The sequence below is a fragment of the Medicago truncatula genome, chromosome 8, assembly GCF_003473485.1.
Source record: "Medicago truncatula cultivar Jemalong A17 chromosome 8, MtrunA17r5.0-ANR, whole genome shotgun sequence".
NCBI classification, from domain to species: Eukaryota; Viridiplantae; Streptophyta; class Magnoliopsida; order Fabales; family Fabaceae; genus Medicago; species Medicago truncatula.
In genome coordinates, this window is record NC_053049.1 from 31,779,164 (window position 1) to 31,851,252 (window position 72,089).

The following is a 72,089-nucleotide window of genomic DNA, read 5'->3' on the forward strand; positions in this document are numbered from 1 at the left end:
AACCTTCCGCCAATATAAGAAACAAAAATGAAAAATGAAAAAAAAAATACCCTTTTATGCATTTTATACCTTACTCTATCCAAATGTGCAGGGATTGGATGTCAAGACATTGATAAAAGAAGGAAAACTCCAAAGGTTTGCAAAATTTCACTCGCCACGAGAAAACTCTAGAGAGACCCAATTTTTGGATGCTGATGAGTCATTTATTATCATTTTTTATATGTTATTTAGTTTAGTTTTAATTAGATTTAAGTTTGTTTTATATTAGTATTATTTCCTTTTTAAGATAGTTTACTACAAATTGCATTTTATTATATTTTAGGAACGAATATTGGATGAATTGAGTCTTGGAGCAAAAGAAAGGGATTTGGAGCTGATTCGGTACGAAAATACGAAGATTTGGAGACAAAATATGTTTCCCCTAAAGTCATAAGCTTGGCACGGCCGTGCCACCCTCCATAATCGCTTTTGCTTAGATTTTAAGCTACTCTATTTTAGCCCGCAGTTTCTTGGGAACATTCTAGTAATGTAATTGCTTAGATTTTAAGTCGAATGTATGCTATAAATAGAGTAGTTAGCCATCACAAATATTCATCTTTTCTTGGAATACAGTATGTGACAATTGTCTTTCTAATAAAAGTTCTTTTACTTTCTTGTTATTTACTTTTATGTTTTCTCTCTTCTTCTCTATGTCTACAATGAACGTTAGTGAGTAGACTTCTCTTGTCTTGGGATTGTTGGATAAGTCTAATGACATAATCCTAATCAAACCAAGCTTTAAACCTTAATCTTATGTAACCCTAATTTCTTATCTGACTTCACCGCTTTAACATGGATCAACCATTATCAAACTGTGGAAACGAAAGTGGAGGGTTTGATAATTGTTTATCCATCATCTCAAATATCAATTCATAAAACGAAAGTGGAGCTTTGATATTCGAACAAGTGAATTTAGACAAGGATTGCAAAGGCAGCGAAATAGTCTTTGCAATCTTTGAGACATATGGTTTCGATCTTCAAGGGAACTAATAATGATCAAGTCAGCGAAATAGGCTTGGTTGTTAGAGGAACCAAAATCTAATAGTAATCAAGTCAGCGAAATAGGCTTGGTTGCTAGAGGAACAAAGGAGAATCTGTCTTGAGAAATTAGGTCTAACATAAGGTTATAAGTTTAATAGTTTGGTTTGTGAAGGACTTGTCATTAGGATGAACCAATAATTCCAAGGCTTTTATCTTATTTATTTTCTTGTAATAAAAAATCCAAACTTTTATCTAAAACTCTTTCGTCTAATCATCATTAAAAGTTAATTGAATTCATAACTCCCTGTCGAAACGATACTCTTTTATTACTTCAATAGAACCGTGCACTTGCAGTTTTATCTCATCAAGTTTTTGGCGCCGCTGCCGGAGAGTTATTGTAATTTGATTAACTTTTTAATAGTGGTTAGTCTAACAAAAATATATATATATATATATATATATATATATATATATATATATATATATATATAAATATATATAATATTTTATTTCCTTTTCTTATCTTTTTATTTTTTTATAATTTTTTTATTTATATATATATATATATATCTCTCTCCCTCCCTTTCTCCTTATTTTTTTATTTTATTTTATTTTTATTAATTTTTATCCTTAACCGTTCTGATCTCAGGCATGGCTCAAAACTATTATTCTTGGACTCCTTCCCCTGTTTTGCCTCCTTGTCATGGAATATTTGGTCATACTGGTCAACTAGGTAGTGTTGTTAGAAGTCCTGAGCAAGTAAACTATGCTCATTATAATCAAGGGTTTAGGAACGATCAATTTTTTCAAACCCCTCAAAATCTTTTTGGACAACAAACAACACCACCTGGTTTTGAAAATAACCATGGAGTCCCTCAAAGATCCAATTTGGAACTTTTGCTAGAAAATCTTGTATTAGATAACTCTAGGCATAACAAAGAATTTGAATCCAAGCTAGAAATTTGAAGGACTCTCTCGATAGGCTTTCCTCAAAATCAGATTCTCTTTGTACTCACAACAAAATTCTAGAGATTCAAATCCCTCAAGTAGGCCATCAAGTTGCCTCTCCCTCCCAAACCTCCGGAATCCTTCCGAGCCAACCTAAGGCTAACCCAAAGGATCAACCGAATGATGTTACACTTAGGGATGGTAAACAATTAATGGACCCCGTTGTGGAAACCAAGACTAATGAAGTTGAGGTAGAGAGTGAAAAGCCCTAAAGTGAGAAAGTTGTGATAGAGAGTGAAAAGCCTAAATATGAGTCAAAAATTCCTTTCCCACAAGGGTTTGATGAGTCCAAACTAGATGAGCAGTTTAGGAAACTTATTGAAATCATTAAAGACAAATTGCCATCTAAACTTAAGGATCCAGAGAGTTTTTCCAAACCATGTGTCATAGGATCCGAGATTATAGAAAGAGCCATGTGTGATTTGGGGGAGAATGTCAGTTTGATGCCATTGTCCCTTTGTGAAAGATTGGGTGTAGGATAGAGAAACCCTTTGATCGTCAAGCTAATGACTTTAAATGAGCGCTTCGTGGGAGGCAACCCATGCATTTAATTGCTTTTGTTTTATTTGTTTTTTGTTGTTTTAGGTTATTTTGTAGGTAATTGTCCAAGAACGATTCAAGAAAATGAAAAATTTTGAAGCCCCGGAGCCCAGAACCTTGGCACGTGTAACACCCCGTTACCCAAAAGTAATTAAATATAAAATATTTATCAGAGTAATTCATCAGAACGGGCATGCTACACTACATTTCAAAATTTCTTAAATAGAATATAAAAATCTATTTACTAAACATCCAGAGAAATCAACATTTAATTAGCAGCGGAAAATTATCATCACAACTTCAACAACTGTTTTAACCTCCAAAATAATATCTTGGCATAAAGCCTTAACAACATACTTCGACCAACATATTAACCAACATTAACCAACGTCACCTAAATATTAACCAACTTTAATCAAACGTTAACCCACTTTAATTAAACATTAACCCACTTTAATCAAATATTAACCAACATAGGGCCACATCATCAAGTTCCAAAATTGATACATAGGAAAGAAAAGCAATAATAATAATTCCCATCCCACGTATCAGAGCCCTAGACACGACACTTGAGCCACCACCAACTACTCATGATCACCTGCAAGTTACCCATAGGAAGGGCAACATTTTCAAGCAGAAGGGGTGAGATTCACAACAATAAAGTATAGATATTAATAATCATCAATTGAATCTAACACCCTATAACATCAAATACATCATCTTGTAAATATAAGTTTATATCTCACAAGCAGCAACATCATCATCAAAATCCATCCATCACATTATGTATATAAATATATATTCATCAACAACATCATCATCATCAATGTGGCAATTACAACCAACAACTAAGACTCATGCATGACATGACGACACCACTACGACTCCTCAACTATGCATATATGCATGTCGTACCAAACAGGACCGAAGCCCTCACCGCTTTTGAATGATTAAAGCATTCATCAAGACCGAAGCCCTCACCGCTGTGAACAACTAGTGCTCCAGGACATGAGTCCTCTCCGCTGTTTATGCATATGCAATGGACCCACTCGTGTATATCTACATACAACTAGACCATGTATACATTCTCCATATGACTCCAATTTATACAACATGTATGGTTCAATAAATAAATCATACATCACAGTCATCAGCAACATCATCAAATAGAGATCCAACAATCCAGAATAATGCACAATTAAATATAACTATGCTCAAAACAACAACAACAATCATCACCATTTACACGACAACAATCAGCATGCAGCATTTAGGAACTCGCCTCGCGAGCACATCTGCTCGCTATGGCGAGCTCACAAAACAGGCTACTCGCCATGGCGAGTTCAAGGCAAACTCGAGGCGAGTGAAAATAAGGTACTCTCGGGAGTTTGACATTTTTCTCACTCAAACCTCAATTCTAAGCTCCCTATTCATCTTTTTAACCTAAAACTTGCTTCAGTCATCATTAAAATCATTTAGGCACATTAAACTATCCCCAAAACATCTTATAACAACAATTTGAAAATCCAGAATTTCACTCACTAACTCGCCATGACGAGTTGTTCTGCTTGCGAGGCGAGACATGATGTTGCTCACTCGCGAGGCGAGACATGAATGCTCGCGAGGCGAGCGATGAACATCAGTACGGCCAGAAGTCAGGTTTTTCCCAAAAATCCCATTTTCCTTCCATTCACTCCCCAAATTAGTTTACAGATATGAATTAATTTGCTGTATACACTCAGAACCTATTTCTAACATCAAAACAACAATTTCTACTCCAAATTCATCATTTCTTCCCAAAACCCTTAATCCCCAATTTTCACCAAAACTCTGTTAAACTCAAAATTAGAAATTAACATCTACACTACTGAAGCAAACCTCACCCTTACCTTAGAAATTGCAGAAAATGCACAGCAAAAATGGTTCTTGGCTCTAACTTGCTCTTCTCTCCCTCTTTCTCCCAACTTGACAGTTTCTACGTACAATGTTTTCTAACTTCTCTTTTTCCTAACTTCCCATTACTTAACTCCCCTTTATTATCACTTAACTCCCCATAATTCTAATAACTTCTATTATTTCCCCAAACACCAAAATAATTATTATTTCCCACTTATTCTAATTATTATTAAAATAAACTATATAATAAATATATATCACACCACATAAATCACCAAAATTAATTAAAATCTTATAAAAGACTCTAAATAAATCAAAAATAAATAAAACAACGATTAGAGCGTTACAACACGGCCCGTGCTCACACTGGCACGGCCGTGCCAGACCTTGCCTCTCCAAAACCAAGCCAAACCCAGGAACTTGGCACGACCCGTGCCAACCTCAGCACGGCCGTGCCCCCAGGTAAGGTTAAACCTCATTTTTGTTCCTTCATTCACCAAACCAAACATCTCTCATCCTTCCATCTTCTCTCTAAAACCTTCATAACCACAAAAACCATTCTAACCACAACCTTTCATTCAAAAACAATTTTCATCCACCCAATCCAAAAATCATCCAAATTCATAGCCCCATTAACCTCACCCAAAACCAAGAAATTCATCACCAATTTCCACAACCCAACCCCTAAAACTCACTTAAACTTTCTCCCCATCACTAAACCAACCTCTTCCACCAAAAACATTCACTAAACCCAACCTTCACCAAAACCACACCAAGTCCAACCAAGGTCAAGGCTATGGCTTCCAAAACAAGTGGAAAAGAAGTTGCAACATCTTCAAGAGGACCTCCCCCAAAGAAGCAAGTACCGGCAAAGAATCATAGCATAATATTCAAGGATAACAAGCAAAGGGATAGGTATAAAAATCTCATCTCTAAACCTTTACATCCTTGCAGGTACCCTGATAATTATGACTTGGTTACACTAGGCCTTAGAGACAATGTGTTTAAATTGCTAGGACGATTAGGGTGGGTTGCTATTTACGAAATATGCGGGGTTATGAAAATTTCACCTATGAGTTTTTAAGTTCAATTGTTTTTACAAAGGATAGGATGAATTTTGATAACCCTAATCATAGAATCTCTTTCCGGCTTATGAACATTGATTACGAGATGTCTCTTCAACACTTTTGTGATGAGATGGGCCTCGCAAACGCGGGGTTCATCCACGACTCTTGGGATCAAGGTCTTAAGCCGGTTGACTATCAACCCGCCACCTTTTGGAAACATATCATCGGCCTTAGGCAATTTAACACACGTTCAAACAAAGCTAGCAATATTCACAACCCGGTGCTAATGTACCTTTAAAGGGTAATGACTTGCACTTTTTGGGGTAGGACCGAATTGGGGAACACTAGGACGGATGAACTCTTCATGTCATGGGCCATGCTTAACAACCACCCCGTTAACACATGCTTTTACTTGCTTGATTACCTTTCCCATGTCGGTAATAGGTCTGATAGTAAGGGAGAGATAGTTGTGGGTGGTATCATCACATACATAGCTAGGCAGTTGGGAGTGGGTGAGGACCAAGGGATTACCAAAATTGAGGGAAACAATAGGCTTTGTAACGCCCTGTTTGAATTATTTGTTTTATTTAATTGTTTAATTGAGTCTAGAATTTATCAAGAAGAGTTTAGAATATATTATATGATTATATGCTTTATTAGGTAGCTTATTATATTATTTAATAGAATAAGATTTGAAAATAAAATAATATTGAGTTTAAGGGTTGTTATGATATTTGAGAGAGTTTTGGGGAGAAAGAGAAATAAGATAAAATAGAATAAAGGGTTATAAATAGGAGAAACCTAGTTTAGAAAAAAACATAACGTACGATCAATTTTGGAAAAAAGGGAGAAAAAGCCAAGAGACCTAGAAAGCGGCGATTTTGAGTTATAAGGTAAGGGTGAGACTAACATTCAATAATCTTAAGTCATTGATTCTGAAAATTGGATTTTACATGTTGTAGGTTTTAGTTTTTGAGAATTTGAGAATTAGGGTTAAAAGTGATTATTTGATGATTTTCTAAAATAATATTTTGGGTCAAGTTTTATATGGTTTTGAGTCTCTTTTGATGTATATAAATGTTTAGACAAACATTGGGATTAAATTTGGGCATATGGAAGTTAAAATTGAGATTTTGGGGTGAAAAATGGGTTTTTCCCGAGTTGTTATCTGACAGCATGTCCTGTTTCATGTTCTTGCGTCTTTTTCACATGTTTCTGTTTTGAATTAGCCTTTGGTGTAAACATTAAAGTTGTAGATAATTATGTTATCTTTCCAGTAGCGTCGGTTTGACTTGAAAATGATTTTTGGTTTAGGAGTTATGATGAAAATACTCAAAGTAGGTCTTAGTGAATTTTTATGAATTTCAGCACAACTTTGTCCGAATTTGAAATGAAAACTGGTATTGATTGGTACAGAACTGGTCTTAGGTGTAAACACGAAAGTTGTAGGTATGAATGTTAGGTTTCTAATGCCGTTGGTTTGACTTCAAAAGGATTTATAGAACTAGAGTTATAGTCAAATTACTGCACGTAGGTCACTGTGAATAATTGAATATGATTGATGAATTAGTATATGAATGTATATGTTGTGAATACGATATTGTCCATGATTGATGAAGTGTTATATGTATATATGATGTTTTAAGATGTTGATTATTATTTGATGTTGTTATACTATGATATAATTGTATATGCATTACTTGAATTATATGTGAATAATTGAGACGTTGTTGACTTGCATTTGATATTATTATGTCATGCTGTTTTTGTATACTGTTGTGTTGCTGTTGTTATTTAACTAAGCTGCATGAGTCGGTCTAAGTTGATTAAGATGATGAAGTTCCAAATTATTGGATTATATAAGAGGTTGTCGATTTAAGATGTTAAGAGGTCGAGTCCATGCATTAGCATTTCATTGTTGGGGGCTTGATGCCCTGGAGCCTTTGCTCAATTAAGTTGAGGGCTTGATGCCCTGGGAGCCTTTTTTACGCTCAGATAAAGTTGAGGGCTTGATGCCCTGGGAGCCTATTTATGCTCAAAGATTGGTACCACATACATGATTAGAAGATTAAGTTGCATAGTCAAGTTGTCAAGTTGTCGAGTTGATAAGTTGTAGAAGTTGCGTTGTCGTTGTCGTTGAGTTGTCATTTGTCAATGAGTTGTTAATAAAGAACTAAGTGAAGTATTAATATTTATTAATCATTGTTGTTTATGTTGTTGTTATATCAATATAAGATGATGAATATGTTGTTTGTTTATATGATTATGATTAAGATGAATATGTTGTTTGTTTATATGATTATTATTATTAAGTGATGATTAAGTTGTGTTGTTATGTTATTATGAAATGATGATTAGAAGTTGATTGATGATTTAATGAAGTATTACATGAAGTATTATTATTGCTAATTATTGAAGTTTAAGTTGTTAAATGTAATTGATGAATTATATGCTTAATATTATTATTTGTGAAATCTCACCCCTTCTATGTTGCCCACCATGGGTAACTTGCAGGTAACCAAAAATAGTTGATGTCGTGCGAGGTTTCTCTCTCGTGTGTCTTAGGTGCTCTGATACGTAACGGGATGAGAATTTTGTTATTGCTTTCTATTCTTTACGTATTGCTTAATGAAGTTTATGACTATGTTTTTAGATTGGATTTTTATGTGACATTTACAAAGAGGCCTTCGTGCCAAAGACTACTATTTTTAGAAGTTGAAATAAATTCTGTTGCAAAGTTTTGAATATTTATGTTTATTGAACTTTGAAGGAAAATTAGTTAATTATTCCATGTATGATCTTTTAGAAGTGTAACATCCGTTTATATGTGAATTACTCTGATTTTCTTTATGAAATTGTTATCTTAGGAAAACGGGGTGTTACAGGCTTAACATAGAGACCCTTATCTTTATGAACTTCATTAAGCCCCGTCCACCCATGTCCTACACACTCAAACTCAATGTGCCTATTTTGATTATACTTTCTAACCCATCTCGAACTAACACCGAGGTGGAAGAAAATTTGTTGTATGTTGTTGATGATCCACAGGTACATGAGAACACGATGATGAAGGCGAGGAAGATGCACATTTGCACCAAGAAGAGGACGGTGCACAATTGCACCATGATGAGGAGCACCATGACCATGATGCCGGAGAAACCAATGAAAATGCAAGATGGGCATGGATGCATACTGAGGTCGAGAGGATAAGCACCGAGCAACTAACGCAAAGTGTTGAATTGTCGGGACTAAGGAATGATGTCCTAAGGGGAAACCGCATATCCGAAGAAAATAACCAAATGCTTCGGAACATGGTGCACCATTTTCACCTCCAAGGTCCTCCCTATAGAACTCGATGAAAAATGTGAGCTTTCCTCATCCTCTCTTCTCTTACTCCTCCTCCTTCTTCTTCTTCTTCTTCTTCTTCTTCTTCTTCTTCTTCTTCTTTTCTCTTATTTTGAATCATTGAGGACAATGCTTCTCCTAAGTGTGGGGGGAGCCTAATAAAGTGTCTTTAGTCGTAGTGTTTCCAAACTCCCTTGAACTTTATTCTTTTGTTTTGTTTTATTGTGAAAGGCATGGTTAAGTAGCTTATTTTTATTGAAAAATATCATGACATAAATTTTTTATTGTCTCCTCTTAATTGGTTAATTCTTGTACATGAAAGTAAACTCTTGTGTTTTAAGTTTTCCTGATATACCCACATCTTGTTTTAAAGTGAATAAATTCTCCAATGAGAAATGCACAAGTTGCTTCCCTTGAGTAAATGTATGGATAGGTATTTTAAGGAAATGCATTCTAATATTAGTGGTACGTTGACCTTTAAAAATTCTCAAAAGTAAAAGTAGTATAAGTTAGTATAAGGGAGTCTATAAAAAGCCAAATAGCCAAATTGATTTCAAGGTCGCATCATTGGATCTAGATTGGGGAAGGGGGTAGGCCCTCCGACTTCCTACGTGAAGATGATGTTATCTTGAGAAACTTTAAAAAGCGTCATTGAAACTAGATTGGGGAAGGAGGTAGGCCCTCCGACTTCCTATGTGAAGATGATGTTTTAAGGGGCACCATTGAATCTAGATTGGGGAAGGGGGTAGGCCCTCCGACTTCCTACGTGAAGGTGTTGTTTCCTTAAATAAAGTACCAAAAAAAATGTGTAAATGGCAAAAATCAAAAGATCACAAATACTCCCATCTCTCTTATATAAAATGAAGAAATAATTTTTCTTGGTTGGTTTAGCACTAGGATTAGAATATGTTTCCTCATAATATCTATCTTATATAGGAGCAAGAAAAGGGTTGGACTACACACACACACACTCACTTAAGACTTGATTGTTGGGTTGAAAAAGGATTACAAGAAATGCTTGAGTTTGTAATTAGTGTACTCTTGAAATAAAAGCCTTTGAGGAGACATGTGCTTTGATTTAATTGTCATATGATAATGTTGTTTTATGTGTGGGAGTTTGATGAGTCATTTATTATCCTTTTTTATATGTTATTTAGTTTAGTTTTAATTAGATTTAAGTTTGTTTTATATTAGTATTATTTCCTTAATAAGATAGTTTACTACAAATTGCATTTTATTATATTTCACGAACGAATATTGGATGGATTGAGTCTTGGAGCAAAAGAAAGGGATTTGGAGCTGATTCGGTACGAAAATACGAAGATTTGGAGACAAAATATGTTTCCCCCAAAGTCAGAAGCTTGGCACGGCCCGTGCTAGCATTGGCACGGCCGTGCCACCCTCCAGAATCGCTTTTGCTGCTTTTGCTTAGATTTTAAGCTACTCTATTTTAGCCCGCAGTTTCTTGTGGAACATTCTAGTAATGTAATTGCTTAGATTTTAAGTTGAATGTATGCAATAAATAGAGTAGTTAGCCATCACAAATATTCATCTTTTCTTGGAATACAATATGTGACAATTGTCTTTCTAATAAAAGTTCTTTTACTTTCTTGTTATTTACTTTTATGTTTTCTCTCTTCTTCTCTGTGTCTACAATGAACGTTAGTGAGTAGACTTCTCTTGTCTTGGGATTGTTGGATAAGTCTAATGACATAATCCTAATCAAACCAAGCTTTAAACCTTAATCTTATGTAACCCTGATTTCTTATCTAACTTCACCGCTTTAACATGGATCAACCATTATCAAACTGTGGAAACGAAAGTGGAGGGTTTGATAATTGTTTATCCATCATCTCAAATATCAATTCATAAAACGAAAGTGGAGCTTTGATATTCGAACAAGTGAATTTAGACAAGGATTGCAAAGGCAGCGAAATAGTCTTTGCAATCTTTGAGAAATATGGTTTCGATCTTCAAGGGAACTAATAATGATCAAGTCAGCGAAATAGGCTTGGTTGTTAGAGGAACCAAAATCTAATAGTAATCAAGTCAGCGAAATAGGCTTGGTTGCTAGAGGAACAAAAGAGAAACTGTCTTGAGAAATTAGGTCTAACATAAGGTTATAAGTTTAATAGTTTGGTTTGTGAAGGACTTGTCATTAGGATGAACCAATAATTCCAAGGCTTTTATCTTATTTATTTTCTTGTAATTAAAAATCCAAACTTTTATCTTAAACTCTTTCGTCTAATCATCATTAAAAGTTAATTGAATTCATAACTCCCTGTCGGAACGATACTCTTTTATTACTTCGATAGAACCGTGCACTTGCGGTTTTATCTCATCAGATGCTAGCAGCATGCCACAACGAGGTCATGGCGAGCCAACAACGAGTGAAGAGCAAGAAAAGTCTAGAAAGGCCTGATTTTTGAAGAACAGGGGTCGCCACAGCGAGCAACATCCTCGCCAAAGCGAGTTAAGGCGTCTTCAGGACAAGGATGACAGGGCAGAAACCCATTGGGGAGGAATGCTCAGCTTGCCATGGTGAGCTGCAACTCGCGAAGCGAGTAGTCACTTATCAGAACAGTATTTAAGCCTTTTCTCATATTTCCATAAGTTATCTTATTTTATTTTAAGGGAGAGATAAGGTGATTTAGTGAAACAAACACAGAGTGAGAGTGATAGGAGGTGGATTCTTCAAGATTTGTTGAGAAATCACTAGTTTGTAAATGAATCTTCATCTTTTCCATCAATCTTGCAAAGTTCATGACAATGAGTAACTAATTCTCCTTTGTTGGGATTAGAGGTACTTGATCAAGCTTAGTATGTAATCTTTTGATCTTCAAATATATGGTTCTAGCATTTTACTTGATATTGAGATTATTCTTGCAATTCATGTTTATGTTTGATTTAAAATGTTATTGAAAAATACTTTTGAATCTAGGAATCTAGAATAATCATCTATCAAAACAAGAATTCTAGACATAGGATTTGTATTTTGATAATCACTCAAAGTATCAATATCTAATGCTATCGAATCGTTTAATAGATTTAGAAATCGTCGATTAAACAATACGATCGAAGTCACAATATCATTTAGACACGAATGATGTTGTCGGGTGATACGTGATAATATCGATTAAAAGTTAGAATTCGTATATGTGATCATAAGAATATATGCGAAAGTTAGAAATCTCCGTTTTTATTACCGCATTTTAGTCCGATAGTTTTTAAAACAAACGATCATAGGTTTCCCCAAGATTTTATATAACCTAAGATAGGTGGAATTCACCAAGACCCTATGTCACACCCCAATCCTTTAATTTTCTTCCCAGATAAACATGTTGCTCGTGATGAGGAGACGGAAGAAGTTGGATGCATTACACATTCATATCTCATATTAGTTTCTAGACGTTGTTGTATATTTCATTCAGACAGAATTTCATGTACTATGTGCACTTGTATTAAATTGTATGTATTTTGATGGATATATGATATTATGTTTTTGATGTAATTCATTCGGACGAATTTTTGGGGCAGATAATTTCTCCCAATTCATCCAGCGAATACCGCGCTGTGTTGTTCTACCATGACCCCACCAAAATGAGATCATCATCTTCTCAATTGAGTCGATTAAGGTGGTTGGTAACTGAAAAATGCTCATCACATAAGATGGGATAGCCTGCAAAACAAATTTTATCATAACCTCACGACCTACTTTAGAGAGACACTTACCACTCCAAGAATTAATTTTCTGCCACACGCAATCCTTTATATAAGCAAACATAGCATTACGATCTCGACTTATCATAGAAGGTACACCCAGATATTTACCTGCGCCCAAAACAACCTGAACTCCAAGAATAGTAGTAATAGTATGTTTGAGAGTGTCAGACACATTACGACTACAATAAATCTCAGATTTTGTAAGGCTAATAGCTTGACCTGACGCTAACTCATAAGTAGAAAGAATCTTTTTCATAACGTTCACCTGCATCTCATCAGCTTTGAAAAAAAGAAAACAGTCGTCCGCAAACAAAAGATGGGAGACAGGGGGTGCGCATCGACAAACTTTTGTACCCGTGAGCTCACCTCGTATCTCAGCATCTCTAATGAGCGAAGATAATCCTTCAGCACAAATAATAAACAAATACGGGGAAAGAGGATCCCCTTGACGCAGACCACGCCCCGGAATAATGGGACCAACATGTTCACCGTTAACAAGCACAAAATAATCGACAGACTCGACACACATACTCATCCAATGAATCCAACGATTATTAAATCCCATTTTATTCATAACAGCCCTCAAATAGTCCCAATCCATACGATCATAGGCTTTGCTAATGTCAAGTTTCAGAGCAACATACCTGTCTTCGCGTCGCGTCTTGGTTTTCATAAAATGCAAAAATTCGATTGCGACCATAGCATTATCTAGGATAGATCTCCCAGAAACAAAAGCGGATTGGTTATCTGAGATGCATTGAGACAAAACTTTCTTCAACCTGTTTGCGAGGACCTTGGAAATAATTTTATACAAGACATTACAAAGTGTTATAGGGCGCCAATCCCTCAAACTAACCTGCGTAGAACCTTTTGGAATAAGAGCAATGTTAGTAATATTCAAATCAGGAGGGAATTGTCCCGTATCTAACCAAGCACAACATTCCTTAAAAACATCGTCGCTGCATAAATTCCAAAAGTGCTGATAAAAACCCGGACTATAGCCATCAGGACTGGAGCACTTGTCCGAATGCATAGAGAAAATTGCATCACGGAATTCGGCCTTGGTAAATGGAGCAGTAAGCATGTCATTATCCGAGTCGGAAATAGCAGAATTAATAACATTAATAACAGAGGCAAAGTCGTCGGTTTGGTTTTGGAAAATATTCGCAAAATATTGTTTTGCCACATCTCTCAAGCCTTGCTCATTAGTAACTTTATTATCGCAAAATATTTGACTACTTAATGATGATATCTCCATAAATCTTAAATTAATATTTTGACCAAAAAAATGTTGACTACTTAAAAAAAGTATAATATTAAATCAAATACTTGAATAATATTAAATATTTTATTTTAAGAAGTTATTTTCTTAATCATATTTGTAGGGAATATTTATTTTCTTTAGCATGTTTATATATCAATATAAGTACACAAAAGTTTTCTAGGTTTTTAAAAGTAATTAAGGCTTACAATACCATTCATATGCATATTTGTGTTTGATGGATACGGGGTTACATTTGTTTTCATGCACAAAACCAAAATCTAAACACACGAAAACAAATATGGACTTTAGCTCCCTCCTCCTACATGTTTTTCTCATTGTGTCTTTTGTTTATCCTATTCATTCCTGCCACAATCAACTGAACAATCAAGCTTTTCTAGGAGAGAACGAATTTCACAAGTTGAACAAGACGATGATTACATCCCATCTTCAACGGATCAACAAGCCTGCTGTTAAAACAATTCAGGCATGTTATAAAAAAATTAAAACTTTTTTAGTGTATTTGGATGAAGAAATTTTCTGTATGAACATAATTTCAGATCGTAGTTTATATTCTTCGTTATGAATTACGTTGTTTGGATACTAAAATTTGGAGAACTTTTCCTTCATAAAATTTGGAGAATTTTAAGGTATTATATTTTTTTTTTTGTCAAAATTTTCAAAATAAATGAATTTCATAAGGAATGGATAAAAAAAAAGATCATTTTAAGATCCATATTAAAAAAGAAATCCATATTAAAAGTTAATGAAGGAATTTCTATAACTATTTTTTTTTTATGATCTTTATAACTATTTTTTTCAATATGTATAAAAATTTGGATTTATATGTTTCCAAACATTTGAATTAGTCTTTATATTTCGGTTCAGAGGAAGACGACGAAGTGCGTCCTCCTTTGTGTCAAAACTCAAACCCCGACGCTAAATGCGTCAAGGAAAAAAAAGGCATATTTTGTGTTACAAATTAAAAAAAAAAATTAGTCTTATATTTTTATTTTAACTTTGATAATTGGTCGCTGTAAATTTCAATTCTTTTTTTTTTTTTTTTAAATTTGTCCATCAACTATTCCAAAATTGCAATCATGACATAATTTGTTTTTAAAAATAAATTGAACCATTTTTATTTTGATATTTATATTTTACCACAAAATTGTTGAAACTTTAAATAAGCCAATAATCTTCCAAATATACAAATATATATATATATAATTGAAGGGATAACAATTAAAGCATTTTGAATGTTTACAATTTTACATTCTTTAGAATTTTCAATTACTTCATCCAAACATACTCTTAAATCTTGGAGCCTAACTTAATTCTTGTGTTTGTGTTTGTTTTCAATTTTACAGAGTCCTGATGGTGATATAATAGACTGTATTTTGACTCATAAACAACTAGCTTTTGATCATCCCTTATTGAAAGGGCAAAAACCATTGGTATATTTTTATTTTTAAGTTGTTCTAAGAAAAAATCAAAACTAATTTTTGAAGATAAGTTATTATATTTCTACTTTATAGTTGGGAATTTTTTTTCCATATTTTTATATATACAGGATCCTCCAAAAAGATCAAGAGGGGTTCACCAAACAGGTAACTTCAGTAACATATTTCAATTGTGGACCTTGTCTGGTGAATCATGTCCCGAAGGAACAATTCCAGTTAGAAGAACAACCGAACAAGACTTGTTAAGAGCCGGATCGATTACTCAATTTGGAAGAAAATACATCGATCGAGATAGTTATGAAGTATGCAATCACATAAACTCTTTTTTTTTTTTTATTAATTTTTCTTTATCATTTTTACTTGTTTCTTTTTCTTATGGTAATTGAGATATATAATAAAGGTTTAATAGCAGTTTTGGCCCCCTATGTTTAAATAATTTGCGATTTTGGCCCCTTAACAAAATAAAATACAAAACCGCCCCCTAATTAAGTATTGCCCATTTTGCAGTTTTGGCCCCCCAAGTCAACGTACATGTGGACGCCACGTGTGTAATTTGTTTATTTTTTTAATTATTAAAAAAAATAAAAAATTTATTTTTTTAATAATTAATTAAACGTAAATATATAAAGAGGAAAAAAAAAACTACTCTTTCAAATATATACAAAAAGGAAAAACAAATATCTGTCAAATATATAGAGAGAGGAAAAAAAGAAAAGAAAGGAGAACAAGTAGAATAATTAAATAGAATAGAGGAAAGAGAATAGATAAGAAAGCTACTCTTTCATCAATTAGAGAGTTCGAGAGTTATTAACAATAAAATGAGAGATAAAATTAGTGTACTGGGAGGAAAAAAGCTTTCTGCGTTGTGTGTGAGAGTTTTTATTGTACTCCCCTGATCTCATATATAAGCAAAATTTTATTTTTAAGATTTATTGAATAATTAATATATCTTATTTACAAAATACAAATCAGTTATTTAATAAACGTGACGAAATAATCTGTTTATATACGAGAACAAATAGAGTATCTATGAAGGAAAATGTTTGGAAATAGTGAAATTGAAACTGAAAAAAATAAGGAAAAGTAGGAGGTTCTTTTGTTGAAATTAGAAAGAAAAAGAAGTTAGAGATAGTATTATAGTACGGCACTATTATTAAAATAATGAAACCCTAAGTTTAATCTCATATTCTCATGTAGCATTTGAGGTCACACAGAAAAGAGTTAAGCAACTAGATGTTTGTTTGTTTCTTTTGAAACTGTCTATTTTCATTTTATTTATATCTTTGATCCAACTGTTTCTTATTTTCTATAGCAAGAAAGTTAAACACCAACCAAAATTGACTTAATTGTTTTCTAAACATTATGCTATTTTAAAAATGAAATGACAAATGGGTTCTTCTTATTGCTACACACTGAACAGCATGCAATGGCGTCTGTGCAAGGAGATGGGTATACAGGAGCGTCGGCTGTCCTAAACATATGGCAACCCAAACTGGACTATTGTTATGAATTCAGCGCGGCTAAAATATTGCTTTCCTCGCAAAAATCTGGAGACATTATTGAAACTGGTTGGCAGGTTTGTTAAATATAACACTCATCATTCATGGCTTTTTGCACTTTTTTTTTTTTTTCTTTCCAGTTTATTCTAATTGATTGGTATACATTTCTTTTACCAGTTAATTGGAATTTACAATATTATTAGTATATATGTGAACCAGTTATGTGGTCATATTAGGATAAACAGTTTATTTTATTTTTCAGAAGGCAAAAGGTTAATAACGAACAATTTATTTTGTTTTTTTGAGCAAACAGTTTAATTAACTACTTATAGCATAATGACTTATCATATAAGTGTTGATGCGTATCAAATTTGTATGGTAAGAGATGATTTAAAGTTAAATTATTTTCATATAAGTTACAAATTATTTTCATAAGCTATCTTTATCTTATAGAACATAAAAAAAATGAGGGTTACTTTTTATTCTAGTGTTACCGCATGTTCGCTCACCTTTTAGTTAGGTGCGAGGTTGCTTCCTGGCTGTGGTATAATATCTCTGTGGTTAAGGTCGGAGGTGGTGTTACTAGGGATTCAGTAGGGCACTTCAAAAATGCACGGGTCTAGGGCATGGGTTGTGCGATATTGGCGTCGACTTCTTCAAGATTCCGGTTAGACTGGGTTCAATGGTTACTGTGTTTGGGGGTTTGTTTAATTGTTTTTCCCTACCAATTTTGTTCCTGTTTTTTAGTCTTGTATTTTGTCAAGCTCTGGTTTCTTCTCTCTTTTGTTTTTGAGTACATCTATGTTGTTGTAGTGTTTAGGGTTCCCCCTTTTCTTTATACTCCCTCCGTCCCAAATTGTATGTCGCTTTAGGAAAAATATTTGTCCCAAATTATATGTCGCTTTACAATACCAATGCAACATTAATGTTACTTTTCCTATTATAACCTTAACTATTTATTACTCTCTTTTCTTTCAATTCTTTCATTTATTTTTCCCATGTTATTTATTAAGGACAATTTTGTAAAACAACTCATAATATATCTTTTCTACACAATATTAATTGCATTCCTTAATATGTGTGAAATGTCCAAAACGTCATACAATTTGGGACGGAGAGAGTATATTCTATTTGCCATTAAAAAAAATCTATCAAATTAAGTTCAAGTAATATTAATTTTTTTTATTTTGTAGGTCTACCAACATCTCTATGGGGATGGCCGCCCTAGATTGTTTATTCATTGGACGGTAAGTGAACTTATTTTTGTAAAGGATATAGTTTTTATTTGCTTCAAACGTAACATACACATTATTAATTGCAGGCTGATCCAGAAAGACAAAATGGGTGCTACGATTTAAAATGTTCAGGCTTTGTTCAAACTCATAATAAAGTGGTATTAGGAGGTTCAGTTACTCCAGCTTCTATATATGATGGAAAACAATATGGTCTTAAATTGACTATATGGAAGGTAATATTCTCATGACATTACCAAATTAACTTTTTAAGAACATGAATAATTTTAACAGCAATGCTATTTTCAGCGAAACAATACATCACGAAAGTCTCGCGAATTGACTGCTACCATTGGATATATATTCAATGGTGGAAATAATAGACCGATAGATAAAAGGAAAGCATGTGCTGCAATTGCAAGTGTTTCAACCTAAAGAGAAGTTGTGACGTTTTCGCTATGCAAATTCTCGCGAGAAGTAGCATTTCCGTAATTTTAAATGCATCTCTCCATTTTTGTTTCCATGAAATAATATTTAGCAATATCAAAGGGTAGGTTTAATTTATATACCATGAGAAGTGTGTTTCTCACTTAGAAGTTAGAGTGTATTAGCAGGGAGTGCTTCATTATACGGAAATGCTACTTCTCGTGAGAATTTGCATAGCGAAAACGTCACGACTTCTTTTTATGTTGAAATTCCTTTTATCCAACGGTCTATTATTTCCACCATTGAAGCAGTCAATTCGCGAGACCTTCTTGATGTATTGTTTCGCTGAAAATAGCATTGCCGTCATTAGTAACTTGACTTTGTCACAAAACAAAATAATTTCATTAAAGGTTAATTTTATTGATTTAATTTTTTTGTTAAGGATCCAAACAATGGGAATTGGTGGCTTGAATTAGAATCTGGCATACATATTGGCTATTGGCCAGCTTCCTTGTTCACAGAATTAAAGGGTGAAGCATATTTTGCTGAATTCGGCGGAGAAGTGTTCAATTTAAAGCCATCAGGGGCTCATACATCAACTGAAATGGGTAGTGGACATTTTGTATCAGGACGTGGTTTTGGCAGAGCTGCATTTATAAAAAAAATGAAAGTTGCAGTTACTGAACAAAATGTCTATATTGACTTGCCAGATCCTGATTTTTCATCAGATCACCCAAATTGTTATAATGTAAAAGGAGGGTTTATTAAGGACTGGGGAAGTTACTTATACTATGGTGGACCTGGCTATAATAAGAATTGTCCTTAAGAGAACAATGAATAATTTGAATAAGAAATATTAAGGGAACCATTTTTTAAAATATTAATAAATTCTTTTTTGCACTTGTTTATATTGGTGAGTTCTAATGCTCAAACTCTCTGCATGCATGGTACAAATCCATTTTAACCTTAAAATCATAAAAAACTTCAAATGAAGTTGAGAAAGACTCAATTATAGTAATGGGATCCTCTTCCATTGATTGGGATACCCTAAATTTTGACGTAGGTTAATTTTTTACTAATTACTCAGAATAATTTGTGGTGTAAATTTGCCAACCTACATCACTTTAAATATTCATGTATTTTGTGATATTATTTGTAAGTGTTGTTCCGCATTGTAACACTTAGATTTGTGAATATTAACATTTATCTTTCAATTCATTGGTTTTTTATTTAGTGTAGAATGCTTTATTGATTTCTTATCTATGGATCAAGCTCATCATTTTAATTGGTATCAGTTGCAACTAGATTTGATACCTCCTTCATCTCGATGAGTATTCATCTTCTTCCCTGCGCATTTCTGCATCGTTTTTTCACAAATCTCCTTATTTCTTTCAATGTTTTATCATTTCTTAAGAATTTTAAGAAACTGTTTCCTCTTTGTGATTCTTTATTCAAGAATCTTCATGTTTTATTTTTATTTGTGTCGTTTCTACACCATGTATGTCTATATTAATTTCTATATTCACTACTAGAAAAGAAAAAATTTGTGAGGGAAATTTAGAGAGGGAAAACGTGAAATCCCTCCCTAATTCCGTCACTAAATTTTGCCACTAAGAAATTTGTGAAAGATTTTATTTTTTCCGTCACTAATTTCCCTCCCTAATTTTTCTTTTTCTAGTAGTGATTGAAAACAAATTTTGTTTTTAAATTCATCTTTTCTTTTGATCAAGAGTTCTGCTGAAAGAGTTAATGATGGATTCACGAACACCAAGAAAAAAATGTATCAGAGTAATAATCTTAGCCCCTATACTTCATCCATCGAAGTGAAAACCGAGTTCTTATTCTTGTTACTCGTCTTCTATCTAGTTACTTTTTAGGGCAGTTAACTACAATATAATTATGAACCAGTAACACTCGAAAATTGTAACTAAATCAAGAAAAATATTACTAATTAAATTTAGTAACCTTTGAACAATTGTTAGGTAAAGCCCCTCTTACTAAACAAACTTTAGTTACATTTTATAGTATTATTTGTAACAATCAGAATGTGTTGCAAAATGTTACATTATTGTAACACTTCTTGTATCACCGGTAATGATAAAAAAATGTCATATCTAATTTTTGAGAAGTTGTAAAAAGTGTCGCAAAATTGTCTAAACTAAAAAATTGTGAATCTACTAAATTTGTCTCTGCTTAGACTTCAATCATATTTGAATTAACCAATATTAGATCAAACTTTATTTAGATTTGCAACTCTAAATATGTTCTCATACAAACATTTGAAATTTGATTTCATAATGGAAATGAACTATGCAACACAAAGTGAATTACATATTAAAATGATTAAAAGTTTTCATCCAATGTAACACGCGGTCTAAATTTTCCTTTGCACTGTTCTTATTCTTGCAACCATATTATCAACTTTCCATTCGATTTTTCTGCTTGATTCTTTTTTCTCCCAATTGCCACCGTAAAGATTTGGGTTGATAGTGTTTTATCCTCCTGTAATGTAGGTCATTTCCAGTTTTAGCCCCTGAAAAAAAATTCTTGGATTTCGTCATTGTAATTTGAAGATTTTTGGTTTTGGACCTTCATGAATTTTGACTGTACAAAATCGAAGATATGTCATGGGAGGTAAACCGAAATTTTCTCAAATTAAAAAGGGGGTAAATCGAAATTTGCTCAAATTAGAAGGGGGTAAACCTATATTTGTTCAAATTACAGGGGTTGAAATTTTCCATGAAGGTCCAAAACAAAATATCTTCAAATTATAAGGATGAAATTAAAAAAAAAAACATATTTTATACGGGAAAACAAAAAATGACCTATATTACCGGAGGTAAAGCACCACTAACCCTAAAGATTTTGAGCAGCAACGCTCATTTCTTGAAAGTCTGGAAAGTGGATTGCATTCAACCGGTTGAAGGAGCAAAACAATAACACCTAAAATTTACATTAAAATATGAGCTCTTTGAAAGGATGTTATAAAGATTGAATATCCAAAGAATAATCAAGCTGAATACACCCAATGGTGATTCTCGCATAAAATAAAAAGAAAATCGATTTAGTTTGAAATTTCATTTGATTTATTTGACACATGAACTTGTTTGAGGAAGACAATGGATTCCACCTGGGGGCAGTAATTCCTTAGAAACAGATAATTTAACTGATGTAATTTGTAGCAATTCACTCACGCAGTTAATGCATATGTTATATACAACTATTTAAGCAGAATTTTTTTTTTTTTTGACAATCCACTCTTTCATTAAAGAAACAAATCAAGAGAGAACAAAGACCAGACTTTAAGAGGGGCATTCCCCACCCAAGTACGTGATCCTATTGATTTTGCAGCCTGAGCAAGCTCATGAGCAGCTACATTACAAGAGCGATTAACAAAGCTAACAGAACTACCAACTAAACTACCAAACAAGTCATGACAGTCACTAATAAAGGGACTAATACTAGCTATTGTTGACAGCCCATTGAAACACTTAACTACAACAGAAGCATCCAATTCAAACATAACATTACTAAGTTGTAATTCTAGGACAGTTTGGATACCCCATCTTAGACCAAGAGTCTCTGCCAAAAGTGGATCAGCCATGATATCAGGACTTTGAGTCGCTGCAAAGAGCACCTCGCTTTCATGATTGCGAATAACCAGCCCCCAAGTGACCTTCCCGTGCTTGTCGCGCCCAGCATCTATGTTGGCTTTCAAAAAATCAGTAGGAGGAGTAATCCAAACTTGTGCAGGGATCTGCAGTCTGTCAACGGAGCGCGTCGGATTTCCTAGATTAAACTCCGAGACAAAATCATGAGCACTTGCAGCAACCATCCTAGGCTCAAAAACAACTTGATTGAAAATAGCTTGATTTCTAAAAAACCAGATTTTCCAAAGGCACACACAGAAAAGTTGGACAGCTAGAGGTTCTTTTGCTGATAGCCAACTTTGTAACCAAGCATTTAAGTCTGTTTGAGGGGGAGGTTGGAAACCCAAAGGGGAGGCAAACCATACCTGCAGCGTCATAGGGCAAGCCATGAAGAGGTGGTTGGACGACTCATCTGCGTCAAAACAAAGAGGGCACACCGTATCAAGAACTACTCCCCTCCTTCTCAAATTGCACCTTGTTGGGATGATGTTACGGGCAAGTCTCCACATGAAGTTTCGGGCCCTTGTTGGGAGAGGTAGTTTCCAAATGAGTTTCCACAACTTATCCCAAGGGAGTAATGACGGTCCCGGCTGGTTCACAACTTTTTCATTGCTCAAGAAATGATGGGCTGATCTAACGGAATATTCACCACTCTTTTCACCCGGCCAAAACAATATGTCTTCCCTAGCACTTGACGGAAGTGGAATGTTTGCAATAGCCTGTGCCTCCATAGGAAGAAAAATTTGATTGAGAAGGCGCCTATCCCAAATTCGAATATCATAAAAAATAAGCTCGTTCACAGTGGCTTCCTTCTGAATCCCTCTAACCGGACTAAAGACCGTAGCATGAAGATGAGGTGGCACCCAATTATCTTTCCAAATTCGAACCTTCCTGCCATTTCCTATAATCCAAGCAGCTCCTCTTTGAACAATATCTCTAGCTGATAGGATGCTCCGCCATGCATAGCTCGGCTGATATCCTACTGAAGCCTCCAAAAAGTGACCTCTAGGAAAATATCTGCTCTTGAAAATCCTTCCCATCAGGGACTGTTCATCTTTGATAAGTCTCCAGCTCTGCTTCCCTAGAAGTGCTTTGTTGAAATCACTGAAATTCCGGAAACCCATACCACCTTTCATCTTTGGTGCTGACATTCGATCCCAACTCAACCAATGGAGCTTCCTTGTTCCTTCCTTTGCACCCCACCAAAATCTAGCAATCATGGCCTCTATCTCTTTGCAACACCCCTCTGGGATCTTGAAACAACTCATTACATAATTCGGGATGGCTTGGGCTACAGATTTGATAAGAACCTCTTTACCGGCCCTCGATAGACATCTCTCCTTCCACCCTTTAAGCTTCTTCCACACTCTATCTTTCACAAAAGAGAAGATAACCTTCTTTGACCTCCCAAAAACAACCGGAAGGCCAAGGTATCTATTCTGAGAAACCACAGTCTTTGCTCCCATCATATTACAGATGATTTGGCTATCTGCTTCTTGCACATTTCGACTGAAAGAGGCCTCAGATTTATCCATGTTAACCACTTGACCAGAAGCTTTCTGGTAAGTTTCAAGAACTTTGAGAATGACATTGGCTTCTTTTTGACTTGCTCTAGCAAACAAGAGACTATCGTCTGCAAACTGAAGGTGGGAAACTTGTGGGGCTGTCCTTGCTATTTTAATACCATGGATATTTTTGCATCAAACTTCCTTGTGAATTAAACCAGATAACACATTAGCACAAAGGATAAAGAGGTAGGGTGAGATTGGGTCACCTTGGCGGAGTCCACGCTCCGGAGAGAAAGCTTTGCTAGGTTGGCCATTTATAAGAATTTGATATGAAACTGTTGAGACGCAGCTCATGATCACCTTCACCATGTTCTCTGGAACTCCCATTGTTTGAAGAACAGTTTGGACAAAACTCCACTCAATGCGGTCATAAGCCTTTGACATGTCTAATTTAACCGCCATCATACCTTTCTTTCCTTTACGCTTTTTCTTTAGCCAATGAAAACACTCCATAGCAATTAAGCCGTTATCAGTGATCAACCTTCCCTGCACAAAACCACTTTGTTCCTCATCAATAACATTCGGCAGAATTGCCTTTAGTCTATTGGCCAAAGTTTTTGTTACAATTTTCATAACCACGTTACACAAACTAATGGGCCTGTACTCCTTTGGGGACTTTGGGTTCTTGCCTTTTGGGATTAAGACAATATAAGTACTATTCAAATGGGCAGGAGAACTGTTATTATTAAGGATATTCTTTACAAGCTTTTTCACATCAGACCCTACAATGTGCCAATACCTTTGGTAGAAGAGTGCTGGGAGTCCATCCGGGCCTGGAGCTTTTAAGGGGTGCATTTGTTTGATCGCTGCTTCAATTTCTTCGTCAGAGTAGAGTTGAGAACACCAATTCTTGTCTGTTTCGGTTAGCCGGTTTTTTACCACATCACAAGTTTGTGCCATCATCTCCGGTTCAGAGCAAGTAAAAAGGTCAGAAAAATAATTAACCAACAATCTTTCCACATTTTCAAAGCCGTTCCACCAAGCCCCATGATCATCCTTGAGCTTTGTAATCTCGTTTACTTTCCTTCTTTGATTAGCCTTTCCATGAAAAAACTTTGTGTTCTTATCCCCTTCTTTAAGCCAAACTGCCCTGCTTTTTTGTCTCCAAATTAATTCTTCTGTTTGTAACAGCTCCCCATGTTTCTTCTCAAACTCTTTATACCGTTGAATATTAGTCCCCTCTTGCTCCCACATCTTGTTATCCTTGAGCTGAAGCTCAATTTGGTGAATTTCTTTCCTAATTTCAGGCCAACGATACTCTTTAAAGTCACTATCAAGAGCTTGCACCGCCCTGGCTTTTGTGTCCCAATCTTGAGCAGAGTTCCCCCAATATTCCTTAACATAATTCTCGCATCTCGTATCCTTCGCCCAACATTCCTCAAAGCGGAATAAATGTTTTCTTCTTCTGTTGCGAATACCAGATTATTCTAAAGCATCATGTTAGAGATCCCATTAAAGCTTATATACACCAATTTATATGAAGAAAAAAACAATGAAATGCATTGACGCAGCCAAAAGCAAAAACCACAAAGATACATTGGAGCATATGTTTATAACAACAATGAACTTTAACATAAATTATACACTATTGTAAATAACAATCAAGCATGAATAGAAGAGTTTAATACCTGTTGCTTGGTGAGCCTTACCAACTAGTTGCTTTGAGATCAAAGTACAAGCTTCAATTCATAAATGGCACCTTACCAAGACCTTCATATGAAGATCATGGTTCTATAGCTTGGAATAGACCCAACGCCATGATCATGCCATGGCTTAACAACTCTGTTGATCCTGCAATCTCTAAGAGTATCTTAGGGATGGATATTGCGTCTGAGATTTCGAAAGAACCCAAAGATATATTCTATAGGTGATATCTTTAGGATCTCTGATATTCAGGAAGAAATCTACGCTATGAAACTAATGTGATTCTTATATTTCTTCTTATTACACCAAGATGTAGAAACTTTGGCAGAAATTAGATAATTTACAACCTATTCCTAATAGTAACTTTATTGAAAATTGTATTGTTGTGACCAAAAATCTTAGGGTCGCCTCTAAAGGAATGTTATCAAGTTATCAGATTTCTCAAAGGGCTCAATGAACAATAAACTAGTTTAAGAGCTCAGATCATACTAATGGATCTCTTTCCTAGTAAACCACTACTAAAAAAACAAAAATTAGTGAGGGATATTTAGTGAGGGAAAACATGAAATCCCTCTCTAATTGCGTCACTAAATTTTGCGACCATGAAATTTGTGAGGAATTTCATTTTTTCTAGTCACTAATTTCCCTCGCTAATTTTGCTTTTTCTAGTAGTGAACGTTTATTCTTTACATGTTCAAAAAGAAAGAAAAATCAACTTTCCTTTGGATGAATCTATGATTTTGGCTGTCTCGAGGAACAATTTTCGGATAATCCATCTTCGGGTAGAGGCTCTTGATCATGTGGAAGATATGATAGGGGATGTAGATCACATGGTGGCAAAGGTAAAGGCATCAAGATTTGCTCATATTGTGGCAAAACTGGTCATACGTACCAAAGACACATGTTTCATGAAGCATGGTGTACCTCCTTATTTTTAGCAAAACGGTATGAACATTAATTGTTTCAATGTTAATGGAGAATAGGATGATTCATTCAATTGCATACGATGAAGATACTCATGATACACACACAAGAAAGTTATCCTTCTGTTCAGAGAAACATAAATCATCCCTAGCTCTTCTTCAAAATTCAAACACATTCCCTTCTCATATTGTAAATCACCTTATCACTAATTCACCATTAGGTACAGGTATAATCAGCACTATCCCTACTTAAATCAAACCTGGAATTTTATTATAGGTTAATTGTTTAAATTGACCATGTAAAATACACGATGTCTGAAAAATGACTCTATAAAATAAAAAATACATATTATAACCCTATAATATACACGTGGTCCAAAAAAGTGATCTAGAGATTGAATTTTTTCTAGCATTTTTAGGATATTAAAACATGGGTGTACGCAAAAAAAAATTGGATTTTTCCGCCTGGCGACGAATTTATAATGAATTTTTATTCTCCATAATTATGAATTTCTTAAAAAATTCATTATTAATTTGTATCTCGAGTAAAAACTCCAAAATCTCATGGTGAAAGTTTTTATGCTGTTCTAACCATGCCTACAAAGTTAGGGAACATAATTTGACTCATGAGTATACGTTTACTAGGAACAAAATTGCAATTTCGCACGTTTTGGTTGAAAAATAAAAACAAATTAAAACGTCTTTGAAATGCTACGAAAATTTGCAGATTTTTTTCATGTATTTATATAGATGTCTCTGCAAACAATCAACTCAAAAGTCGATTTCTAGGTTGGGGATTTCGTTGTTTTGTTTTTTGAGTTTTTGGCGCTTTAAAAATTCATAATTAATTCATCCTTAGTTAAAAGATTCTAATTTTGTTGTGTACAGTAATATTTTAACCACTTGAATATGCCCGAAAAAAAATTATGAAAAAATTCAATCTCTAAGTAGCTTTTTTGTACTTCAACTATATTACAGGATAAAAAATAATAAAAGTCTCAAATTACAGGGTTAGGATATGTGTTTTTTATTTTACGGGTCATTTTTCAGAGCGCATATATTACAGAGTCAATTTCAATAATTAACCTTTTTATTATTGATATATGAGTCGATAATCGATCATCTATGGTATTGTATAAATTTTCGTCAGTGCTTGAAGAGAGTGAAACCTATCCAAATCAAATTACCAATTGTTTTCCTTAATTTTGTTTCCATTTTCTTTTCTTTGGTTTTTGTTTATGTTTTGAGGGTTTATGGGGTCGGCGGTATAGGATGAGAATCGCATGGAGGTGCCAACTTGAGCCTTTGAAGCCTACCTTTAAATCCTAAGGTCTCTAGGCTTCTAATATGATTTATCATAAATTTTATGGTTTGCAAATTTTCTTTATGTCAATTGGTTACATTGCTTACACACTAAGGCAAAATGCTTGTACTTTGAGACTTTGAAGCCTATCTGTTGCACTGATTTTTTTCCCATTTTTAAGCCAACTTTTGAGCCAATAGGTTAAACCCCGTTGTTTCGATGACAATATTACAAGCCTAGAGCCTTAGGACTTTAACCCAACTTTTGGAGTTAGGTAATTATTATGTGTTTGAAAAAGTCTAAATTTGGGGTTGCTCATGGGATAACAACATTTTAAGTTTGGGGTGAAGGATATAGAGAACATGAGTATATTGATCACATTGTCTCAATTCATCAAAAAAAAAAAAAAAACAATTGCAATCAAGTTGATTAAAAAAAACAAAATCAACTCAAAAAAATGTGTGTAGATAGTCATGAAATAAATTGAGACAAAGATTTGTAAATTGAGTGATCTGAAATTTCTGTTGTGTTCTCTAGTTCTCAAAGCTATGACTTTTTAAGCAAAATTAAGGATTGTGGTGTTCCAAACTGTCAAAATAAGTAGGAAATGCTTAACTCCAATTTGTTATTTTAGGCATACTTCCCAAAATAATCCCACCTGTGACATTAGCCCCGTTACACCCTAAAAGTCCTTAAAAGTGTATTGCAATGTAATTTTGATTGATGTTTAGAAACTTTTCATGGCAATATAGTGATTAGTATGTCGACTGTGTGTACCTGAAAATTCATGAATTTGCGTGAAGTTGTGGAATGGATGTTTGGCAAGCAAGTTAGTCCACTAATGCTAATGAGAAGATGAACTTTCATGATACCACCATTGATGAGGTAAATGCTATTTTACTGTTAATTTTCATTTCAATATAAAGTTCCTAGAGGACAAGCAACGTTGCAAGTTTGGGATTGTGATGACACTAGGTCATGTATAACTTTTGCTTTGATTTCTATGTAATTTTGGTCGAGTTCAAGTGATTATGCATGAATTATGAGCCACAACAAGCGTTTTTCAATTGCATAAGCAAAGGAAGCATCGTACTACGATTTTGAACGTCTTGGAAGAACTTTTGTTACTGTAAATATTGTAGTACGATCTCCAAGCATTGTACTACAATATGGTGGAGCGTCTGATGCAAACCTGCAGCTAATGAGGCCATTGTACTACGACCTTTCTAGATCAGAGTATGATCACGAACCAGAATTTTCTATTTAAGATGAACTATTTTCTGAGCGAAGGGTTCAAATGTTTGGAGAAAGAAACTGACTTTTGTAGCTGGAGATCTGAATCCTTCTTTTACATTAGTTATTTGTGCTTTAGCCATGAGTAGTTACATCCTTTGTGATTAGCTCATGTTTATGTAACATGTAACTCTTAATCTTTATGAATGTCATTCTAGTTTATTCAGTATAAATTGTTGTTAATGCTTTTATGATTCTGACCCGATGTAACTGATTCAATAGTATATATGACTATTGACACTATTGTGTTACTCATAAATATTTGTATTGTTCAATCTAACGGACAATCTAGGGATGGACCGTTGTTAGGTTGTGATACTTAAATTAACGGACTTCAAACCTTTCATGATTATAGGTTCACCTAAGCGAGTAGGAAATTATAATCAAGAAAGAGAGTCTTGAGTCAAGGGATTGACCTAAGCTATTTTGTTAATTTTTCTTGAACTTTTTACCATTCGTAAACTTAAGCAACATGTCATTTCTCCATATTATTTCAAAACCAACTTTAATTTTATCAGTTTAATTACAGTTGCACTCAAAACCAATTCGCCTAAGGCAAACCACACACACACACCCCCCCCCCCCCCCCCCCCCCCCCCCATTCTTAAAGTTAATGTGCTTGTTAATTAGAGATTAAAACAGTCCGTGTGGAAACGAATTATTTATTACTTCGAGTTAAATTAGTATACTTGCTAATTTTCTATCATATAGCACCATAGATGCTACAATTTGGGAGCCTATTAAAACTATTGAAAAAAGATAAACTCGTGATGGTGCATGAAAAAAACCAATATTTTGTATAAAGGAGCAATTTTTGTTTTGAAAGACGATTGATTTGGGTTTGCATTATTTCACCAAACTTTGATTTGATTTCGGTTTAATGCGTGTGTTTTTTTAGCTTTTGCATTTATTATATTTGATCAACCTGTGTTCTTCATAATGGAAAACACGTAAGCCCAATGAATTTATTATATTGGAATGTCAGAGGTACTGTTATTAGTTTTTATTGGTTCGCCTAATTGCAGATTTTCTTAGTCTGTTGCTGTTTGCTATTGTTTTTATTTTTTCTGTTTGTTTTTTTCTTTGAGGATTTTGGCCTATTCGCCCCCCCCCCCCCCCCCCCTCTTCTTGTATATCTTTTTCGTTATTTTAATTAAATTTTAGAGTTCAACGACATAGGTCGGAGGTTTCCCGGGATGCAAACCTAATTAGGATGTCGGTTTTTTCTCCTGATGAATGTCCTTACTCCCTGCTTAGAAAAAAAAAATGTAAAACATGTATACTTTGGGTTGAAATTAAATGGTATGTTTGTTTTTTTATGCTGTAAAAGCCAAGACTTAAACCATATAAAAAAGTCACAATATCAAGTTTTCTGAGTAAAATTTGAGGAAATCATTAATTGTATAATACACAATATCATGCCACGTGTACTTTTGAATATATGGGGATTCATTTGTTTATGCGAAATGATGTATATAGCGAAGAGCAGCAACGAGAAAACGTCCCGACGGGTTTACCACAAAAGCTTGGTATTAATGACGTCATCTTTTTTTCAATAACAAACCATGAATTCTTTGAATCCCTATTTTTTGATTGGCTAATTTATCATTCGCTATCCTGTCGGGATAATTTGCTTCGTTGTATTTAGCAGTTCTCTTTGTTTTTATTGTAGAACACCTGTGAAGCCCTGATACTTCAAAATGGATGACATATCATATCCCCTGGGTATCCTGCATCGATAGCTGCTTGATACTTCCCGATACGTAGCAGGAGAGTATCCGAAGATTAAATTTTAATTTTTAAAAAAAGTAATTAGTCGATACTTCCCGATACGTATAAGGAAAGTATCTGATAATTATCCTACGTCGATATCTGCCTCGATATTTCACAATAAATGTTAACTACAATAACTTAACTCTTCAATGTGTTCTTTTTTGGATATAGTGCTTCTTTTTTTTATTAATATAGTATAACACTAACAATGTTTCTTTTGAATATAGTATAGCACTCATGGTGCTATTTTTGAAGATTTTAAATAGTTTTCTAGCAATTTAATGTGTTGATCATTCCTCGTCATCAGGTTTTACGTCATTTAAAATATGCATCATCATTTTTATTCTTAATTAAGAAATCTTTGGAAGGTGACCAAAACTAATAAATTTTAAAATAGTGGACATATTTCGTGAACGGATGAAAATATAAAGCACAGTGAATTTAAAAGAATTCCTTAAATGTTTGAATAACATTTTTGACCAAAAAATTCCTTCAAAAAATGTTTTGACTACTTAAAAGTATACTAATATTAAATGACTATATACTAGTAGTGTATTAAATATTTAATTTCTTAACTATTTTATTAGTCAACGTTGAAATGTATTCGTTATTTTTTTAATTTTAATATATTTTTCTTTTTTGGGTAGAGATATTAATATATTCTTTAACAAGCACTATATATACACACCCATACACTTAAGTTTCACAGGTGCTATAGCACAAAGTAAGTGTTACAATACCCGTCATATACATATTTATGTTGGATTGACATGGGGTTAGGTTTGTTTGCATTCACAAAACCAAAATCTAAGAACACAAAAACAAAAATGGACTTTTGCACCCCAATCACTCCCTCCTCCTACATTTTCTTCTCATTGTTTGTTTGGTTTCTCCTATCAAATCATCTGAAGCAAGTAACCACGGATCAGTCAATCAAACTTTTCGATCGGATAACGAATTTCATAGGTTGAAGATGAAGAAGATGATAGCAACCCGTCTTCAACAGCTCAATAAGCCTGCTGTTAAGACAATTCAGGCATGTTTAATAAATTTTAAACATCATTAATGTCTTTGAAAACTTTGCAAATTGGTCTCCATATTTTCGTAAAACTTTGCAATTGATCGCTATAAATTTTCCTCAACTTTTCAAAAATTGCAATTATGACCTAATTAGATTTTTAAAATAATTTGAACCACCTTTCTTTTTATATTTATATCTTTACCACATATGTTTTCAAACTTTTAAAAAAGATCCAGGTTTGAATAAACAAATACTCTATCCAAACAAGAAATTTATAAATGAAAGTTGTAAGTACTTCATATTCAAACAACTCTTAATTCTTGGAGCCTAATTTACATGTTTGTGTTTATGTGAATGTTCATTTTTGCAGAGTCCCGATGGTGATATCATAGACTGTGTTTTGACTCATAAACAACCGGCTTTCGATCATCCTTTATTGAAAGGAACAAAACCATTGGTATTGTTTTTTGTATATATATTTTGTTAATTTAAGTAAAAAAAATCATAAATTACTTTTGAACCTAAGTAAGATATTAAATTTCAACTTTATTGTATTGAATTTTTTCGTGCATATTTATATACACAGGATCCTCCAAAAAGACCAAGAGCGGATAATCAAATAGATAATATGAGTGACATATTTCAATTGTGGAGCTTGTCTGGTGAATCATGCCCTGAAGGAACAATTCCAATTAGAAGAGTAACAGAACAAGACTTGTTAAGAGCTAACTCTATTAGCAAATTTGGAAGTAAACTTGTTGATGGCGTCTATCGAGAAGTATGCAATCGCACAAACTCATTTTTTTTTTCTCTCAATTTTTTCTTTTCCTATATAAAATAACAAATATGTTCTTCTTATTGTTCCACACTACACAGTATGCATATGGGTCTGTGAATGGGGATGGATACACAGGAGCAAAGGCTAACCTAAACGTATGGAGCCCCAAAACAGAAAATAAAGATGAATACAGTTTGGCTAAAATATCTCTTTCCTCTCAATCTGGAGAAACTGTTGAAGTTGGTTGGCAGGCATGCTAAATATCTATCTCTCACTATTCATATACCTATTTTTTATCAAGCAAGTTATAAGTTCAAGTAATATTAATTTTATGCAGGTCTACGAGAATCTCTATAAGGATCGCCTCTCAAGATTGTTTATTTATTGGACGGTATGTAAGTTAATCTATGAAACAAGGATATAGACATGGACACCGGACACGACATAGACACTGATACGTCGATACTGTTAATAATTTTGAAAAACTCACATAATTTAATGTATTTATATGTGTCGGTGTCCTGTCGCACATGTCCGACACTGAGACATGGCTAATTGAAGGAGTGTCCGTGCTTCATAAAAGTTAATTAATTGAAGTAAAGGAGGTGGAAAATGTAGACTATCCTATATAATTCATATTTGCTTTAATAATTGCAGGCGGATAAAGATGGCAAAACTGGGTGCTATAATTTATTATGCTCAGGTTTTATTCAAACCAACAGGAAAATTGTGATTGGAGGTACACTTACTGCGTCAGCGATCAATCGTAATCAGTTTGATGTTGCCCTAAAGATCTGGAAGGTAACATTCTCCTTAGATTATCAAATTAACTTTTAGGTTGTGTTTGGATGGAGGGTTTAGGAGGAGAAGGTTTACTTTTTATTTTTAAATTACGGACACTATAAAATATTTTTTAAAAATTAACATATTAACATTATAAACGATCCTATAATACTTCAATCACACTTAATTTATTCTAGAAAAATATGTTATATAATCCGTAGTTTAAAAATGAAAAAGTAAACACTCCTCTTCCTTTCCCCTCGTAAACTCTCAATCCAAACACATCCTTAAAGGTTATGTATAATTTGAAAGATACTCCCTCGATCCTGAATATAAGAGAAGAATCTTCTTTTAGGTTCATTGAATAATTAATGTATCTAGACTATAATATAAACTAAATACATCATTTATACAATGTATCTAAAAAAAGAATCTTCTCTTAAATTTAGGATAAGAGAGAGTATCTCTCTAAATTTCTTTTTTTTTTTTACTACTTTTTATCCCCAATAATGTTTCAATCAAAATTGTAGAAGCAAAGATAAGTCAATATTTTGGCTACTAGGTTAAAAATATTAAAATTGTTTTGTTTTGTGTAAAAAATATAAAGGAACTATTTATCATTTTAGTCTCTAAAATTGTTAGACTAAAATATTTCTCTTATGATTATATGTCTATGTTTGAGTAATTTTACTTTGTCACATAACAAGAGCCTGTCATTGAAGATTTACTTTTTTTTTTTCTTTTTGTGTGAAGGATCCATTTGTTGCAAATTGGTGGCTTGAATATGGATCTGGAAATGTAGTTGGTTATTGGCCAAGCCGTTTGTTCAACGAATTAAAGGGTGAAGCATATTTTGCTCAATTTGGTGGAGAAGTACTGAATTTAATGAGATCAGGGTCTCATACTACTACCCAAATGGGTAGTGGAAATTTTCAATCACTGGGTTATAGAAAATCTGCATATATTAGGAATATGCAAGTTTCAGTTAATGTTAAAAACACATGGATTGATCTGCCAGATCCCAATTATGCAGCGCTGAGACCAAAATGTTATAGTATAAGAGGAGCTTATAGTAAAAAGTGGGGGAATTACTTGTACTATGGTGGACCTGGTCATAATGATAATTGTCCTTTATGATGGAAGGGATTATGTAATATAGAATAATAATATATATTCCATATCTTGAATGAGGTGTATCAAAATAATACTCCATTGGTTTTATATTAAGTGATACAGTTTGACTTTGTCACATATATTAATGCACAATTTTGATCTTAAATAACTTTACTAATCTATTAGAAAAAATTAGGCTAAAATGCACTTTTGGCCACCCAAGTGTCACAAACTTGCGATTTTAGCCCCCAAGTTTGAAAATAGCACTTTTTTCCCCTTAAGTTTCACCCCCTTTGCAAAACCATGGTCCCCTTCATTTTGACTTAGTCAAAACTGATGTGGATGGCATGTCACATGTTGGCTGTGTAATTTTTAATTTTAATATAAAATAAAAGCCACATAATTAGAAATGAAATAAATTAATTGGAAAACGAAAAGAAAACCTAAAAACCATCGTATTAAGCCCATAAACATTCTAAACCCATAAAAATATACTGAGATCTAGAAAAGAATATGAAAATTAACATTAGTACCAACAAGCTAAACTTAGAATTGGTTCATCTTACCTTCCCTTTCACTTGCTCTGCATGCTCATCGAACATCAACACGATAAAAAAACTTTCAAATCTCTCTCGCGTGAACAGTAGCTTCGATTTGCTTCTTTGCACATTGCCGAAAATTAAGATTGTCGTTCACTTGTTTCTGCAACGATGGTTGTGGTTCTGCGTTCTGCGTAAACAGTAGCTTCGATCTACTTCTTTTTTTAATTCTAATGATGTGGGTGACAACAATAATAATGGGTTGTGTTTAGTTTCTCAAGGAGACAATGTTGTTGTTTTTTTTATTAGAGGAAGGAAACAATGTTGTTGTTGTGTTTGACGGGAAAACCAAAAGCAACAATAATAATAGATATGAGTTTGGATATGCGTTCACTTGTTTCTGCAACGATGGTTGTGGTTCTGCGTTCTGCGTAAACAGTAGCTTCGATCTACTTTTTTTTTTAATTCTAATGATGTGGGTGACAACAATATTAATGGGTTGTGTTTAGTTTCTCAAGGAGACAATGTTGTTGTTTTTTTTTATTAGAGGAAGGAAACAATGTTGTTGTTGTGTTTGACGGGAAAACCAAAAGCAACAATAATAATAGATATGAGTTTGGATATGATTTATAAAGACTGAGTTTGGGTTGGTTTGTTTGAATGATTTTGAGGATGAAGATTAGAGTTGAAGATGAAGAAGATTTTTCTAATGTTTATTATTAGTTTTAATTTCATTTTTCTATTTTTTTATTTTTAATTTTAAATAATTTCCATGTGTGCACACAGTTGTCAATATTTTATATAAAAAAAATACACACATCAGCTTTGACCGAGTCAAAATCAAGGGGGACCATGGTTTTGCAAAGGCAGTGAAACTTAAGGGGGAAAAAGTGTTATTTTCAAACTTGGGGGCTAAAATCGCAAGTTTGTGAAACTAGACGGGCCAAAAGTGCATTTTTGCCAAAAAATTATAAAAATTTGATATTTTGAAAATATTCATTATTGAGACAAATCAAACTACATTTTATATGATACACCATCCGATCGTATTATAAGAAAAACTTTGTATTTTAGATTCATTCATTAAATGATGTATATGATCTATAACAAAGACCATATACATTATTAATTAAATGAATATAAAATGCAAAATTTTGCTTATAATAGTAACCGGATCCAGGGTGTACTATTTATCTTTATATATTAGTAGAAAAATACGGTCAAAGCATGTTAGGTTAATAATGTACATTTTTAAATAGGTCATCTATTGTAGAACACAAGGAGTAATAATCTATAAGGTATTTATTGATAGAAATGTTGAATCGTTGCTCTAACCAGCCATGGCTTTGAGCCTTTGACTAATTAAAGTTACACTCCAACTCTCGTTATTTGGCTAACTCGCATATTTCTGGAGATAATGTTGCTTGCCTTTGCCTCCTTGAATTCAGAGAGAAATTTAACTAGTGGAACTAAATTAACTGCATGCATGAACTCCAAATCCATTTTAGCCTTAAGGGTAATGAGGTGAAAAGGAGTGACCATGAGTAGTGTAAAAATCAAACCAACTAATGAGAGGGTAGAGGAGGAAAAGGAAAAAGAAAGACCTTATTTACCTCCACCACCGTATAAACCACATGTACGCATGCCACAAAAAAATACAAATTCTAAAGTTGAGGAGCAGTTTAAAAAATTTGTGGAAATTTAATAGAAATTACACATTAATGTTCCTTTAAAGCTGTCTCAAATGCAATCATATTCCAAGTTCTTAAAAACAAATTCTGACAAATAAAAGAAGGCTTGATGACAATGATACAATAGCTTTGACCAAGGAATATAGTCCTATAATTAAGATGAAATTGCCTTCCAAACTCAAAGACCCTAAAGTTTTTCAATTCCATGTGGCACTGGTAACATGAGGTTTGATCGTGCTTTAGGTGATCTTAGGGAAGTATATATAAGTCTCATCATCTTATCAATTTATGAAAAACTTGGGAGAGGTGAGATGAAACCTACTATATCTCTTTACAATTAGCTAACACTGTTCCATTAAATACCTTGATTGAATATTAGATGATGTTCCTCTAAAGATAATATATATATATATATATATATATAGATAGGATCAAATGACATCAAAAATTTGACACCAGATCCTAGCCATTAATACGGTTTTAATCTAACGGCTCCCATCAATTCATTAAGTGCTTACATGCTTGATCAAGTGACCCATCTTTTATTTTTAGAAATAATTTATTCTTTCTTCTTTTGGTTAATTCCTTTCCAAAAATTCTCTGATTTTTTTTAAAGGATTCTACATCTTTTATTTTTAGAAATGATTTTTTGGTGTCAAATTAATCATTTGATCCTATCCCTATTATATATTCCCTATTTTGGTCCTTTAAGTTTGACAAAAAATTATTGGCTAGTTGTTTAAATTTTTAAAGTTTCAAATAAGTCCTTATTACCCTTTTAAGGGTCTATTTAAAACTTAAAAACTTCTAATATGTGCATTAAATTAACAATTTAAAAATGCTATTTAAAACTTAAAAGAACTTAAAGGACCTATTTAAAACTTTAAAAAAAATGAAAACATTTTTTTTTAAGAAAAATTTAAAACATATTTAAAACTTAAAAAACTTGAAGGACTAACCTAGTATTTTTGTAAAACTTAAATGATCAAAATAAGTATTTTGGCTAAATAAAATATCAGTACATTCTCAAAGTGCTCTTCGCATAGAAACTTATTTCATGAATATAAAAGGAGTCTTACGAAAATACTACATATTTTAAGATAAACATCATTAAATAGAGTCAAACGTATATTTAATTTGCTTATATTTAACATAAAAAATTCTGACGACTTTTTTATTACATGAATAGTAAGTATTAAATTAATTGTTTTGAATAAATTTAATGTAAGAATTAAGAAAAAAATAGTTTAACAAATTATTTAATTAATTATCTTTTGAAATATTATAAAATACATAACAAGAATATTTCCTTAAAAAAATTTAATAAATGTCATTGACCAAGAAATGTTTTGATTATTTAAAAAATATAATAATAAATATTTCTAGAATTGTAGTATATTAAATATACATAGAGAGACAAACACATACACAAATAAAAGTTTCCCTGGTGCTAGGATGGATATGGGGTTAGATTTGTTTACATGCACAAAACAAAAATCTTGTAACTCAAAAGTTAGACAACGAAAATGTGAAAAAATATTCACAAAACCAAATATGGGCTTTAGCTCCCCAATTATCTCCATCATCCTACATTTTCTTATTCTTGTTTGTCCTATTAATTCATTAAAAACAAGCAACCAGCAATTAGTAAATCAGACTTTTCGATCCAATGAAGAATTACACAAGTTGAAGAAGATGATAGCTGCACGTCTTCAGCAAATCAATAAACCTGCTGTTAAGACAATTCAAGTATGTGAAAATAAATTTTAAAACATCGTTAGGGTTGGAAGCTTTATCATGGCGTGTGTGTGTATAAATATTTCTTTCAAAAAAAAGTTTAGAGGATAATTTGAATGCTTTATTATAAATTATCTTGTCGTTTGAATAACGAAATTTATAATATTTTCAAAATGAAGGAATTATTATGGATTTTTTTGTTCAAATCATGAGGTATATTTTTATAAATTTTAATATAAAAATAGAGGAGTTCATATGTTAGGTTGGGTCGGTTTTGATCAAACATGTTATTTGTCCCAATCAAACTTAATTGGTTTAGATTGAGTAAAAAATCCGTATTTTTTATGACTATAATATGAACCAACCTAATCTAATGATAAATGTGTTGCTTTGAGTTGATATTTATATTTTGTCCCAAATATTCTTAAACTTTATAGAACCCAACTTTAAAAATCAATTAGTCTATTCAACATATAAACTATTGTATATATATTCATGTAATTTGTGTTTGTGTTCATTTGTACAGAGTCCTGATGGTGATATCATAGATTGTATATTAACTCATAAACAGTTAGCTTTTGATCATCCTCTATTGAAAGGACAAAAACCATTGGTATTATTATTATTTTTAATTTAACTATGGGGAATTAAGAAATAACCTGTGAAGTTCAACTTTATAATTAAAATTCTTGGTACATATTTTTATAAACAGGATCCTCCAGAAAGACCAACAAGATATAACCAAATGAGTAATTTTAGTGACAACTTTCAATTGTGGAGTTTATCGGGTGAATCTTGTCCTGATGGAACAATTCCAGTTAGAAGAATTACAGAACAAGACCTTTTAAGAGCTGACTCTATTAGTGGATTCGGAAGAAAGTTCACTAATACATATAAACACACAGTATGCAATTGCATAATCTCAATTTTTTCGCTCAATTTCTTTATTTTATTTTATTTTTTTTGTTTTATTTCTTGAGAACTGTTGACTCGGTCGTACGCCATAGTATCAGGGCCAAACCCTAGAGGGTACAAACAACTCAATGTAGCTGGGCCTTAAAATAAATTATAGCCCAATATCATACATATAAATATGCTTAGCTACACCACCATGCTTCTATTAATTAAGAAAGACGTCTATGGTCTCATAGCTTGGCATGATGCAACATTTTTTACATTAAATATTTGTGACTCAGTGTTCTATAATACAGTAATATCATATTCATACTACGTACCATATAGAATTTTAAATTATCATCATTATTTCTTATGTTTATGAATTTCATTTTAAATTTAAATAGGAGATTGCTCTTTTAAAAAAATTGTGTTTTTTATTTTTAAACGGGTCTCTTTTTACTTACAGAGCCGAGTCTCTAAATTCGTAGGAACGACCATGCATAGTATATCAAATATCTTTGTAGTCTTTTATATATCATCTGATATTTATAAGTTGTACTTATGAAACTTTTTGTTCTCTAAACTATTGTTGACAATGAAGTATCAAAAGTGATTCTTCTTCTTGTTGTGCAGCATGCAGTTGCGTTAGTGGAAGGGGGAGGGTTCCATGGAGCAAAGGCTACAATAAACGTGTGGGCCCCCCAAGTGGAAAGTCCAAATGAATTCAGCTTGGCTCAAATGTGGATCACATCAGGTACATATGAAAAAAAAGACGTCAACGCCATTGAAGCTGGTTGGCAGGTATGTGAATATGCTCAATATTTGTTATGTGCACTTTTGTAAGGTTAATACCCTTAGTTTTTTAGAGCCCCTTCGCTCTTGACTCTTATGTCACATGCTAAACTCTAAAAATGATTATTGTATATGTACTTTAAAAAAAAAAAAAAAAAACACATGCAACACCACTAGAAAAGCTAAAACGACGACGACAACACCACCATCGAAAAGAAGCAAAAAAACCACCATCTCTCAAAGACAGAGGAAGGAAGGACCAACCCCCAACAAAAACAAAAAATACCCGCAACACCACCATAAAACTCAAAACAACCACAACAACAAAAGAACAAACCAAAAAATCTTCTCTCTCTCCTAGAGACCAAAACCAAATGAAGAGTAGACCAAGCCTACATCGTTGAGAAATGAGACACATGAGATCAGAGAATAGACTAAAAATCACGCTCAAAGGCATCCAAACAAGATCCCTACGCAAAGAGGTTATCGACTCCAAGAGAGAAGTGGTTCCTCCATAGGTAATTCCTCCACATCAAAAGTTTTACCACTAAACACAAAATCATTATGGGCTATCTAAATGGACCATACAACGGTATCCTAGATCAATAAGAAAACCCTCATAATTTTATCTCTCCCAGCTAATTAACCCCATGAACCCTTCAAAACGGCCAAATAAATCCCTAGGTAAAACCAACTCCCAACCTAAGAAATCACATTTTGGTGTAGCTTCTTCCATAGTCCTTCATTACAAGAAAGTCCAGTTTCTTATTAGTCAACCTTCTTAAATGATGTTGTTGCAGCTCACAAACATCTACCCCAAAACAATGTTGTTTTGGCTATATCAGTGGTGTTAGAGTCGTGTCCACGTATTAGCTATGGTTGTGTGAGCCATTTGATTTGTTGCCTTGGAGGCTAAGACCTCCTTATGTAGTGTTCCGTCCTCTGGGGTTTTTAGTGGCTTCCGGACCATCCAATCCTTGCTAGGCCTAAATCCAAGTTGGGTGTGGGTTCAAACAAATATGTCGCCTTTAGCCCGTAATACTTGGATGATATACAAATAGCTATCATATGGTAAGTGGGATTAATGTCCCTCATGGTCGGTAGTACTATCTTGGTCGAAAATCATATTCTCTCTCAGTAGCATTTGGGCTTCGCCCTTGTGTCGCTCATTAAGACTTAAGCATGTGTGTTTCGTTCTCCATGGGGATGTGTACAATATCGTGAGATCAGTACCATGATGTGTAAACACTTAGTATATCTTAATAACATATTAAATGAAATTATATTTTTGCAAAATTTTGCATGGATAATCCATATAAAATAAATTAACGATCCAATGGTCAAATTTGGGAAATATGAAAGGAATAAAACGATATTAAACAATGTAACATTTGTACAACATTACATCATATAATTTGATCCATCCTCTCTCTCACACCTCTAAATATATATAAGACTTTTTTTTTGTTTGTTTTATATTTACGATTAAAGTCAACATTTTTATTGATGTCTTAATTTTATGATTATAGTTAAAGGAAAAACAAAAAAAAAACAAAAACTTTACATTCTGCAGTTAGCATGTCAACTACCTACCTTTCATTTTCATCAATACATGTATACTTAATTTCGTATTTTGGCCAATCAAGCTAAGTTCATCTAATCTCTATGCAGATCTACCCGAAGGTCTACGGGGACAACCGCACTAGATTTTTTATTTATTGGACGGTATGTATATCGATTGTATTTGATGTAAAGGAGGTGGAAAAGGAAAAGTATACTAGTAGTACTTGTCAAAAAATAAAAAGTATATTACTAGTATGTAATAAAAAAATTATTTATTGAAAAGAACAAGTTGCAGTTGTTTGTACCCAAAAAAACACTTGTTGAAAAGAAAATGATAATATTACTAATTGCAGGCTGATGCATATCAACAAACTGGGTGCCGCAATGTAATATGTCCAGGGTTTATTCAAACTAACAAAAAAGTTGTAATTGGAGGAACACTTACTCCAACTTCAACATATGATGGAAATCAATTAGGCATTCCCTTATCGATCTGGAGGGTAACTCTTTTATACTTTACCTCTTTCAAATTATTTTTCTCCTTTTGTTTTCTCACCAACAATTATCATATTTCTCATTGAGCAATGATAGGTAGACATCCTTAATACACACTCTGTACCACTCAAAAATTTCAGTTAATCGAATACATGATTTATGTGATCACATTTTTTTTATTTGCGTAACTTATTTGGTTAACTAAGTGGAAAAATAGTGGTCACGCGCATTTTAGTTGCGTGACCACATTTTTCAGCTTCAAAATAGTGGTCACACAATTGAAAAAATATGGTTACATAGACCATATATTTAGTTAATTAAAATTTTCAAGAGTGATACAAGGGGTGTACACATTAAGGTGAATGTTATAACAGTGTTAATATAATTCATTTTTACTTGTTAAAAAAAAAAATTCCTTTTCTTTTTTCAACTAAAAATTCCTTTTCTTTTCAATTTTATTTGTTTGAAAGCATCCAGGGACTGGAAATTGGTGGCTTGAATTTGCAACTGGAAATTATCTTGGGTACTGGCCATCTTCCATATTCACACACTTGAAGGATCCTGCTGAAGAGGTTCATTGGGGTGGAGAAATAATAAATTCAAAGTTTCCACAAGCTACTTCTACCCAAATGGGTAGTGGACACTTGCCTGATGAGGGTTTTAGAAAAGCTGCATATTTTAAGAATATTGGAGTTGTAGATTCCAATAACCAGCCTATTCCATTACCAGAAAATAAATACTTCCATTACGTAGAGAAACCAAAGTGTTATGGCATAAGAGGAGGGCATGATCAAGATTGGGGTGATTACTTTTACTTTGGTGGACCTGGCAGAAGTGAGAATTGTCCCTAGGGTAATATTGAATACTATAGAATAAGAATTATAAAGGTGAACATTTTTTTTTTTAACATTTCATTTTGGCATTTCTTGATTTCTTATTTGTAACAAAAAAAAAATGACAGTTTTTATTTATTCATTTTTTCATTCACAGGTCATCCATTGATGGTACCATCATCACTTGGACTCTTTTTTTTTTTTTTTTTTTTCTTAAATAAAGTGGTAAGCCACTTAAATTAATCTCACGCACAACTATGAGGCTCTGAATTCAAATTCGGATCACGACGTTCGGTTTTGCAATTACGATATTTGCCAGCTGAGCTGGGACTTCTAGACCACATCAATTACTTACTTCCATCGTTATTTTCTTACTATAGATAATTTCTGCGCTATAAATTATAATAGAAAATTCAACATGCAACCATACAATCGATCTTAAAATTAATAATAAATGAATTTATTTATTTGAAAGTATTTTTTTCTTATTATTTAAAATTATAATAACTAGACGGTATATGTAGGTTATACCCGATACCCATCGGTAGATGATGAGTCAGTCAACAACTGCAACATGCAACAGTAGGAAATGGTCAGCCAAAAAGAAACACAGTTGATTAGAAACACAACATGAAAGATAGCATAAGACCAAAATGTTGGGGGTAATTTTGACTCAAACAGTAAAACTCTTCTTACATTGAGAATATTTTGATGTTTCCTTTCCACCTTACATTTTGCTGTGGATTTTCCTCACATGATTTTTGATGTATAATACTATGAGAAGAATAAAATTCATTAAACATAAATTTAGGGTCATTATCAGTACTAATATACATGGGAGTTATGTGAAATTGTGTCTAAATCATGGTTATGAAATTTTTAACATGCCAACATGGTTTGAAACCACAACTTTGGTTTTTAGTAAGATAATCCAAAGAAATATACTATGATCATCCAAGATATTAAGAAAATACTTACGACCATGCACATAAGAAGTATAAATAGGGTCCCAAATATCAAAGCAAATACGTTCGAAATTGACGGATGCATGAGAATGACGACTATATGTAAAAGGTAAATGCTTGTGTTTAGCAAAATAACAAATGTCACAAATACCTTTACTATTAGGTTCCTATGCTGCAACCTATTACTAGCAACTATGCTAGTTTGACAGCTGATAAGCTCCCTTCAAGCCAAACTTTGGTTCATGCTTCCAAATCCTCCTTTCATTCTGCTGCAGCCTTAAAAAGTGTGCAGATTCTTTCCAAATTTTGGGGGGGATGAGGTAGATGAAGTAGAAGAGGTGATAGAGGACACTATTAATCATGACAAGAGGCTTGAGCTGGAAGACTATCCAAGTCTATCTGAGAGCACTAAGACAAAGATAAAGAAGAAGAAGCACGTGAATAAAGTGATGCCTTCAAGCTTTAACTGAGCCAGAATGAGGACCCGTGCCCAAAAGGATACATCCAAATCCGCCTTGGCAGATACAGAATAGTTGGTCCAATTGCATTAGAATATCCGAGAATGTCAATGCTTTTGTTCAAATTTTCATAGAGAGGGTAGTCTTTTAGCTATTGTTTGGTTAAGTATGGTTATAATTTGACTAGTTTTCTTCTTTAGGTCTTTTCCTTTCTTGGGATTGATCCGGATTCTCTTTTCATAGGTTTTACTCTATGTATCTCTGTTGTATTGGTCCAGGCCTCTCCTGTCTTTTATATTTTATTGCTTTGATAAAAAAAAAAAAAAAAAAAGAAGATGGATACAAGAGAGACATATATTAGTCATTCTTTGATGAGATAGATGACAAGCCTAAACTGCCATAAAGCAGTAGAAGGGATAAAAGTATTAGAATTAGATAAAGACTGAAAAGAAAAATTACAAGATTTATTCATGAAACAATCATAAACCATATTAGAAATGGTAGAGGGAGCAATTTATTTGCATAAGCCATCCACTTACTTAGTCAACCAATTATCTTCAACGAGGTTCTGTCATGTATGATTCAGTTATCAAATGAGAATTGTAAAATGCCAGATAAGATAAGGATTGACACAATTTAGCAACAAAAATTAGGTTTAGGTGAAAAAAGGAGAATATAGAACACTGGTAAGGTATAATTGTGGTGTGAGGACACATTACCAGCATAATGAACAATGATAGAAGTACCATTTGGTAAAGTAACACGAACTGGTTTAATTTTGTAATTAAAAAGAGCTAAAACGGAAATATTGGAACATATGTAATCATTGGCTCCCTATTCATGATGTCTACTTCTTCATAACCTTTTTAATCCAAAGGAATAGCTTAGGGATAAGCAACAATTTAAGAATGAGGGAATTTGCTAACTTAGAATTTATTTGTTTAATTGGTTAATTTAATATGTTTAGTTTGGTTTAGTTCCTTTTCACCAGCTTTTTGTTTTAGATCATATTGCTCCAAGGTAGATGCGTTGTTTCAAAAATTGAATATAAATGTACTTTTTCAGCCCAAATGTACCTTAAGAAATTTGTGGTATTATTGATCATATGATTGTTGAACGCCAACTTGGAATATCTTCTTATAGAAGATCATTTTTCAAACACTTATAATCAAGAGTGGAAGAATCATTCACATCCTCCTAAATATGGGTATCATCATGATGTTGGATATAAATTAAATTCTTGAAAGTTTGTCGAAAATATCGACATTGAAGTGTCTTATACATAGTGTAAAAATTTGGTAGTCTCTTTGAAAACACAAAATTGAAGAGAACACATCACATGTATTCTATTGAAGAGAGGAGCACGATCAAGCTCAAAACAACATCTTAGAAATGCATTCATGTTTGTCACACTCATCTTATACGAAGCAATTCGATGTGAAAACCTATATAGTTGATTTGGTAGAATACAAAATGTGTTCTCTTCATTCTTTTGAGTTTCCAATGAAACTACCAAACGCCTTAATGCAGTGCATTCTAGTCCTCTGGAGCTCGTCCAACTCCTCATTTTCAGCTGGGTCCTCCAATTGATTGCACCTATGAAGGTGTCCATCATACAACTTCTTATGGTTAGGAATACTAATATTCCCACACCACTATGTGCTCGACTCCTCCTTGGCTTCCTTCTCCGTCAAACCCAGCTCAGACTGCATCTGCTGAATACCCAACTCGTAGTTGTAGTTGCCGTAGTGGACGAGCCTCCCTTGGATGAGGATGTGTAGAACACACGACACATCATCTAGTGTAATGGTCATCTCCCCAACATGAAGATGGAACTTGCTAGTCTCTTGATGCAATCTATCTGACAAGGCGGTGATGAGGCCAGGGTTGATGGTGCAATACCCAGTCTTAATGAGGGGTAATTAAAATAAAATGATAGTAATTAAATAATATTAAACAAATAAACTTACTGCGATGTCGCGTCAAAGCCTACATGCCATGTGTCTACCGAAATTCGGTAGAAGAGATTGTGAGTGGGGGCCCCCAGGAAATCCCTCTGGTCCAGCCTCCTGTTGAGCCTCACCCTCCTGTTACTGAGGCTTCTCATACTCAGACTGATGCTCCTCATGCTACTGATGTTGTTCTGTGAGGTCCACTATCTGGGACGGACCCGTCTGTGATGAGGATGCCTCCCCACTCCTAACATGTTGTCTCCTTTTAAGAGAAGGAAACCTACACTGTCTTTTGGTCTGTGCAATCTCGGTCATGGTCCCTCTACTGCTCTCAGTCTGTCTGGTCTCTCAGACATATCTACACAATATAAAACAATGCAAAAAATCAGCATCAAACAATTTTTCATTGTGACATTTTCTCAAACACCTAGAGTTCAACATAAAATCTAACAATTTCAAACTCGAACCTACCATATTTAAGTCAAAATTACTCTAATCAAGATCTAAACAACAAATTTTAACTTAATTCATCATTAACAATAAAAGAATCAAACATGCAAATCTACCCTAAAAACGTAAAATTGTGAAATTTCATAAAAAAAAAATCTAACATTTAAAAAAAATTGCCAAATGATCATAATCACCTACTTGATGTTGGAGAAGAATTTGGCGTTGCTTTGCTCAAAGTTGATGAAAATCGCACTTGGGAGTTCTTAAAATCGCACTTGATGTTTTGGAAAAGGTATGGCAGAATGGTCGTTGTTCTGTTTCTATAACAGAACTCAACGTGACTTAACTCACGTAGATGGTACCGAACGTGGGTTAACTCATGTTGGGGTTAGTTTATGCAGTTTGAGGAGGGAATGAGCAAGTTTGATTGAGAGAAGAGCAGTTTTCTGATTTTCAAGGACAAAAGGCTTTTTACATACCCCAAATGTCCAACAATAAATTTTTTCTAGAAAATTGTGCTAACTCGGACCAGACAAAATGATAAGTTTAAGAATCAAATCCAAATCAATGAATGAAGCTCTTAGGCAAGGTGGTTCCCATAAGATCTCAAGCAGGGCCGGCCTTGGGGGAACGTAAGGAGCTCAACCAAGCTGGGCCACCAAAAACGATGGGCCGCAAAAAAAAAATTAAGTCTAATACCCACCACCCACTTAAATTAAAAAATTATATGTTAATTTGGAAACTTTAGTACATGTTTGAGTTTTTTCTAAACTTTAGTTTTCCTTTCTGGACATATGCTATCAAACTACCCACAATTTGTATAATCATTTAATCAGTCAATTTGGAAAGTTATTCAATTGAAAGAATGACAACAATCATTTATTTTTCGCATAAACCATTCATTTTCCCCTTTGCCACGATGAAGGAGTGACAATCCAAACGACACCATTAGGTAAATTTCACATTTGTTTCACTTAATTTTATTTTATTTCGTTTCATGTTTAGAAGTCACAAAAAACAAAACATTACTTTTTTATTTAACGGATGCCTATTTAAAAAAAGAGTCGAGCCTCCTGTTTCATTGGAACGGCCCTGACCTCAAGGCTTTATTCTTATTGAAAATTGTAATCCAGCAATCATTTTAGTGAATCATCATATTAAAAAGAGGTCATTGGTATTCGTGACAAAGTTCTCGTAGGAACAATATTTTATTACAAGATATAATAGCGCGCTTGCAGCTTGAGGGACACTTGGCAAGTATATCAAATTGTTCAAGTAATAATATTGGTTTATGGCTTGAATTGAATTTTATTGCCTCGAATAATTTGTTCATCCACTTGGAGTGTTGGCGGGATGGAGCGAGAGTGAATAAATTGAAGATAGGTTATGTGTTTATTTGGCATGCCGTTCTTTGGGTTATTTGGAGATAACAAAATGGGAGAATTTTCAATGATAAAGGAAAGGATATTGATGAGGTTGTTGAAGAAATCAAGCTTGTTTCATAGCATTGGACTTTGAGTAGATTGAAGATTGTTTATGGCCTCTTTTATGAGTGGTGTTGGAACCTGAGAGAGTGACTGAGGAGGTAGTGGAGTTTTCGTCTCTGTTTGGGACTGTTTTGGTGTCCGATTGGGTTTGTTGGCTGCTGGTCCAGCAGAGTGGCAGGGCCACTGTTGATTTTTCTGCTATGGTGTGTCTGTGTGCTGCGGCTGGCATTGCCTTTAGGGTCCATAGAGTTTCGTTGCCTCACCGTTTAGCATGTCTTGTGCCGGGCTTGTGTTAATATATTATGCTGATTCAAAAAAAAATTATTGATAAACACAGTTGTCTCCACAAGGATGATGATTAGTTAAATTCCTCGTCAATCATGATTTTACTTGGGTGATAGAAAATGGGGGTTTGCAAAAATATTTGGTTTCTGCAAAATAAAAATAAAATTGATTGAAATTAAACAGATATGATAAAATGATATTAGTATTGTTTTAATTATCTCTTTGTCACTCTTTGGTAATTGAGGTTCTAACATTAACAACTGAGTTTCTATTTTCATGACAATTTAACAAAGTATGTAGATAGAACAAATAGATAGAACAATATTTTATGAATTGGAAATAAAAAAAATTAAAAGATGGATCTGTACAAAAAATTTGGAAGTAAATTTATTACTTCTATAATATTTTTTTTTGAAGAATTGTATATTAATTGGTTGCCATTGTTTTCTCTCTCATTAGTTGGATATATGCGACAGTTTATATTAACAGATAGTGAACTGACAATTTGGTAGGGGCCATCTGAAAACTTTGTAAATCGAAGTTAATTTTTTTGTTATATAGTCTTGAAGTTAAAATTTCATCTCTTAAATGAGTAAATGGGGTATCATAAGTATGAACTCCAATCTTTACTTATAAGATGCAATATCCCTACCAATTTAACTAAACTCATAAGAACAGTGAATGTTAATTTAGTATCTAATCGATTGTTGAAAATGTCGTAGATTAGTTTGAATATTATTTTTTCTTAATGACTAACTGAATGGGCTGCAGACAAATTGTGAGACCAAATTAGGTTTTTAGATCTGCATATTACATTTTATTAAAACCCTATTTTTCTTCTTTCCTCCTCTTTTTCTCTTTAGATAGATCCGTACCGTTAATTAATACCACTGGTGCATATATATATATATATATATACACTTGTGCATGGCATGGTATACCGTTTAAAGGTTATCAGTAGCCGTAATTTTCATGCTCTCCTTTCCACGCGTTTAGTATCTTTTCTCAAAATGGAACTTCTAAAAAACATGGAAATGGTAATAATGGGAAAATAATTGGGTAACTTTGATTTTTATTGATTTTAGTGACATTGATGTATTTCTTTTTTGGTACAAGTGACATTGATGTATTTAGTTGATAGATGAATGATTAAAATATAGGGTCTTGGTAACCGGTGCCCTAAAGGTAATGGTTAAAGATTTTATCATTAATAGAAACTTTGTCATGGTAATAACAAGTCTTTATTTTTTCTTAGCAATAATTACACCACTTTTCGATGTAAATTTACTTATTTTACTACTTTAACCAATGTCTCAAGGATAATGGTTAGCATTCTCTTTAAAATATATTATATATTATTTTGATAAGAAAAAATATTGATTAATACATACCTATAGACAAGATCAACAAAGTCACCGAACTGAGTCCGTAATAATTCTATTCTAATAAAGTACAAAGAGGGTCCGTTGTTACAACGCATGCATGAAGACAGAACAATAGAAAGCTACATGCCATTGGCTACCATACAAGAAAACATTCAAAAAATGCAAAAATCCATGTCCCCACTAAAAAAAGATTTTTCATATCCCAGATTCCCAAGCTCTTGTTCTTGACCGTGGTCACAACAGTTCACATCATTGTTCCAAATTAAGACAAGCTATGTACAAATAAAGTAACTGTTCAAAACATGTACTCCATAGAAGATACCTGAATAAGCTTTTTCACGTGGAACATATGGCCCAATACACTCAAAAGTTGTACAATATGTCAGCATGCATGCAATCTATCAAGTTTATTTCTTTGCTCTCCACTAATGAATATTGATCGATAATTCATTGAGTTTGAAACACCGTTTATCCATAAATTATAATGAGAATTAGCACCACATGTAGCGTGTCATCATCATTTATAAATTTAGTGTACTTGAGTCTCCAAGAAGACACACCTAAACCATAAGTTCTCATCTCTATCCTTCAAGCAGAATTTAAGGTAGGGCATGATAGCTTGATATCCTAATTCAAATAATGGAGGAGAATCCATGGGGGAATTGGTCTTACGATTTGGTAATACAATAACAAGTCATATTATACATTGTATATTTATATTCTTAATTGAAATGTGATGATATTTTATGCATATATAGATAATTGTATGAACTCCTCCTCTAACTATAAAAACTGACACTTGATTAATTATGATTTTACAAATGAATTGCTCTTAGGAAATGGAAGAATGTTTGTGTCACACCAACAACACATTTGATGAAGAGTTCCTCAGAGATATCCTATATCAGACACCACAAGATCAATTTAGTGTCCCTATTGCCACAACGGGCCTATTCAACAACTCATCCACCAATGTGTCACACTCAACTCAACATGCTGAAGAAAAACAAGCCAACTCATTACCGATGCCAACAACTTCTATATTGTCTCTTGACAAATCTGTTACATTGTTACCACCAACTGAACAACACCATGATTCTTTGCCTTTGTCGTCATCAATGGCTAGCCAAGGGTCGAATTCAAAGAAGCCTAGAAGCGCTTCTGAGACACTAGATCACATAATGTCAGAGAGGAATAGGAGACAGCTACTTACAAGGAAGATCATAGAACTTTCGGCCTTTATACCTGGATTAAAGAAGGTGAGTTTGTAATATATTATATTAAACCAGGACAAATGAGTAAATTTTTATAGTAGTTATCATCTATGAAACAGGAACACCTCTAGGATTAGGCGTGTATATATTGATACTCGATTTAGATATTTTATGAAAAACTAGTAAAAGACCAGTGTTTTCGCACGAGTCACGTAACATTGAAGTAATTATATAAAAAATAATTAGATCGTTAATATTATATCATTAATTTTGTGATATAAAGAATTGGTTTAACCAAGGATAACTATGAAATTTTGATGCGTACGATTTTCTTATAGTAGTAGTAGATAAAGGGATAGAAAATTGATCATGAAGCCCACAAAATAAGTGATATAGAGAATTAGTTTAACCAAGGATAACTATGAAATTTTGTTGCATATGATTTTTTTATAGTAGTAGTGGTAGATAAAGGGAATAAGATAAGAAAGAAAAAGAAAGAGGACAGAAATTGAGTTTTTTTAATTGCAAAACATAGGGAATCAGTTTTAGGCTTGGTTAACCCACTTGGGTTAATCTGTTGGTATTGACTTGGGATCTGAGAGTGCTCCTCTTTAAAGTCTCAGGTTTGATTCCATTCGACATCAATTTAGGTGGGCTAATTTAACTTCTTAAAAAAATGTTTTAGGCTTTGTTTGAAAATGATAAACAAAAAAGTTAAACTAAATTAACAAATTGGCTCATTATATGGAATTAGCTAGAATTTTTGTATGAAATTGGAAACAAACTTGTCAGTGATTATGATGTTAATAATTTTTTTTTTTTTTTTTATAAATATAGGGGAATTAGTTAAGCTTAGAAGTAATAAAACCTTGTAAAAAAAGAGTAATAAAGCCAAAATAATTATTTTTTAAAAAATGAATAAATTAGTTTTATATTTTACAAAATGGTCAATAGACACATAAAATTAAGAAGATCGTTGTCCTCGTGAGCTTAACTCAGTTGGTATGGACAATGCGTAATATATGCAAGGTCTGGAGTTCAAACCCCGACCACCACAAAAAAAAAATTAAGAAGATCATTGATTTAATTATAATAAATTAATAAATATATATGTAGCGGTCGATGTCCTATGTTTCTTATATTAATGGCGTCGGCCGTGCTCCATAGGTTATAATTGGATAGAAGCTACAATAAAAATTATCTAATGGTTGTGTAGATTGATAAGGTTCATGTGGTAACGGAAGCTATCAATTACGTAAAACAACTTGAAGAACGTGTTAAAGGGCTAGGAGAAGATATCAAAAAGAAAGACACAGGGTCAGTGAGCACCATAACAAGATCCCATATCTTAATTGACAAAGACACTGCAATAGATGAAATGAAAACTGAAGAATGTTACGGGCGAAATGAATCACTTGTAGAGGTTGAAGCTAGGGTTCTAGGGAATGAAGTGTTAATCAAGATTCATTGTGGCATGCAAGAGGGGATTGTGGTCAATATAATGTCCCAGCTTCAGCTTCTTCATCTCTCCGTAACAACTACCAATGTCTTGCCATTTGGAAATACTCTTGACATCGCCATTATTGCTCAGGCAAGTAATTACTAGTGTATACACACACACTCACTTGTTTTTTAGAATAAGTATTTTAGCAAAAATATAATTAAAAAGTGGTTAAATACACCTATAGGCGCAGGTTGCTAAAACAGTCATTTTGAAAAACAAGTGGTTGTAAGTTAGCAACTCCTACAAACATTTGCTAGTACACCTAGTTATCTTTTAGAAGGAGTATTTTAACATGCGATAACTAAAAAATTGCCCTAAGATGTATGTTGCTAAAATACATATTCATAAAAACAAGTGGGTGTATCCTAGCAGTATATATATATATATATATATATATATATATATATATATATATATATATATATATATATGGATTTGCTAGAACACACCCCCTAGTTTTTATGTGGGAGTGTTTTAGCAAGTTACACCTTAAGGTGTATTTAACAACTTTTCAGTTATATCTTTACTAAAACACACCTTAATAAAAACTAGTGGGTGTATCCTAGCAAACCCCATATATATATATATATATATATATATATATATATATATATATATATATATATATATAATTTCATGAAAGAAAATTAAGAAGCATTCAAACTCAAGTTTGATTCTTATCCAAATTTAATTATTATAACCCTATTTGTAACATATATTATAATGTATGGTTATATTTGTGTTTAAATTTTTGTAATTGATTCTACAGATGGGTAATAAATACAACTTGACAGTGAAGGATCTAGTGAAAAAACTAAGAGAAGTGGCTATGTTGCAAGCATGTGATGATGTGCAAAAATGAAGAGTCCTTGAGTTTGAAAACAAACAACGGCATTAATTAGTACATGGTCTTTGAGAAGTTTCAACTAAGGCCATTGCTAATCAGTTCTACCCTTGTATAGGATATGATCGATGAAAATCATTAAAGTGTGGTTGGATTTGGAGTATTAGTTTATTTCTTGCTTTGTTGTAATATGTTTCATTGTATTGGACGAATATCGTCAGATTAAATAATAAATAGTTTTTTAAAGATTTTAAAAGTAGTTTAACATTACAAAATTTTGTATACGGATGCAGGATAAGGATCCACCCATTTTTGGCAGTGGATTCTCCTTTCCTTTGTTCCCATGGACGACGGAGCCAAGGCCTCTGTCAACTTCAAATACAAAAGGTTGGGAACAACGTTTTGAAAGAGATTCTAATGATGGAGTTCGTGGCTAGAACAATGTTCCACAAATTAAATGTTAACTTGTAAACTCGTTTGAGTTTACGTTGAAGGTGAGAAAAACACAAGAGGGGGGGGGGTTGAATTGTGTTTTCTTTTTTCAAAAAAAATACTTCTTCTGATATCACTTCAGAAGTTGTTTAAGAGTGCTTTTGATGTGATAATACTTCAGATGCAATTAAATTGCTTCTTATGTGAAGTTCAGAATCGGATACGCAGTGGATTAACAACAGAGTAGAGAGAAGAAAGAGAAACACAAGCAATTATACTGGTTCCTTCCACAAACCGGAAGTAGTCCAGTCCCCCTTGCCCTTCCAACGAGATTTCTACTAAGTTTAATCACACAGATTACAACTGCTCAATACTACACCTAGTATGAGACTTCACAAATGCTCAAGCACGCAGGCAAGAGACTTCCTTTGCTCAAGCACTAAAGCAAGAGACTTCTATTCAAACAGAATTACACAGAAAATTATTTGAGTTTGAACACTTGATATACAATCAGTGGTGTTCACAATACAATGCAATTGAAAGATTCTCTAGACTTAAGAATTTCTAAGATATATCAAATGAACACAGAAATTCAAAGTGCTTTGTGTGAAACAAGATTTGACAGAGTTTGGGCGCTTTTAACTTATTTTCTTGTCTCTACTAATCTTCAAGTCTTCACTCCTTTATATAGAGGTGTGAGAGAGTCGTTGAGATCTTTAAGCACGTCAATAGAGTCGTTGAGAAACCTTGATCAATACCAATGATCTGTTGCCTGATTTCAAAGTTGTCCTATGAAGGATTATGTTCAAATCCATTCCTATCCTGAAGGAACATTTCTGCAGGCAGAGATGTTTTTCTTGTCTTGTAGCGTAGACACAATCAGAGTCGTGGAGGTAGTGGTTGTACACTTTCTACTTTGTCAACTCTCATTGAGGGACAAGCGCCCAATGCTTTTCAAATGAACCGTTGCCACCTTCTCTTTAGTCTTTCGCTTTCTTAGACGAGGTTGAATTCAATAGACAGCTATTTGAAACTTCGGGTTGAATCTTCTGATAAACTTCAGTTTCTGGTGTTATACAGCTTCTGAACAATTGGCTTCTGAAGGTCTTGCTTCTGATAGATTTGCTTCTGATGACGTCATCAGATGCATTTTGGCTTCAGATGCACTTTCAACTTCAAAGGCAGATTTCTTCAGATGCTTCTAGGTTTCTCTTCTTGTTGATTCCTTTACTCTCTTTTGTTCTTCCAAGACCTGTTAAATTGATCAACTTTGTCTATGGTCCTGTACACTTGAACAAATATTAGCAATATTCAATTGACAATTTTTAATACCTTGTTATCATCAAAACACATTAAGGTTTATTTTAAAACACATTTTGTTCCAACATACGTTTTTAGGTGCTTGAGTCTAAAGCAAAGGAAAGGAGGATCCGCTGTCAAAACCAGATGGATCCTTAATCCGAAAGAGATGTTTTAGATGATTCAGTAGAGAAATCCTGACTACCTCCCTTAACTTTCTTGGTATTGTGTTCCTTCAAATCTTCCTCCTCTTTTTTATTCTCATGTTCCTCGGCACCAAACCCTAGCAGAGCACTCATATTCTCTTGTCGTTGATAAAAGATAATTAATGCATTTGCCATACTATTGCTAAAAGAATGTATAGTATTTTGTTGCTATCTAATGGCTGTTGAGATTGGCCGTTGCAACTGATGTGAAGTTGGCTGTAACTAAACAAACCTTTACTTATATTTCATTTTATGGAGTTCAGGTTTGCTCAATTTATCTACTCATCATTAATTTTCGATTTATGAGAGAGAGAGAGAGAGAGATAAAAGACTTGTAGAGAAAGTTGGTTTTTTATAACAATATGTTTGCCTTCTCTCCTAGGGTTTCGGGGCATTAGGGTTCCACTGTCACCCATATTTGGGCTGCTGCATCAACCTAGGCCATATCGTCCTTGTGAAAGCATGATATTCATCTGATCGTATAATCTAGTTGTTTCTTTTCAATAGTATATATAGCAACCCTTAAGGGGATTCTTCTCATCACATCAAAAACCCTAACCCTTGTTTTCTCATATTCATGCGATCTACTTTCCTTGTTTTTTCAAGTTTGCTTCGTTCTTTCTCTACCACTCACCAAATCCATGGATCCTTCCACTCTAAAGCTCGAAGGCCTCACTCTTGCTAATAAGGGTATAACCCTAACCCTTGCTTCTAATCCGGAAACCTCCCCAATCCTGGTCCACTGTCTTATTGGCTGATGACAGGTCATCTTACGTTATTCTTAGCATGTTTTTTTATTCAATTTCAATAGGTTTTAGTAGCAAAAAGGAGGAGTATTAGAACGATTGCCTATGATTTCGTGACTTTTGTGCACATCGCATACGCCTTGGGAATCTTGCATGTGCCTTGGGTATTTCTTATGCGCCTTAGGAACTGCTCGCCTTGGGCATTTAAAAATGCAGGGGCGCATGCATAATTTTATGCGTTTTTGGGTTTAGCCCGCGTTTTTAGCCCAAACCCAGTTATAAACTCTCACTATAAATACCAGCTTTTCTCAATCAGAACTGTGACAGTTCAAGAGGAAGACAACTTTGGAGCTTCAGGAGAGTTTCAATCTTCTCCTTGGTTTTCTAGGGTATGTTATTATCTTTAGTAATTTGTTTTTAGTTACCATGTGTAACTAAATCTTTTTAGGTTAGAGTTCTAAGATGAACCTCTGTTTATTTTTGTTGGATATTTATTTAAATTAATGTCGTTTATATTTTATTTATTTTTTGTTCGCTATTAAGTTTTAGTTAGTTATTTATTTCAAAAAAGCGTAACCCTAGATTAGGTATTTAGGTTATGACAGGGCCTAACATTGTTATTACTATCTTGCTGCTTATATCTTGATATTTATAGCATTATACTAGTAACTATCTGTCTAGGAAGTAATTAGTTAGTAACTAGCGAAAGATACCGAAAGCGAGTTGGCCCTAGTAGTAAGTACTTAGGAGCTGACATTACTAACACTGAGTAGTAACTCTGTTGAACCTAGGATGTAACTGGTTAGTAATTAAGGAAAGAAGCGTCCCCGGGGAATAAACCTAGATAGAACCATTCTCTTAAAACCATTAGTAAGGTAGACGAGATAGAGTTGACTGTTTGTAGAACTACTAAGAGCGGAGAGATGGTGTGTTATGAGTGTCCTAAGATTCATAGATTGGCTGAACAAATGGAACCTTGGCCTTCATTTCCTTGGGAAAAACTGGAATACCAATTTAAGTTTATGTTTTCAATTACCTTAGATACGGTAAGACCCTGCACGTAAGAATCACCGTGCAATCAGCAAGTGCGACCAAAATTAGGAGGGATAAACCTAGTTAACCGAGATTTATAGACCCCACATGTAAAGGATCGCCGTGTGATCAGCAGGTGCAACTTCCAACCTTCTAGGTTAGTCACATCCCAACGGCCTCATCACTTCTATAGTCTACCTAAGATAAATAAATGCGACATGACTATTATTAACTATCCGATAATATAAACAGGGGGGTTTGAAGAATCCTAACCACTGCTTACTTTTCTGCAACCAAAAATAGGTACACTTGCTATGTTGCAAACAGATAAAAATTGCAAGCTTTCTAACCATTAACTTTTATATCGTCAAACTTACAAAAATAAGTAACGCAAATTGTTTGGATGAAACGACAATCCCTGTGGATACGATACTCTACTTATCACTTTATTACTTGGTAAACGATTTGGTACACTTGCCTAATCCATACATCATTGACCGACTCTTGGAAGATAGGAAAAATAAGTTTCTTACTTTCGTAAACGTGTGGCTAGCACCTAGAAGTCGGAAAAGCGTGTTAAGATTCTTTATGCGGAGGATGATCACTATTTGTTTCAATTTAATCACAAAATGGATGTTGTATATATTCTTGATGACGACACTTGGATTTACGACAATTTTCACCTAGTGGTGGATCAAATTGCACTTGGAGTGGTTTCACACAGTCAGCTTGAATCGCCTTGACATATAGGTTCAGGTACACGACTTGTCCTTTGGTTTCATCCAACAGATGATAGGTCTGCGAGTTGTACCTACTGCTTCTAAGGGTACTTAATCACTCTCTGAGGAACATGAGGTTGATGTTGAACGTGAGGGTCTGAACTCAAGAAAAGAAAGTGCATGCTAGCTGAAGTTGTTCACGAAGCCGTGACTCAGGATGGTGTTACGGTGTTATCTGCTGCTGAGGAGTTTATTAGGGATAACACTTTAGGTGAAAATGTTAGTGATGGGGGGTTGGGATATTGTAATTAATATAAAATTAATTTATTGTACGATGATAATGATGTATCGGCAAGACCCGAGCATTGAGCATTGAGCATGTTGGGATAAATGTGTTTGTTAGAATTAACTCTTGGGGTTTAGGTAGCCGGGTGCAATTCCCGACTTGAAATACCTCGTTCGATACTTCAATATGGACCTACTATTTTTAAGTGAGACACTAGTCCACCGAAATAAAATTGAAGATTTACGTTATTTGCTGGGTTTTGATTCTTGCTTTTATGTTGATCGCACCGGTAGTGGAGGCGGTCTTGCTTTATTGTGGCGCACTTCTCTTCATTGTCAACTTGTTAATTTTTCTAATAATCACATTACTATTGAAATTGTTGACTATGTTCTTGGTTTATGGATACTCACCGATTACTACAGGTACCCTAATGGGCGACGTAGGCGTGCTACGTGGGACTTTCTCCGTAATTTATCTGGTCAAAATGCAAGTCCATGGTGTATCTTTGGCGACATTAATGACATTATGGTTGCTGGCGAAAAAGAAGGGTTCCACTTCTAGACCAAATTGGTTGATTAACGAGTTTTGTCAGGTAGTCCTTAATTCAGACTTGTTAGTTGCACCGATTGAGGAGTACCCCTTTACCTGATTTAAGAGTCAAGGTACTCCCCGGGCGGTGGAGGAGAGACTAGATAGAGCTCTTGCGAATAATGCATGTTTTAGTCTGTTTCCCAATGCATACCTTTAAAATCTTGTGGCTCCGTCTTATAGCCAGTACCCTATCCTTCTAAAGCGTAGCCCTATGCCTCGGCCTCATCTTCCCAGGCATCATTTCACTAATAATAAGATAAGGATTTGAACATGGCCTTGCGAATACGAATATTGCTATATGCACCCTAGTACGAAAATTGGGGCCCCCTACAAGCAAGGGCCATAGGCCATCGCACCCGGACCTATGCCTAGGGTCGGCCCTTAATATTAGGTTCGCATATTGTATCATTACGAAGTCATATATACACAATTTTTCTGCCATCACAGGATCAAGGTATCTAACTTTCATGCATTACTTGAAGTCCTATACACAACCTTTATTCCATTCAAGGTTGTCAAAATCGGGATTTTGCTTCAGGTCGAAAGAAAAGAGAAAAATCGACAATCGTAAAATCGCAACCAAAATCGAAGGATTTTACTCAACTACTTTTGTAGAATTAATATAAGAAATCGTAAAATCGCAATCAAAATCGATGGATTTTACCAAAAAAAAAAATACTAATACTAAATATATGTTATAAATGGTATATAGTCATAAATGAATTGTTTTATAAGAAATCGTAAAATCGCAATCAAATCGATGAATTTTGCCTATTTTTGGATTATACTATGGATTTGAGTCGTTGAAGGTGAAGAAAGTCGCAAAATCTAAGATTTTAGGATTTAAACCTGGATTTTGACAACAACGATTCCATTACATTGAGATTGCTATAACCTCAATTAAAAGTTATGGCAAAACAAGACATGATCAAACCAATAGACCTCCAGGAAAGAAAAAAAACACCATCAACAGACATGACCAAAACTACAACAAAAACACCAATCCCTAGCTACCTATTCATAGAATCGTGTGGTTCCACCACCATTCATAGAATAAACAACGGAGCATCTTTATTCTACTTAAGCACCATCTCCACGAAATGATATTGGTCTTTTTTTTTTTTTTGTCAAGTAGTCCAGTGACGGAAGCTCGCACATTTGAAATGTGGAAAAGTGAGGTATCTGAAGTTCGAACCTCGATCCCTGCATATTGGTCTTCTCTTTAATGAACTTAATTTTGTATTTTAGCCAATCAAGCTAATTAAGTTCAACTAATTTCTATGCAGATCTACCCGAAGGCCTACTGGGACAACCGCACTAGATTTTTTATTTATTGGACAGTAAGCATATTGAATGAATTTGAAATAAAAGAGATAGAAACTTATTGAAAATTATGAGTTGTACCCAAAAAACAATTATTGAAAAGAAAATGATAATAATGTTAATAATTGCAGGCTGATGCATATCAAAATACAGGGTGCTACAATGTAAGATGCCTAGGGTTTGTTCAAACTAACAAAAATGTTGTAATTGGAGTTACACTTACTCCAACTTCTACATATAATGGAGGGCAAGTAGATATTGCCTTATCGATCTGGAGGGTAACTTCTTTAAGCTTTACCTCTTTCAAAATTATTTTTATTTCCCTTCTTTTGTTCCTTGTTTATTCTATTGAGAGTTGTAATTTAATTTAGGCAATAATAAGAGATTACTTGTGATACAAGTAACAATAGAGATCGGAGTGTACAACAGTTTTTTTTAAGTTATTTAGCTTTCAATTTTGTTAGTTTTGGTTGTTAAGCAATGTAGCTCTATTTTATCATGTATAAAATACTCAATGTGAAAGTGGAAATCACAACTAAGTAATAACTGAATATTCCACAATACTCTTTCATCTTTTCTCTCTAAAACTCTCTCTTAAACACTTTCTCTCTTTCTGTTTTCTTCTTCTCTAATAACAAAGTGAATCAAGTGAGTGAATGAAAGTGCAAAGTAAATTGCACTAATTAACAATCTCTTTCTGATCACTTTATAAACTTTTTTTTTTCTACTCAAGATATTCTAATTCTTTGTTCCTTTCCTTTTTTATATCTTCATTTTTCTATTATTTGTATTTAAAAAATCCAATATTTTGCTTATTTAATCACCACCCTGGCACCTTTATTTTCCTCTTTTTGTCTAGCAAACATATATTGCTCTTCATATATGTCTCTCTTTGAGTAACTTAAAATTGTCATAAAACAAAAAGGTGAATTGGAGGTTTAGTTTGAGTTTTTTCTTTTGTTTTTGTGAAGCATCCAGTGAGTCAAAATTGGTGGCTTGAATTTGGAACTGGAAACTATCTTGGTTATTGGCCATCCTCTATATTCACAAGCATGAAGGATTCTGCACAGGAGACTCATTGGGGTGGAGAAATAGTGAATTCAAAGTTCCCACAAGGCTACTTCCACACAAATGGGAAGTGGACACTTACCTAATGAGGGTTTTTTAAAAAAAAAAAAATACAACCATTATTGGTATCCACCTGTTGCCACAATTCCTTCCTTATTATTATTATTATTATGAGTAAATTACATCAGGGGTTTGAAGTTTGTAACAATTATGTCCTTTATGTTATTTTGGTCACACATATATAAGTCATTTAAGTTTTAAGATGGTTTCAATTTAGTCATTTTGTTAACCAAACGTTACAAAAACGATGATCTGACGTTACATTTTTGTATGATGCGGCAGTTAAGGAGATGACATTAGCCACATCAGATCACAAAAACATCGTGTTTGACCTATCAACATGTTAAATCATACACTTAAAAGGACTTATTTATGACTAAAACAACTTAAATGACATATTTGTTACAAACCTCAAATGAGATTTGTAAATACTACAAAATATATGAGATTTAGTAACATTTAAAAAATGTAAGTAAATAAAAAAAAAAATGTTACTATTTAGATTTAGTAATATTTGATAAATGGTAGGTAAAGCCCCTGTTACTAAATAATTTCAGTAATACTTAAGTAATGTTACCTGTTTCATAGCTAATTTGGAGCTAATCTCTCGCAAACAATTTTAGGTTCAATTGCAACTTAATCTATTGCTTAAATGTTACTAAATAGTGGATATTAGTGTATATCAATCAGTAAAACATTAAGATATTTGATTTCAAAGATTTCAACAAGGTAAAATTGATTGATAATTAAAATAACAAATACGCTGTATATATCTTAAAAAAAAAAAAAAAAAAAAACAAATACATTGTATGTCATTGGAAATACAAATTGAGTAGTTACCACTCTAATTTAAGCAAATCAAACAAGTTCAATTCAAATGACACACATCGAATGTCAACCATAGTGAATCTCTACCAACCCAAACGAAAAGCTCATCTCCCTTAAACTTGCAGCAACCATAAGTGCAAACTATGCCCAGAAACTCATATAGACTGAACTTGTGATTTTGACGTATCTACAACAAGTATTCTTTGTGTCTCTGTTTGCAACATGGTAGTATTTTTTTTAAAGGACCTCAAATAAACAAACATTTTGAAATGTTAAAAGCCTTAGAAGATGAAATAGGCAATGTCTCAACTAAAACCTCTGCCTCAACTATGTTTGATTCCACTACCTCAGATTTCCATGTTAACATATCTATATTTCTTTTCCAAGTTTATTAAATGATTTCTAATTATGTGCATGTTTAGAGCTCGAACTAAATAAATATATGTATGTAGAGCTTAGTGTGCATTTTAAGGCTGGAATTAACAATTCATAGAAAGAGAAGAAAAAAAAAGCATGAGATGTATATTGTAATTAATTTGTGAAAACATGCATAAATATGAGAGTACGTACTTGAAGATTGTGGAGTTTAAGCTTTCTAGGTTGTTTAAAATTGGTGGACACAGGGAGAGAATGAGCAATTTGGATGGTTTGATATGTTTAATTGGAGAAGTAAGAAGATAGTTCAAGTTGTTGGAAGAAAGGTTAACATGGAACAATGAGGACTAACGCGATGCATTGCAACAATGGTTATGATGTGTTCTTATGCATCAAAAGAATGTCGTAGCTTATGCTTCACGACAATGAAGAATTCTAGAAAAGAATTATCCCACCTGATCTTAGAGATTTCTTGTTGTGGGGTTTGCAGTAAGGATGTGGATATATATGCATGCATCATGCATGGCTACACGTTTGGTGCTCAATGATCACAAAAGTTTGAAGTATATATCTATATTATCATAAGGAAATCAACATGAAGAAAAAAGGTAGATGCAAGTGGTGCGTGAAAAAGGGATGAAAAATCCCATTTAAAAGTTAGGAATTTTAAACTGACAAAAAAATGGCATGATGTTGAATTGAGTTTATTGAGAAAATTAGAGGTTTCTTTTAGTCTTTACAAATAAAATGAAAAGTTCAGAGGTTTTTGTCTTAAAAAGTCGACGTCGTGTTTTCAATGGCTTAGAAATGGATTTTCTTTGATTCTTAAACTCTGGTGTGATTTGATGTTTTGAAAAAACTTATGAAAAACAAAGATTTTTTTAGTTTTGATATTAAAAATTAGTAGTTATTTTAAAATTCCTTGAATATTGTGTGTTCTAAGTTAATATGGGAAGTATCTATTAAATTGAACTGAAAGAAAACAAGCCCTAGATGTGTTACGCTAGTGTATGAGAATGGTAATCTAATAGTGGATAGTTAGGCATTTTGTTTTGATTTAGTGTTAATCTTTGATTAAAAGAGGTGGAATAAGTGGTTGAAATTGAATCAGTATCGATGATTGTTTGTAATGAGTGTCATTTGAGGTAAGGGCTAGAACAAATGAAATCACACTAAAAGATCTAGAACAAATGATCCTTCAAAAAAAAAAAAGAACTAGAACAAATCATATATGAAAGAATTGTGTTCAAGCTAATTTTCAAGTTTGATCGTAAACAAGTATGTGTTTGAATATCTCAATTAAGAAAATTAACAATAGGGTAATATGAAATTAAAATTCACAATCAAATGATTATTGCTTTAATCAAATAAATCATATACCGCAATCAATGTTGAAAGTAAAAGAGATAAAGGAGAGAAGAACATCAACATTTATAGAGGTTTCCCCTTTTCGACCTCACTAGGGGTACATCCTCTCTTAGTGATAAAAAACACTTCTATCACGGGCTTCCACTATGATGAAAATGTGTACAAATGTATGATAACAAAGATTCTTTCGATTCATAATCTTCTATGCTAAGCAATCACACAAGATCCAATCTTCAAGTTCTCTTGAAATTAGACAGTCACAAGGTCTTCGAATCTAGAGCTTGCATGCAATCCCTTGAAATTAGACAGTCGCAAGGTCCCCTTTTCTGCTCCGCTTCGATCCCCTTGAATCTTGAATTGATGAGAAAGAACCCCCACAATTCCCTTTGGAGGTGAATAGAGTCTTCTTTTCCTTTAGGTCTTTGATCCACCATCAAGACCCTTGAGAGAAACCAATCTTACCAGTCCTACAACACTCGAACAATCTTAGCCTCACACTCTACAAAAGTTCTTAGAAAAAGTGTTTAATTTATAAAAAGATGTAGAAAGGAAAGGGTTTAGAGATTTCATAGTCTATATACAAATTAATTCAATAAATAGAAGAGTATGTGAGTAGGAGTATATTCAAGTGTGACTGAAATGAAACGATTTTAGTCATAAAACAACGAGCTTGAATCAAATCAAGCATGACACCATTCAAATCGTGTAAAACGAAAGGATCTGAAGAACATGATGATTAATACGAATCACAAAAATAATGAATCGTATCAAGCAATTTCCAAATGAAGTTTGAATCGATTCAAATATGCAAAGGCCAAAAATTGAATTGTATCATGAAACTCAGATGAAGTTTGATACGATTCAAAGAACGGTGATACATATCAACTACGCCAAAATCAAATACAAAATGGCTCAAATGAATCGATTTAAAAATTTCATTAAAAATTTTATAACGTATCAAATATCATCAAAAGACCAGTGAAAACTGAGACAAAGAATCATACAATTCAGAAATGTTTGGTAACACTGTGAATCAAATCAAACACTCACAAAAGCATAATTTGAGAAAAACTTAGACTCCAACAAAACTCCTAAACACACTACTAATGTTTGTAAACATAGGACATTATTGTATAGGGCCAGAGATGAAAAATGTGGTGAATTGACTAGGGTGCTTATACAATTAAGCTAAAACATAAACATCATCAAAATAAAAGAAATAAAGGGGAAGGGGTGTTTTTTTTCATTTTGCTAGTCATTTTACATGATTGTTTTTATCTCTATAAATTTCTATTTTATTTTACCTAATGATTTAATTTAATTTAATCATATGAATAAAAGATATTTATACAAATATATAAACACAAACTTCAAATTTTTTTGATTTTTTACTTATATTTCAGTCGAATGTCAAACTATCATGGCCCAAAAATATTAAAAGCTTAACTCAAGAAAAATATAAATACAATAGCTAATGCAGATAGACAGACATAACAAAAATAGTCAAACCCTAACCCTAACAAATCACCCGTGCTTGTCAAGGCTCGGTTAATTTAACAGAGAACGTAAGGAAGCAAATAAAGGCTCGGTTAATTTAACAGAGTTCTGATGAAGTGTCACATGCTATGCCAATTGTTTCCATATTGATGAATTGTCTTTGTTTTACACATTTTACCAAGGGAGATGAATTTGTTATATGGCAGATGAGGGAATTTGGAGTTGAAGAATCTTGAACTAAATTGTTTCAATTTAGTTATCAAAGTAAAGGTAACATCTATAATGGTGATGGGTATAGTAATTTGTTGCCATTACATGTTATTGAGAATGGTGATACACTGATATTGGTCGTCCGTCGAAGAGCATTTGGTAAAGGACAATTAATTCGCTATAATCGGAGAGATAATAGAGTGGAAAATACTGGAATTACCAATGACATGTATTGGTTTTTTGCCAAGCATTATGTTGAAAGCTTGGAGTCAATTTGTTAAAAATAAGCTCTTGTTAATTGTTATGATTTATTTGTGTCAGTTTTTATGTTAATTCATTCTCTAACAGTTCTTGTTCATCAATCATTATTAGAATTTGAGATCTACTATTTCTCAGTCATTATTTCAGGTTTATCACATGTTATATTTCTTGAATCTATTTTTCTTGTCATAACTACTGACTATAATCTGATGTTTAGATTAGGTTATTATTGACTCCGTTCAATATATTTGTATTTATCAGTTTTCAGTTAGATAATTCAACTTTGATTATAACCAAATTCATTCAATATATTCGAACAATAATTGGGAGCTTGTTGCGTTACATAGCATATATAATCGATGACTTATTCTGTAAATCCTGGAAGTGTTTTTTTGGGTGAGGTGGACCGGAATAGGTTTGTTTGGGTGGGGATTAGAATCCATAGAAGTAGAGACAGCTCCTCGCGTGGGCGATAATTTTGGTAAAATTCCCGTACCGGAGGATTGTTTCATAAAAGTCCATGTAGTTAAAAGTTCATGTAGCAAAGCTCAGAACTTAATGTATTAGCATGAGCATTGTCTCCTTAAACATTCAAAAAAAATTATTCATTAGTAAAAGTTACTTCAATAGTGATTATGTTTACAAAGATAAGAGCCTGTTTTTATGAGTTTTATGCATGCATCTTTGCATAGTCATGTTTAATAGTCAGTCACCTCATGAACATCTGGAATTTTCTTTCGAGTATTTAGCCAACAATCCGAGAACTTTGGCAATGTAAAACACCCATACACCTTCAAAAATCTTCTTTGTTTTGACGAAAATTCTCCTTAATTTAAAGAAAATTGCTGTAATGTCTCATTTATTTTATTAATACTTTTTTCCATGTGTTATACTTTTATTATTGAAGAAATGGAAAAGGAATAAAGCATTCACTGGAAACCAGGAACCCCACTAAGTATTGTCTGCATTTTTCTGCATAAAGGGTGCAGTGCTGAATGCAAATCATATGCTTAGTTAAACTAAAATCAAGCAGGATCATAAGAATCAAGAAAGCATTAAGGCAATTAAGGTTAAGATGGAAACAACACTCATGTGCTTTCTTTATTATTTGTTCATAACAATTTGTTACTTCTTTGGCAATTCAGTAGTGCATGCTATTGAATCACCAAAGTATATAGTGATACAATCAGAATCAGATTTTCAGATCAGACTCTACAATGAATCATCATGGATATCTGCTCCTTCTTCTGGAACTAATTCCTTTGAGCAGTCCACCAAAACTGGATTTCACAGGTTTTATTTTATATATATTTGTCATTAGTAATAAATTTGAATGTAAAAATTATGTTAAGGGTAAAAGTTACAAATCTTCACTTCAATATTGAATTGATTATAGAGACAAAATCATTTCTATGACAAAATCTTCAAACATGTTAAAATCAATTATAAACTAAGATCAATATTGACATCTTAAAAATGAAACAAAACATACACATTAACTTGCATATAAACTTCTTTTAGTAATCTAGTACAAGTTCATGTGATGCTTATTCGGGATGGGTCAAGTCACACTATATTATATTGTTAGTTTTTTATTGTATTTTAATTTATGCATAAAAAACAAAAGGTTACATTAAAAATAAAAACATCTTTAAGTGAGTGCGTGTGTTCTGGTGAGGTGCCACGGCTGCACCAAGAAGAATCACATGAGAAATGAAATTTAGGTAATTTTTTTGCAAGGACAACCCACTAGCTTAATTATAGATAAGTTTATATGATTAAAATATATGTAAGTTTGATAAAATTTATTATTTCATGAACTTGCAGCATTCTTTTCACTAGCTTATATCATTTTAAATAGAGTTTAAGCTTAAAATTATAGCATGTCTCTTTTTCTCTGCTTCTAATTCTTTCTTGACAGTTTTATTATATATATATATATATATATATATATATATATATATATATATATATATATATATATATATATATATGTCGAATCACACTTCAGTGTCATGTCATTTTATTATACTACTTTCAAAACATTTTCATAAAAATCTACAAAGTAAAAATTACACTCACACATATAATCATCAAACTCTTATTAATCATGCTCTTGCAGGTTGTATCAGTATATCCATGGTGCAAATTTAAATTCCTCAAAAGTTGCAATTACTGCTCCAATCTTAACAAGAATCCCTTCATCAACATCTTCTGAGATTGGCTATAGTGTAAGAATGTATGTATCACCTCACTTTCAAGGGAAACCTCCACAGCCAAATGCTGAGCTGAAGTTGCAACTTGAGAAATGGAAAACTCAATGCATAGCAGTTAGAAAATTCAGTGGATATGCAAAGGATGATAACATTAACAAAGAAATTGAAGCTCTTGTTACTAGCCTAAATAAACACTTGGATGAAACTTCAACAATAATACAACAAGATACAAGCTCATATACCATTGCTCAATACAATGCTTCATTTCATAATGCTGAGAGGGTGAATGAAGTTTGGATAAAAGTGTCAGGATTCAGAACTGATTGCTGAGGGTAGTTAAAAATTCTCAGAACAATAGTTTAATGATTGTTTCAGTGCCATTGTTCTTAAAGTGTCTTATTTCAGCTTCTCATTGTTAGTTCAATGTGAAATAATGCTCCTACCTACTTGAAGGGGTAAACTTTGTGTAGAGCTCTCTTTGTTTGAATTTAGAATTGAGAACACGAAACCTTTGCTTCAGTTAAGGTTGGATTCATGAGTTTCAATTTAAAAGTGGTGAAGATAGTGAAACTAGCAGAGATCAACTTAAATCTGGATATTTCTCACTTACAAATAATATTTAATGATAAGGAAAGAGGATATTAACAAATCTAATTACAATCAATAACAATATCTTAACAATTATTCGTAACCTATTTGAATTTTAAGAAATCGTCGCCGTAGACTAGTGATTTTAAAAATGCAATTGGAAAAAGTTACTCCAAATACAAATACTAAAATAATAAATTTGTGTGTATTTTATTATTTAATCATTGACGGTAGACTTCAAGTAAAAATACAACATGGACTGAGAAGAATAGAATTCAGATTTTACATATAGTAAGAGGGGGAAAAAAATAGAAACATTTGCATGTTTCCATATTTACATTATTCTATAGTTACACATAAATTATTCTTTATTTTCATATATATAAGTTACATTGAAGGTACAAACCAAAGCTCTCAATTTTTCAAGAAGCTACTCACGTTTGATTTGAAGTTACCGTGCAATATGGTGACGAACTTAGTTGAGATGTGTGGCTTAGCTGTTATGAGACTACCTACACTTGTGGTCTGGTCTGGACAACATAGATTTTTCCATCCTTGACTACACCTTCAATGTCCTGAGGAGTGCCGTACAACTCTTCGATTGCATGTCCTGCACTGGCAATGCTTGACAAGATTGACTGGCGAAAACTGCCATCAGTCATCAGTTTATCTGATGAGTAATCTAGCACCACTTTCTCTTCTTCATCCATTGGCACACTGTTCAGAAAGAAAACTTGGTTAACCATCCCAGATAACATGATATAGAATTGCGAAACGATTGTTTCACAGGATAAATCAATCTCTTAGTGTACACAATATATCGCAAACTGAAATTTCATACAGAAACTGATAACTGCTGGTGAGTCTATAAGCTCTCGGAGTGGTTTCGTATTTCCATTCTTAAAATATCTTAAAAAACTAGCCGAAGAAGGGGCAGTTCTGACTCCAACCTCCAGATAAACCAATATCCATGATCAGGATCCTTACAGAGAACAAAGATCACGAGACATGGAGTACTTGTTGGAGGGTATTCAACGGAACATTAGGGTGAATCCAACGGTTTTAGTGAGGAAGATTATCTTCCTAGGAAATGGGAAAACATATGTTTCTGGGAAAGAAAGTTTGCAACCCATCCTCATTGTTGAACTTCAAGTGCTTCTACGAAACCTTGTAAAACTGTCAATCCAGATCATTGACCGTTAAGTGAATCTGTGAAACCTTGTTACACAAAGCGTCAAATTCATCTTGATGCTGAAGCCTGCATCTCAACACCATGGCTTTCATCTCCCAGTACTAGCTCGGCACTAAGTTGGGGGCAACTATTCAGACATGTTCATAAGGGCCTGTGTCATACTAAGCCCAACAAAAGGTCAACAAAAGCAATCTGACCAAGAGGGCTTGTCCCCTCTACAACACACTACCAAGGTAACAGAGAGGGACCTCATCCAAGCCACGTCAGAAGGATTTGTCCCTACCCTAACCTTTATAAGGAGACCATCAATATGGTATGGGCATTGTGCTGGCCAACACTGTTAAGCTAAGGGTAAGTTCTGCTGGACACATTCATGTTCAATTTAATTGGAATGACTAATGAGTCGTCTTTGACATAATTTTTACCTCATCTTCATATTTTATTACTGACGTAAAGAGTCACTGGAAGCCACTTCATTAATATAAATTAAACATGTGGTTGGATTAGTTCATCAAATTCCATTTGTTCTACAAAAGATGCTCATCGAAGAATAGATATCGAAGTTTACCTGTCATATAGACCAGCACCAGCGTAACCTTCGAGATCTTCACCATTGGAATCAGATCGAAAAATTATTGACCGTCTTATAAATAGCCCAATAGGTTTGCTAGGATAACCCAAGACCTAAAGAAGCCCAGAACCATTAGAAAAATAATGGCAAATTATGAAACAGATGCAGTACATGTAAAGGTAATTTCATATGTTCAATATGGTGTTATAAAACTAGCCATAATTGTTACTGTATCTAAAACTATCTCACCACATCATTATTATTTATGTATTACTTTATTTTCATGAATTGTGTTCCTTATTTGATAGGGATTGAGAAACTATCTATAAGATAGATACGGTACGGATAAGTAACATACAAAATGGCATGCCCATTACTGTCAACATAATGTTATTATTCTCTATTGTTTTCGCCCCTCTTGTTCAAGACTGACCCTATAACTTCCAAAATAATCATTACAAGAATGATAACAAGCACCAAGCATAAACAACATTGAAAAAAAATTCTATAACAAAATCACCTGAGGAGAGTTCAAATCATGTTTTTTGCAGATAAAACTCAAAGCACGGCCGGGATAAGCTCCAACCAGTGTTTCACCCAGTCCCTTTACAACCTATATCAAAAGAGAGTCGCACAAAATGTCTGCTTATTGCCATAATCTCTTCAAATGGTGAATATGTTTCTGCAAATGTGTGGAAGCATAGGCAAAGAATCATGAAATTATTAACCATACCTCAGTATATATTTCTGAAGAGTCTCCAGAGGTCGGGTTAGTTGTGTGGATGACAAAAGCATAGTCAGCATTAATCACTTCTTGTACAAGGACTGACATGGAAAGATAATCGTGGTCCAGCTTCACTTTTCTTGTGCTGAAGTATGCTCTTTCATTCCACTTTGATCCCCAGACCTTTTTTTGAGTCAAGCAAATCAATGATGTTGATCAATGAGCAATAAAATTTGAAATAAGATGCCCCAGTGTAACAACTGAGGAAAACTAAAGAACATCAACGAGGAATGAGAAAAATAAGTGGAGACTGGATTTTACATAAAACTGCATGGTGAAAGAAAACCATTGCCACAAACTTCAGTCTATTTACTTTAACCCATTCTATGTGTCATATTAAGGGTCATTCTATGTGTCATATCAAGGGTCAATGCATTATTGATCGTTATGAAAGAGTCAATAAATTCGCAACTAAAAAATCAATCCAGAAAAGTTATGTAAACATTACTTTAGGGCAATAAAATCTGGAGAACATGTGATTTCCATAACACATTATTTGTACAAAGTATTTAATATGAACGATAACATGTAAAGATAAACCTCCAAAAACACCTCATTAATTTTTTTTTTAAATCTATGTTGACCTGTGTTGAAAATGCAAGAGTAGTGGAATGTGGCCCAAATATACAAGAAAATAATTTTTTTTCATTTTGGAGCATGATATATACTTTTAATGACAAAGGCATCAAATAGAGTATATGGAGCGAAGGCTCACTTTTTTTATAGCTGTCCATGCCTGTCCCCAGCGTTTTTCACCTTCATCCCCCGGCCAAGGCATCCCAGAACCCTTCATCGTAGTTTTCAACTCCTCTATCTGAAATAATCAATTCATTGGTTTCATCTGTATGACCATAATAAACCAATTTACAAGTAAATATTGAATACATGCTTGAAATGGGAACTCCATTAAAGTACAGTGACTAGAGAAAGATTCTTTAACCTTATTTAAGTTGTTTTTTTAATTAGTTTTTAGGCTGATATGTAGCTTTATTCTTTTTTGATTTATTTCCTTTACTATAT

The 72,089-nt window shown here is 33.4% G+C and overlaps 7 protein-coding genes across 7 annotated transcripts in view; 5 read left to right on the top strand and 2 right to left on the bottom strand.

Moving 5' to 3' along the window:
- The first annotated feature begins 14,161 nt into the window (after positions 1-14,161).
- Positions 14,162-19,303, top strand: LOC25501471 (uncharacterized). Its single transcript, XM_013590709.3, has 7 exons — positions 14,162-14,347; positions 15,228-15,314; positions 15,431-15,622; positions 16,741-16,896; positions 18,013-18,066; positions 18,141-18,287; positions 18,920-19,303. The coding sequence occupies exons 1-7, from the start codon at positions 14,162-14,164 to the stop codon at positions 19,301-19,303; spliced, it is 1,206 nt and encodes a 401-aa protein (XP_013446163.2).
- Positions 19,304-21,722: 2,419 nt separating this feature from the next.
- Positions 21,723-22,846, bottom strand: LOC112417530 (uncharacterized). Its single transcript, XM_024773731.2, has one exon. It carries the CDS (start codon positions 22,634-22,636, stop codon positions 21,743-21,745), a length of 894 nt encoding a protein of 297 aa, XP_024629499.1. The 5' UTR covers positions 22,637-22,846; the 3' UTR covers positions 21,723-21,742.
- Positions 22,847-31,355: 8,509 nt separating this feature from the next.
- On the top strand, positions 31,356-34,354 carry LOC25501472 (uncharacterized). The gene is made up of 8 exons (XM_039829132.1): positions 31,356-31,667; positions 32,023-32,109; positions 32,239-32,450; positions 32,522-32,681; positions 32,768-32,821; positions 33,088-33,231; positions 33,840-33,850; positions 33,936-34,354. Exons 1-8 carry the CDS (start codon positions 31,605-31,607, stop codon positions 34,348-34,350), a joined length of 1,146 nt encoding a protein of 381 aa, XP_039685066.1. The 5' UTR covers positions 31,356-31,604; the 3' UTR covers positions 34,351-34,354.
- A 3,729-nt stretch (positions 34,355-38,083) lies between these two features.
- LOC25501473 (uncharacterized) lies at positions 38,084-42,891 on the top strand. Its single transcript, XM_013590711.3, has 7 exons — positions 38,084-38,305; positions 38,820-38,906; positions 39,006-39,197; positions 39,824-39,991; positions 41,654-41,707; positions 41,899-42,045; positions 42,511-42,891. The coding sequence occupies exons 1-7, from the start codon at positions 38,111-38,113 to the stop codon at positions 42,889-42,891; spliced, it is 1,224 nt and encodes a 407-aa protein (XP_013446165.1). The 5' UTR covers positions 38,084-38,110.
- Positions 42,892-50,354: 7,463 nt separating this feature from the next.
- On the top strand, positions 50,355-53,860 carry LOC25501475 (transcription factor bHLH18). The gene is made up of 4 exons (XM_039829516.1): positions 50,355-50,533; positions 50,692-51,114; positions 52,286-52,660; positions 53,343-53,860. Exons 1-4 carry the CDS (start codon positions 50,495-50,497, stop codon positions 53,433-53,435), a joined length of 930 nt encoding a protein of 309 aa, XP_039685450.1. The 5' UTR covers positions 50,355-50,494; the 3' UTR covers positions 53,436-53,860.
- A 12,882-nt stretch (positions 53,861-66,742) lies between these two features.
- On the top strand, positions 66,743-68,486 carry LOC25501478 (heme-binding protein 2). The gene is made up of 2 exons (XM_013590716.3): positions 66,743-67,011; positions 67,841-68,486. The coding sequence occupies exons 1-2, from the start codon at positions 66,794-66,796 to the stop codon at positions 68,262-68,264; spliced, it is 642 nt and encodes a 213-aa protein (XP_013446170.1). The 5' UTR covers positions 66,743-66,793; the 3' UTR covers positions 68,265-68,486.
- A 227-nt stretch (positions 68,487-68,713) lies between these two features.
- The window catches only part of LOC25501479 (alpha-glucan water dikinase, chloroplastic), a 16,624-nt gene continuing 13,248 nt past the window's right edge, over positions 68,714-72,089 (bottom strand). The window contains exons 30-34 of the mRNA XM_013590717.3: positions 71,785-71,883; positions 71,019-71,192; positions 70,806-70,898; positions 70,283-70,398; positions 68,714-69,239 (exon numbers count right to left, since the gene is read on the bottom strand). Of these exons, the coding sequence (XP_013446171.1) occupies positions 69,035-69,239; positions 70,283-70,398; positions 70,806-70,898; positions 71,019-71,192; positions 71,785-71,883 (687 nt within the window). The 3' untranslated portion in view covers positions 68,714-69,034. The remainder of the gene's footprint in view (positions 69,240-70,282; positions 70,399-70,805; positions 70,899-71,018; positions 71,193-71,784; positions 71,884-72,089) is intronic.

Bases quoted from the DNA above. Each gene is read 5' to 3' on its own strand.
- LOC25501471 (XM_013590709.3), top strand. From the start codon at position 14,162: ATGGACTTTAGCTCCCTCCTCCTACATGTTTTTCTCATTGTGTCTTTT. The intron at 15,315-15,430 runs GTATATTTTTAT...TTATATATACAG, and splicing joins TGAAAGGGCAAAAACCATTG to GATCCTCCAAAAAGATCAAG. The intron at 16,897-18,012 runs GTTTGTTAAATA...TTTATTTTGTAG, and splicing joins TTATTGAAACTGGTTGGCAG to GTCTACCAACATCTCTATGG.
- LOC112417530 (XM_024773731.2), bottom strand. From the start codon at position 22,636: ATGTGGAGACTTGCCCGTAACATCATCCCAACAAGGTGCAATTTGAGA.
- LOC25501472 (XM_039829132.1), top strand. From the start codon at position 31,605: ATGAAGAAGATGATAGCAACCCGTCTTCAACAGCTCAATAAGCCTGCT. The intron at 32,451-32,521 runs ATTTTTTTTTTC...ATTGTTCCACAC, and splicing joins GTATGCAATCGCACAAACTC to TACACAGTATGCATATGGGT. The intron at 32,682-32,767 runs GCATGCTAAATA...AATTTTATGCAG, and splicing joins CTGTTGAAGTTGGTTGGCAG to GTCTACGAGAATCTCTATAA.
- LOC25501473 (XM_013590711.3), top strand. From the start codon at position 38,111: ATGGGCTTTAGCTCCCCAATTATCTCCATCATCCTACATTTTCTTATT. The intron at 39,198-39,823 runs GTATGCAATTGC...CTTGTTGTGCAG, and splicing joins CTAATACATATAAACACACA to CATGCAGTTGCGTTAGTGGA. The intron at 39,992-41,653 runs GTATGTGAATAT...ATCTCTATGCAG, and splicing joins CCATTGAAGCTGGTTGGCAG to ATCTACCCGAAGGTCTACGG.
- LOC25501475 (XM_039829516.1), top strand. From the start codon at position 50,495: ATGGAGGAGAATCCATGGGGGAATTGGTCTTACGATTTG. The intron at 51,115-52,285 runs GTGAGTTTGTAA...ATGGTTGTGTAG, and splicing joins TTATACCTGGATTAAAGAAG to ATTGATAAGGTTCATGTGGT. The intron at 52,661-53,342 runs GCAAGTAATTAC...TTGATTCTACAG, and splicing joins ACATCGCCATTATTGCTCAG to ATGGGTAATAAATACAACTT.
- LOC25501478 (XM_013590716.3), top strand. From the start codon at position 66,794: ATGGAAACAACACTCATGTGCTTTCTTTATTATTTGTTCATAACAATT. The intron at 67,012-67,840 runs GTTTTATTTTAT...ATGCTCTTGCAG, and splicing joins ACCAAAACTGGATTTCACAG to GTTGTATCAGTATATCCATG.